The 71,277-nt window shown below is 42.4% G+C and overlaps 4 protein-coding genes across 5 annotated transcripts; 3 read left to right on the top strand and 1 right to left on the bottom strand.

Annotated features, from left to right (window-relative positions):
• The first annotated feature begins 11,280 nt into the window (after nucleotides 1-11,280).
• On the top strand, nucleotides 11,281-20,684 carry LOC115177991 (TOG array regulator of axonemal microtubules protein 1-like). The gene is made up of 7 exons (XM_029739002.1): nucleotides 11,281-11,624; nucleotides 11,980-12,241; nucleotides 12,581-12,713; nucleotides 12,912-13,017; nucleotides 13,169-13,404; nucleotides 17,407-17,565; nucleotides 19,760-20,684. Exons 1-7 carry the CDS (start codon nucleotides 11,574-11,576, stop codon nucleotides 19,908-19,910), a joined length of 1,098 nt encoding a protein of 365 aa, XP_029594862.1. The 5' UTR covers nucleotides 11,281-11,573; the 3' UTR covers nucleotides 19,911-20,684.
• Nucleotides 20,685-24,458: 3,774 nt separating this feature from the next.
• LOC115178504 (uncharacterized) lies at nucleotides 24,459-26,498 on the bottom strand. 2 transcript variants are annotated; one of them, XM_029739717.1, is made up of 2 exons: nucleotides 26,470-26,498; nucleotides 24,459-25,190 (listed from the first exon to the last, which is right to left on the bottom strand). In XM_029739717.1, exon 2 carries the CDS (start codon nucleotides 25,181-25,183, stop codon nucleotides 24,542-24,544), a length of 642 nt encoding a protein of 213 aa, XP_029595577.1. In that variant the 5' UTR covers nucleotides 25,184-25,190; nucleotides 26,470-26,498; the 3' UTR covers nucleotides 24,459-24,541. The 2 variants fall into 2 exon arrangements, with proteins under 2 accessions (XP_029595577.1, XP_029595579.1); XM_029739719.1 differs by lacking the exon at nucleotides 26,470-26,498 and adding an exon at nucleotides 26,350-26,367.
• A 9,499-nt stretch (nucleotides 26,499-35,997) lies between these two features.
• Nucleotides 35,998-37,300, top strand: LOC115177990 (uncharacterized). The gene is made up of 3 exons (XM_029739001.1): nucleotides 35,998-36,495; nucleotides 36,887-37,148; nucleotides 37,293-37,300. The coding sequence occupies exons 1-3, from the start codon at nucleotides 36,013-36,015 to the stop codon at nucleotides 37,298-37,300; spliced, it is 753 nt and encodes a 250-aa protein (XP_029594861.1). The 5' UTR covers nucleotides 35,998-36,012.
• On the top strand, nucleotides 37,223-45,278 carry LOC115177989 (TOG array regulator of axonemal microtubules protein 1-like). The gene is made up of 6 exons (XM_029739000.1): nucleotides 37,223-37,619; nucleotides 37,818-37,923; nucleotides 38,058-38,293; nucleotides 43,891-44,049; nucleotides 44,799-44,930; nucleotides 45,258-45,278. The coding sequence occupies exons 1-6, from the start codon at nucleotides 37,423-37,425 to the stop codon at nucleotides 45,265-45,267; spliced, it is 840 nt and encodes a 279-aa protein (XP_029594860.1). The 5' UTR covers nucleotides 37,223-37,422; the 3' UTR covers nucleotides 45,268-45,278.
• The last annotated feature ends 25,999 nt before the right edge of the window (nucleotides 45,279-71,277 follow it).

Below are 71,277 nucleotides of genomic sequence, written 5' to 3'. Positions count from 1 at the left end.
CTCCAAATGCATTTCTTCATGTTCCTATAACTGTCAGGAATAATGGAAATGTCTTTCCACGTTACTCATTTTTGTTATTTACAACTTCTCATTACAAAGCAAACATGCAGGCAATCCTTCTGCTTGGCAATGAAAGCAAATGATTCGGTCCAAGAACTGTGGAATCCTCTGTTCTCCTCAGCTATCTTTCTCTTTTTCCCTTTGGGAGCCATGGCCCATGACACACCCCGCCGGTTTGTTTGCAACAGCCACCTGTCTGGCACTACGCCGAGCTGAAAGAAACGTGTGTCGCAGGCTATGACGTAAATCTTCGTTGACAGAAATGTTGAATTAAATATTTATTATACACATTTTTACAGCATTGGATAATAAATTATATTAAAACAAAAAATATATTCACACCATCTTTTTCCATTTTCATATTTTTGAAAAAAGCTCCAGGGAGCCACTAGGGCGGCGCTAAAGAGCCGCATGTGGCTCTAGAGCCACGGGTTGCCGACCCCCGGCTAGCCTATCCTGATACAATATCAGAAACATATAATCATTTCATCTGAAGTTAATACCCTGTCGTCACCCTAGACAGTTTACAATAGGATTCTTATTGGAGATTGTCCTTCTCACCTAACATCCCATGCTGTGGGATAATTCTACATAAAGTTAATATGTGAGAGTCATATTCGAGCCTGTGAGAGGGTTACATACGCATAGCCCAGTGGTTCCCAACCAGGGGTACTATATTAATTCTTATTTACAATAAAATTACCACAAAATGACCCCGACAGGGTTAGATTGTGTAGAAATGGGCTTTAGATTCCCCCAAAACCGTAGGGAGGACCCCCAACCTCCCCCCTTATATAAAAAAAAAGGCCTGCCCCTGGTATCCATCTGGCCCTGCAGCCTTGTGGAGTTGTTAAGAATACACTTTGGTGCTTTTCTCAGAACTGGAAGTGCCTAATACTGGAAGCGCCTGATATCTCGTGATAGCTTCAGATGTCGGTGTTGAGCAAGAAGAGGTGGTCCAAAGAAGGGGGGTCCATAGAGTAAGGTCGGTTTAAGTAGTCAGGCAGGCAGACAGTTTGAAGACTCGATGTGTCTCTTCGGTCTAATCGTACAAAACCCTTCCCATAGAAGATAATTTCCTGATAGGTCTGTGCCTGAGAGAGAGTACGTTCCGTAAATGTAATCTGTAATGTTTTGCGTGAGACAAGCAACTTGATCACATTTGTAGAGACAAGTCAGTAGGTATCTGAATTGGAGCTTACATTTTCATGGGTTGCCACTCCATCACGTGGTCGAGTCGTTGCCATTGTTATCAACGTTCTACCCACATGATGTCCAAAGTAAATGACTTTGAATGGGAGCTATAACCGTTTCGCCTAAAATACACTATAGTGGCTTCGAAATACGATGACATTGCTAAAGTAGGCAATATTAGTAGGAAACGACTGCCATTATCATCATGTCATCGAATTTCTTTAGACAGATGGCAATGTGTCATAGCTAGCAAAGTTTGTAAGAAAAAATGTGTGGTCTCCACTCAATCTCTTAGCTAGCAAGCTAACGTTACACTGCAACTAAAGTCAATCTGGACCTCAAAATGAAGACGCAAGGTTTTGCTACTAATAAGTTGCCTTCTTTAGATATTGCATCGTGTTTTTAAGCCACAGTAATGCACTTTAGACCAAATCTTCATCAGTGCCTATTGAGGATGTATTAGAAATGTTCAGCTGGCTGTCCTGGCAGTCCTAAACGAACGTTCAAAACAATATTGTGATGAACGCGCAACACATGTATAGCCATAGTCTCGAAACCAGAACCAAATTTTGCATGCATGCTGGCAATCTACTAGATTTTGTTCTGGGGGCAGACCAACCTGGTCTCAGAGCATTTTGTATTATTATATATATATTTTTAATGAACCTTTGTTTAACTAGGCAAGTCAGTATGTGTTCTTATGTAATCCGAGACACCCCCGTTAGTATGATATGTTACCTTTCGTATAGTATGTATTCATTTCTGTTGTCCATCACCCATTTTATATGATATGCTACAATTCGTATGTCCCAAATTTGCGAAACGTACATATGTTACATATTTGGTACACATATTATTGTTAAAATTTGTGAAACGTAAAATATCTACAAATTCTACCTAGGTGGATAGCGTTAGCTACCTGGTTGGCATTAGCTAGGCTAGGGGTTTGGGTAAGGTTAGGGTTGAGAGTTAGGTTTAAAGGGGAAGGGTAGCTAAAAGGGTTAAGTTTATGTTTAGGGGAAGGATTAGCTAACGTGCTAAGTATTTGCAAAGTAGCATAAAGTAGTAAGTAGCTAAATGCTAAAGTTGTCCATGATGAGATTTGAACTCGCAACCTTGGGTTGCTAGACGTTCACATTATATGCCCACCTATCTACCCTGACCAACCACTGTACTTTCAATTTTGGCCATAAGTAACCATTTGTCTATTAACTATACGAAACATACTAAATGGAGGTTTGGATTTCCATACAGAATAATACGAAATGCTCTGAGACCAGGTTGGCAAACATATTCATACTGTGTGTGTGTTGTGTGTGTTTGCTATTACCAAATTCTTTAGACTTCACAGAGCAGCCTTGTATCAATCGGGAGTAGGCTAACTTTCTGGACTTTAGTGTTTCTTCAATATTTGCTTTTTAGAGTCACGGTTGGTCCAAGAGTACACAAATGTTGAATTAAGCATACAGACCTAACGCTAAATCACTAGCTGTTCAGGCAGGGATTCAATTTAAGCGCAGCACACTGGAAAGCTGACGATGCAGCGCAGCGTTTAAATGAATTTTCCTCGATGTACGCAGAGATCGAGTTAGCAATATTCTGCAGATGAATGCTCAATCGGAAATGACGTTTAAATCAAGCGTGTTAAGGGGATTGAATCCCAGCCTAAATCCACATTTGCCTGAAACATGAGATAAGGACTAAGTTTGCCTAACCCCTAGTCGGAACAGTCCTTCTGAGATACTGTATCTACCACTATGCTAGAGTTATCTGCAGTCGGATTCATGTGTAATACAATTCATTTAACCTGTTTAGGATAGGGGGCAGTATTTTCACGGCCGGATAAAAAAACGTACCCGATTTAATCTGGTTATTACTCCTGCCCAGAAACTAGATATGCATACAATTATTTTTTGGATTGAAAACACTAAAGTTTCTTAACCTTTTGGGGATAAGGGCAGTATTGAGAATTTTGGAAAAAATATGTTCCCATTTTTAACTGCGTCCTATACCAACTCAGAAGCTAGAATATGCATATTATGTTCAGGTTTGGATAGAAAACTCGAATTTTCTAAAACTGTTTGAATGGTGTCTGAGTATAACAGAACTCCTATGGCAGGCAAAAACCTGACAAGGTTTCAAGCAGGAAGTACCCTGTCTGACAAGGAGTCGTGCGTCTTGCATCTTTTATTGAAAAGTAGGATCTTAGCTGTACGTGACAATCCCAGGGCTCCAATAGGCCTCAGAACCCGCGAAAAACCTGAAGGTTACGAGGGAGCCTCAGGCTGAAACACATTATCACCTTTTGTAAGTGGCTGCTCAGAGACCTTTGAATGAGGCGCGTGCACTTCGCTCCTGAGGAGAAATTTTATTCGGCGTTTAGGCTCAATGCATATTCCCGGTCGGAATATTATCACTTATCTACGAGATAAATGGCATAAAAATTGGTTTTAAACAGCGGTTGACATGCTTCGAAGTACGGTAATGGAATATTTAGACATTTTTGTCACGCCAATGCGCCATGCGCGACACCGTGAATAAGCATTCTGATAGTGTCTAGAACTCACGAACAAAATGTCGCTGTTTGGATATAACGATGGATTATTTGGGACCAAACCTACATTTGTTATTGAAGTAGAAGTCCTGGCAGTGTATTCTGACGAAGAACAAGCAAGTAAGAACATTTTTCTATAGGAAATGTGATTTTGGTGGAGGCTGACCTGGGTGGGTATCTAAATAGCTAGCCCTGTGATGCCGGGCTATGTACTTAGATTATGCAAAATTTCTTCATCCGAAAAGCTATTTTAAAATCGGACATATCGAGTGCATAGAGGAGTAATGTCTATAATTCTTAAAATAATTGTTATGCTTTTTGTGAACGTTTATCGTGAGTAATTTAGCAAACTGTTAGTAAATTCCCCAAGTTTGCGTGGTTATGCTTTTTCTGAACGTCACATGCTAATGTAAAAAGCTGGTTTTTGATATATATGAAACTTGATTGAACAGACATGCATGTATTGTATAACACAATGTCCTAGGTGTGTCATCTGATGAAGATCATAAAGGTTAGTGCTGCATTTAGCTGTGGTTTGGGTTTATGTGACATGATATGCTAGCTTGAAAAATGGGTGTCTGATTTTTTTCTGGCTGGGCACTCTGCTGACATAATCTAATGTTTGCTTTCGTTGTAAAGCCTTTTTGAAATCGGACAGTGGGGTTAGATTACGAGATTCTTGTCTTTAATAGCTGTAAAATAGTCATATGTTGAGAAATTGAAGTAATAGTATTCTAACGATTCAAAATCGCGCCACTGGATTTCAGTGGCTGTACGTAGTGGGACGAGTTTCGTCCCACATGCGCCAGAGGGTTAACTGTTTGAATGGTGTCGTGAGTATAACAGAACTCATATGGCAGGCCAAAACCTGAGAAGATATCATACAGGAAGTGCCCCCTCTGACCATTTCTTGGCCTTCTATAGCCTCTTTATGAAAATAGATCTCTGCTGTAACGTGACATTTTCTAAGGCTCCCATAGGCTCTCAGAAGGCGCCAGAACGGGGAATGATACTCTGCAGTCCCTGGGCGAAAACAGTAGGGGATTTGGAAAGTGGTCGATCTGAGAACAATGACACGTGCGCGCGTGCATGTGACGACTCCATTTACTTCTTTCAGTCTTTGAACGATACAATGTCTCCCGGTCGGAATATTATCGCTATTTTTGAGAAAATCGCATAAATTGATTTTAAAAAGCGTTGACATGCTTCGAAGACGGTAATGGAATATTTTGAATTTTTTGTCACGATACCCGCCGGCGCGTCACCCTTCGGATAGTGTCTTGAACGCAAGAACAGAACGCAGCTATTTGGATAACTATGGATTATTTGGAACCAAAACAACATTGGGTTGAAGTAGAAGTCCTGGGAGTGTATTCTGACAAGAACAGCAAAGGTAATCCAATTTTTCTTATAGTAAATCTCAGTTTGGTGGTGTCAAAATAGCTAGCCATGATGGCCGTGCTATCTACTCAGATATTGCAAAATGTGCTTTCACCGAAAAGCTATTTTAAAATCGGACACCGCGATTGCGTAAAGGACTTCTGTATCTATAATACTAAAAATAATTTGTTTTTTGTGAACGTTTATCATGAGTAATTTGTAAATTCACCGGAAGTTTTCGGGGGTGGGTTTGCTAGTTCTGAACGTCACATGCTAATGAAAATCTGTTTTTGAGATAAATATGAACTGATTGAACAAAACATGCATACATGTATTGTATACATAATGTCCATAAGGTCTGATGAAGATCATCAAAGGTTAGTGCTGCATTTAGCTGTGGTTTTGGTTTTTGTGACATTATGCTAGCTTGAAAAATGGGTGTGTGATTATTTCTGGCTGGGTCCTCTCTGACATAATCTAATGTTTTGCTTTCGTTGTAAAGCCTTTTTGAAATCGGGCAATGTGGTTAGATAAAGGGAGTCTGTCTTTAAAATGGTGTAAAAAAAGTCAAATGTTTGAAAAATAAGTTTTCGAGGATGTTTGTATTTCGCGCCACGCTCTATCATTGGATATTGGCGAGGCGTTCTGCTAGCGGAACATCTAGATGTAAGTTTTAAGGTTAAATTTACGGATTAACTCCGGATTTTAAGGTTAGGTTAAGTTTAGGCATTAACTCCAAATGGTTAAGGTAAGGGGTAGGTTTGGGATAGGCTTATAACAAAACTATCAAAATGACTTTATCGCTGATTCAACCATGAAACCTTTGGAGTCAAGGCAGATGCTTATCCACATCCACAATTCCTAGAAAAACCAAACTTACTTAACCTCTCTAGGGCAGGTGGCACCAATTGTCCCACCTACGTACAGCCAGTTGAATCCTGTAGCGAGATTTTTCAAATACCTTAGAAATGCTATTACTTCAATTCTCAAACATATGACTATTTTACAGCTATTTAAAGACAAGACTCTCGTTATCTAACCACACTGTCCCGATTTCAAAAGGCTTTACAACGAAAGCAAAACATTAGATTATGTCAGCAGAGTACCCAGCCAGAAATATCAGACACCCATTTTTCAAGCTAGCATATAATGTCACAAAAACCAGAAACAGCTAAATGCAGCACTAACCTTGATGATCTTCATCGAGACACACCTAGGACATTATGTTATCAAATACATGCATGTTTTGTTCAATCAAGTTCATATTTATATCAAAAAACCATCTTTTTACATTGCATGTGACGTTCAGAACTAGCATACCCCCCGCAAACTTCCGATGAATTTACTAACATTTACTAATTACTCACGATAAACGCTCACAAAAAGCATAACAATTATTTTAAGAATTATAGATACAGAACTCCTCTATGCACTCGATATGTCCGATTTTAAAATAGCTTTCGGTGAAAGCACATTTTGCAATATTCTAAGTAGATAGCCGGCATCACAGGGCTAGCCATTTAGACACCCACCAAGTTTAGCCTTCGCCAAACTCCGGTTTACTATTAGAAATTGTTGATTCCTTTCCTGTTCTTCGTCAGACTGCACTCCCAGGACTTCTACTTCAATAACAAATGGAGGTTTGGTCCAATAATCCATAGTTATGTTTCCAACAGTGACGTTTTGTTCGTGCGTTCAAGACACTATCCCAATGGTAAATAAAAGGTCCGCGCACGGCGCATTCGTGATAAAAGATTTCTAAATATTTCATTACCGTACTTCGAAGCATGTCCCGCTGTTTAAAATCAATTTTTATGCCATTTTTCTCGTAAAAAAAGCGATAATATTCCGACCGGGAATCTGCAATTAGGTAAACAGCCGAAAAAATGCAGCACGGGGTCGAATCGGGCACGCGCCTAATTCCTTTGTCCTCTTATCGGCCACTTGGCAAAGGCGATTATGTGTTTCAGCCTGAGGCTGCCTCGTCATCGTTCAGTGTTTTCCCGGGCTCTGAGAGCCTATGGAAGCCGTAGAAGTGTCACGTTACAGCTAAGATCCCACTCTTCAATAAGCGGAGACAAGAAGAACGACTCCTTGTCAGACAGGCCACTTACTGCATGAAAACCTTCTCAGGTTTTTGCTGCCATATGAGTTTCTGTTATACTCACAGACACCATTCAAACAGTTTTATAAACTTTAGGTGTTTTTCTATCCAAAGCCAATAATTATATGCATTTCTAGTTACTGGCAGGAGTAGTAACCAGATTAAATCGGTACGTTTTTTATCCGGCCGTGTAAATACTGCCCCCTACCCCCAACAGGTTAAAGGTACAGCGCTCACTGTTGCCCCTGGTGGCCGTTCCACGTCATATCCAGACATCCTCAGCCATGGATGATGTCGAATACTGACTTGTATCACGGGTGATCTACCTGCAAACTCTGATTCCATTCCAGTCTGGCTCAGCTCAGCAAATGTAGCAATTGGACATTTGAAACGTAGAAATCCAATTCAATGATATTGTTGTTTCCTGAACTGAGTGAACTCATGAACTGCATTTGACTTCATTTTCAGAGTAATTGAGTTGAAATGGAATGAAGGCCAACTCTGCTAACCATGGTCCTTCCCTGTAAGTCTAGACCTTTCCCATCAAAACCCCAAGCCCCCATCCTTGTCTACAGTGCCTTGAGAATGATTCATACCCTTGACTTATTCCACATTTCGTTGTGTTAGTCTGAATTCAAAATTGATTAAATATATGTTTTTTCTCTCACCAGCTACACACAGTACACCATAATGAAAAAGTGAAAACATATTAAGACATGTTTGCAAATGTATTGAACATTTAATACAGAAATATCTAATTTACATAACTATTCACACCCTTGAGTCAATACTTTGTACAAACACCTTTGGCAGCGATTACAGCTGTGAGTCTTTCTGGGTAAAGTCTCTAAGAGCTTTCCACACCTGGATTGTGCAACATTTGCCCATTTTTCGTTTCAATATTCTTCCAAGCTCTATACCAGCAGTGTCAGAGGAAGGCCCTAAAAATTTGGCGAAGGCTCCAGCCACCCAAGTCATAGACTGTCTCTCTGCTACTGCACAGCAAGCGGTCCCGGAGTGCCAAAAGGCTCCTTAACAGCTTCTACCCCTAAGCCATAGCACTGCTGAACAGTTTAATCAAATGGTTAGCCGGACTATTTGCATTGACCCCCTTATTTTATTCATATTTGTTCTTATTTTCTGCACTGACTCTCTTCCTAGGCTCGATATACACTCACTGGACTCTAACCATACACTTACACATACTACACTGACACTCCAAAACACACACACAAAATGGTTTAAGGGCAACAAAGTCAAGGTGTTGGAATGGCCATCACAAAGCCCTGACCTCAATCCTATAGGGCAGAACTGAAAAGCCGTGAGCGAGCAACGAGGCCTACAAACCTGACTCAGTTACACCAGCTCTGTCAGGAGGAATGGGCCAAAATTCACCAAACTAATTGTGGGAAACTTGTGGAAGGCTACTAGAAACGTTTGACCCAAGTTAAAATTTAAAGGCAATGCTACCAAATACTATTGAGTGTATGTACACTTCTGACCCACTGGGAATGTGATGAAAGAATACAAGCTGAAATAAATCATCTCTCTACTATTATTCTGACATTTCACATTCTTAACATAAAGTGGTGATCCTAACTAACCTAAGACGGGATTTTTACTAGGATTCAATTTCAGGAATTGTGAAAAACGGAGTTTAAATGTATTTGGCTAAGGTGTATGTAAACTTCCGACTTCAACTGTATATAATATAATATATATAACTCAGCAAAAAAAGAAACGTCCTCTCATTGTCAACTGCGTTTATTTTCAGCAAACTTAACATGTGTACTATTTGTATGAACATAACAAGATTCAACACTGAGACATAACTGAACCAGTTCAACAGAAATGGAATAATGGAATGGAAAATGTGTCCGAACATAGGGGAGTTAAAATCAAAAGTAACAGTCAGTATCTGGTGTGGCCACAGCTGCATTAAGTACTGCAGTGCATCTCCTCCTCATGGACTGCACCAGATTTGCCAGTTCTTGCTGTGAGATGTTACCCCACTCTTCCACCAAGGCACCTGCAAGTTCCCGGACATTTCTGGGGAGAATGGCCCTAGCTCTCACCTCCGATCCAACAGGTCCCAGATGTCTCAACGGGATTGAGATCCGGGCTCTTTGCTAACCATGGCAGAACACTGATATTCCTGTCTTGTAGAAATAATGCACAGAACGAGCAGTATGGTGGTGGCATTGTCACGCTGGAGGGTCATGTCAGGATGAGCCTGCAGGAAGTGTACCACATGAGGGAGGAGTCTTCCCTGTAATACACAGCGTTGAGACTGCCTGCAATGACAACAAGCTCAGTCATATGATGCTGTGACACACCGCCCCAGACCACGACGGACCGTCCACCTCCAAATTGATCCCGCTCCAGAGTACAGGCCTCGGTGTAACGCTCATTCCTTCGACGATAAACGTGAATCTGACCATCACCCCTGGTGAGACAAAATCACGACTCGTCAATGAAGAGCACTTTTTGGCAGTCCTGTCTGGTCCAGCGACTGTGGGTTTGTGCCCATAGGCGACGCTGTTGCCGGTGATGTCTGGTGAGAACCTCCTTACAACAGGCCTACAAGCCCTCAGTCCAGCCTCTCACAGCCTATTGCGGACAGTCTGAGCACTGATAGAGGGATTGTGCGTTCCTGGGTAACTCGGGCAGTTGTTGTTGTTGCCATCCTGTACCTGTCCCGCAGGTGTGATGTTTGCATGTACCGATCCTGTGCAGGTGTTGTACACGTGGTCTGCCACTGCGAGTATGATCAGCTGTCCGTCCTGTCTCCCTGTTGCGCTGTCTTAGGCGTCTCACGTACGGACATTGCAATTTATTGCCATGGCCACATCTGCAGTCCTCATGCCTCCTTGCAGCATGCCTAAGGCACGTTCACGCAGATGAGCAGGGACCCTGGCATCTCTCTTTTGGTGTTTTTCAGAGTCAGTAGAAAGGCCTGTTTGGTGTCCTAAGTTTTCATAACTGACCTTAATTGCCTACCGTCTGTAAGCTGTTAGTGTCTTAATGACTGTTCCACAGGTGCATGTTCAATAATTGTTTATGGTTCATTGAACAAGCATGGGAAACAGTGTTTAAACCCTTTACAATGAAGATCTGTGAAGTTACTTGGATTTTTACGAATTATCTGTGGAAGACGGTGTCCTAAAAAAGGGACGTTTCTTTTTTTGCTGAGTTTATATATATATATATATATTTATTTACAAATTCATCACACATTTATGATTTTATATGGGAATCAAAAAGCTTTCATGGATGTTCACCATGTGCTCAGTGCTGTCAACAGACCCCATTATGACATCACAATGTAACGGAATCCTTGCCATGATATCATTGCTGGTTCCATCTGACAAGCAAAATTTCATTTCCACTCATTTCATGATAGTTCTCACAGAGATAGGTTAAGTTCTTATTTTGAGAGTGTTAATATTTATCATCAATGGCTTATCGAGGAAGAAGTCAAGTGAGTTTGACAAACTCCAGAAGGAGAACTCTCAGATGAAGAGCGTCATCGAAAACTTGAGGAAGCAAAACATGGCTTTAAACCAACAGGATGACCAGGACCAAGTTTTCAAGTTTTGTAAGGCTCATCAGTATTTCAAACGTTTTTCAAAAATATCACTGTGTTTATTTTGTGGTTTCATAGACAGACAGTAGGCCTACATCCATAACATCTTTAGCTGAAAGCTTTATATGACACACTGTAGAAACTATTTTGACTACTTCACTTCTGCTATTCATTTCATACTATACCATTGTGATCCAGGGCTATCAGGAGAGCTACCCAATCCCAGAGGGCCATCGGGGCTTCATCAGTGATGCCAGACTTCTGCAGATGCAGAGAGCTGAGAGAGAGGCCATGGAAGCAAAGCAAAGAAAGATAAGTGCTATCCATGAGAATTATGTCCGGACTGCTCTCATCGGGGTTGGCAGCACCTTCGCGCACCACTTCGTCCCCTCTATCAGTGCATTCCGCGGCCGAAAGCTCCACCGAGGCCTTTGCCACGAAGGCTTGAACACATAGCTCTGGCCCCACTGAAGAACGTGGTGGGGGTGGACGGAGCTCAAGTTCGACCCGGATCTCACTCTCTGGAGTCCATCCAGGTGAATAAGTCATTCAGCAGCAGTAGCGTGCGGCCTGTTCCCGTCCCTCCCACTGGAGCTCCCTCCAAGAGGGGCAAGAAGGAGGGCAGGCGGGGAGTCAAAGCCCTGAAAGTCCAGTTGGACCAGGGCTGTGCTGACAACAACGGACCCATTGACCTGATGGAGGAGGTGAGGGACATCGAGGCTCACCTGAAGGAGGAGGCCTGGAAGGTAGGATGGACTTTGAATTTATTGTAAATGTGAAAATTTGTGAAAACACAAGTGTAGACCTTACTGTGAAACCAACAGTGCAGTTCAAGAAGAGTTAGGAAAATATTTAACAAATAAACTAATGTAAACAATAATAATAATAAAAGTAACACAATGACATAACAATGACGAGGCTATATACAGGGGGCATCGGTACCGAGTCAGTGTGCGGGGGTACAGGTTAGAAAGGATACTCTCTTTGACGGCATGATAGAATAGATCCTAGAATACAGGATCTCTGTGTATTAGTTTATGTATATACTAGTTCTATATGCATTTCTATGATGGGAGCAATCTTTTCTGGTCTACGCCAAAGGTGGTACATGAGGTGAAGGCCATGGGCAGGAGAAGTTTGGGCTCGGCCATGTCCATGGGGGAAATAGCCACCAGCTCTCTGGGAAGCCTGAGCTCAGTGGATATGAACACCCCTGCGGAGCTCCGTGACTACTTGGATGTTGGGACCCCGGTAAAGTCGCGTGACAGCCCACCCAGGCCTGCTCCCCCTCCTACCAAGCCCAGGAGCAAACTGCCTCGGCCTACAAGGTTCCTTAGCCTTCAAAAGGCTGATACCGGCTCAGGTCAGTCCCTCTCATGTACTCACACTAATTTAAATTAGACAGCGAGATGAAGCTAGGTAGACTCATAGTAGGAAGGGAAGGGACACAAATGGATTTAGCCCAGGGCTAAGACATTTTTCCACACTTGCTTTGCCTGTTGCACAGTGAGAACCTTTGCTCAAGGCGAATTAGACCCTGCTTCTGAGCAGGTTGAGCACCAAAAATGTGTGCTAAATTTAAAATGATATCATAATGAACTAAGATGTTCTAGTGTTAAAAGCTACAAACAGATATGGAAATGAGTAAATACATACATACATACAGTTCACAGAAAGATAGATGTCTGCTGTCAACCCATAGACAAGAAGGCAGCCAGTGAGCCAAAGGGCCAAATAAAGAAAGGTCAGGACCAGGCCAGATTGCAGCCCCCGTCCAACCCAGAGCAGGCCCTGACTAAGACCTTTAAGCTGCTCCACTCTACCTCTGATGACTGGTGAGCATTCACTGTAGACAAGACCAATGGAGCTAGGCTAAAGGAAGCACAGTGTAGTGTCCTTGGAAATGTAGATTTGAGCTACAGAGCGTAGAAACTTCTGAAATTAAGAGACCAGAGTCCTAATTGATGAACATCATTATAATGTTTTTGGAAAATGTTGTGGAAATTGCTTACGTTTCTTTCACTGGCTTGCAGGGAGAAGAAGATCGAGGGCTTGACCTCTCTCCGTGTGATGGCTCAGAACCACATGGACATACTGATGCCTAAACTCCATGATATCTGCCTTGCCATTATAAATGAGGTAGCTGTATTCATTCACTGCCCTATTCATTCATCTGCAGAAATCTGCTACATTTGGAGAACAAGCCAAATTATTGTGTCATGTTTCTGATGTTCGTGGGTTGTACTGCTCAACATTAATAGTTGGTCCTGTGCGTGTTATTATGATTCAGGTGAAGAACCTGCGCTCTGCAGTGTCCTGTGCTGCCATGGCCACACTGGGTGACATGTACGTTCACCTCCAGAGGGCCATGGACAGTGAGGTGGAGGGGACGGCACGCGTGCTGCTGCACAAAGCCAGCGAGGCCAACAACTTCATCCGGCAGGCCGCCAACTTTGCCCTGGGTCACATGGTGCAGAGCTGCACCCCTACCCGTGTCATGAATGCCCTGCTGGTCGGTGGGCTGAGGTAAAGAGGGAGAGGGGTCAATTAACACTCACTAAGGGGTAGATCCGGACTTCCACAAATGTTCACTTTGTCTCACATTGAAAGTTTGACTCGAATGGAAGTTAGGATTCACTCCAAACGGACCTGATGTGACAATGCAATAGATAATTGATATGTAGTGAACTTTCTGGTGCAAAATGGTCACTGCCCGCTTAAGTATACCACACATTAGATTAGATTCAACTTTATTGTCATTGAACAAGTACAAGTACAACGAAATGCAGTTAGTATCTGACCAGAAGTGCAAATAAAAGAGTGCAAAAAATGTAGTAAAAAGTAAAATAACTAAGTACGTTATTAAGTGGGATGTATAAATGTGCAATGAAGGCAAATGGCAAGTCTAAATGTGCAATGAAGGTAAATTGAAAGTGCAAGGAGGCATGCAACTGAAATGCAGGGAGAGCAGCAATGAGGTTACCGAGGTAGACATGTACATGTACAACTGAATTATGTCCTTAATCAGATTTTGCAAAGCAATGTCAGAGTCCAGTAGTACTGTGAAATGGACAAAGAGAGTAGTGCAACAAGGTCCCTGAGAGGCAGTACCTTTTGTTTGTGGCATGGATGTGAAGGGTCCCTGATGCGCTGGAGGTCTCCGATGGCAGGGAGCTGGGCACCAGTGATGTGGTGGGTGGTTTTCACCACCTGTTGCAGGGCCTTCCGGTCAGCCACGGAGCACCTGCCAAACCACACTGTGGCGCAGTTAGTCAGATTGCTCTCGACCGTGCAGCGGTAAAAGTTCACCAGGATCTTGGGAGACAAGCAGGCCTTCTTCAGCCTCCTCAAAAAGTACAGGCGCTGCTGCGCCTTCTTGACCAGGGTTGAGGTGTTGCGGGTCCAGGAGAGGTCATCGGAGATGTAGACACCCAGGGATTTGAAGCTGGGCACACGCTCCACTTCAGTGCCATCAATGAGAATTAGGGCGTGGCTGCGGCTTTTAGACTTCCTGTTAATCCACTATGAGCTCCTTGGTTTTCTTTGCATTGAGGGCCAGGTTGTTGTCAGCGCACCATGCAGCCAGGTGCTTGACCTCCTCCCTGTAGGCTGACTCGTCACTGATCAGACCTACCACCGTGGTAGGTCTGATCAAAATGTTGTTTAAATGCTGAGCTTACACGGAACCCAAACTGGCTGCGCGCGTGCGCCATAGTGTTGACAGTACAAAATAAAACAACTAATTTACAAAAAACTTTGCAGCACAAACAAGTTACAACGTGACATCGCCTCTATCCCATTCAGACCTTAGAGGACCAAACTACATCTCCCATAATGCAACGCCCGCACCAGCTCAGCTAACCGTCTGCATCACAGAAAGGCATGCTAGCTAGCAACAGCAGCACTTTTAGCACTCTGTAAACTATATTAATAACAACAATAAAACTCTGAAAGTTACATGTTTCTATAGTCTCACATTCCCTTATAACAATATCTACAGCATTAACCTTGGGATGTTTTATTTATTTCACGATATGGACTTCTACAAAGGAGTAATCTGCAAGACACACCTTTCTCAGTGTTTTCTCGGACTGAGGAGAATGGCAACTACGGGTAGTACCAGGGTGTTAGTAGGTGATGCAAGCACCCAGATGAAATAAAATATATTTAATGAAACAAAACCCGAAGATTGTCACGTCCTGGCCAGTATAAGGGTTAATTAGTATTGTAGTTTGGTCAGGACGTGGCAGAGGGTATTTGTTTTATGTGGTTCGGGGTGGTGTGTTTTTGTTGAAGGGGCATTTGGTTTAAGTATTCCGGGGTTTTTTGGGCACTGTTTGGTTTTCTGGTATTCTATGTTTAGTCTAGTATGCATGTTTCTATGTTTGGTTAATTGGGGTTGGGACTCTCAGTTGAAGGCAGGTGTTGTCTATCTGCCTTTGATTGAGAGTCCCATATATTAGGGTGTGTTTGTGGTTGTTATTTGTGGGTGATTGTTCTGTGTTGAGCCTTATGCTTGGCCAGACTGTTTGTAGTTGTTCGTTCGTTCATTTTCGTGTTTTGTTATTTTGGTATTCATTTTTGAAAAAAAATAATCATCAAGATGAGAAAACACATACCTGCTGCGTTTTGGTCCTCCATCACCGACGACAACCGTGACAAAGATGTTAACATCATTCAGCTACTGTAACTGCCTACCTAACATCAACAGGCAGCACCAGTAGCGCAACAATTAAAAATGGACACCAAAAGTAAAGTTCCTGGCGATCAAAGCGATCTGACTCCCCCTTCTGTCTGAACTTGGAATATTCATGTTCGCGGGCTTTGGCCCTGAACCTGGTTGTTCTGTTCTGCGTTGTGTACTATTCTAATAATTTGAAGTTTGATGGAATAACCATTTTAACTCTACTACAAATACATTTCGTATTAGGCTACATGTCTGACTCCTGACCTATTTAGAGTGTTTATATGCAGTTTAATACGACATGTAGCCTATTTGAAATTATGAGTGCTTCTTACAGTCACCTTTTCCTGTTGTTTACTTAAATACTTAATTCAAATCATATGGTTTGGTTTCAATATTTCAAAACCAAATGGTAGGTTATACGCCACAGCTTTCAGCCAATCAGCATTCAGGGCTCGAACCACCCGGTTTATAATTTCAATTATCTCGCCAACCCCCTCATCACCACTCTGGGTAGCAGAGTTTCAGTTGTGTTTACATCTGTAGGTCTGATATCTGATTGGAAGTTCACTTTTATAGTAGCATATTGGTTAACAACTCACATTGTTTTATTTTAACAACTCAGAGGCTTTTAAGAGTCTTAGATTCATTGTCTCTCTCTTTTTCTTTGTTCCTGACCTGCGCTAGTGAGATACGCTCTCTCTATCTCTCCACCCCAGCGACTCTTGGGGCATGGCCTTTCAGGCTATGACTTCTCTCCCCCCCCCCCTCTGATCATGCATAAGGTATTGCATTGTAATGTTTGTTAATGCCTTGTATATGATTTCATAATGTTAAATACCTTTCCACTCTCAGTCCAATTCTTGCAAGTCAATGTCAACTCATTGCCTAATGCTTGCTTGCATATTTTAAGTATCTTTATAGCGTAAAATATAAACATTTTAATGTATAAATAGTTATATATCAAATACTACCACACTACAAAGTCAATCAATTTAATATACACCATCACAAATATTCACATGTTTCATTTCGGCAGGTCTTAAGAAACATTATGATATTAAACCTCTAAGGGATCAGTGTCCCCCCCGCGGGATGGTTTAGCTAATGTAGGAAAATGTGATTAGCATGAGGTTGTAAGTAACAAAAACATTTCCCAGGACAGATATGGGCAGAAAGCTTAAATTCTTGTTAATTTAACTGCACTGTCCAATTTACAGTAGGTATTACAGTGAAAGAATATCAATCTATTTGTTTGAGAAGAGTGCACAATGTATTGATAAACCAATTAGGCACATTTGGGCAGTCTTGATACAACATTTTGAACAGATATAAAATGGTTCATTGGATCAGTCTAAGACTTTGCACTGACACTGCTGCCATCTAGTGACCAAAATCGAAATTGCGCCTGGGCTGGAATATAAATACATTTATAAATATGTATATTTATAGGCAATGAGTTGACATTGACTAGCAAGAATTGGACTGAGAGTGGAAAGGTATTTAACAATATGAAATCATATACAAGGCACTATGATCAAATACCTTATTAATCATCTGATAAATCATGAACAAATCATTTAAAATAGCGTTTATAAATGTGTAAATAACTATTTATAGATTTCTCATTGACATTTACAAATGTAGGAATAATGATTAATAAATGGTAATTGAACTCTTCACAAACAGTTTATAAATGGTATATTAAGGGACTTTAATGTAAAGTCTTACTGAACATTTTGATCCATCGATGAGACTTCATCAATACAATCCATTATCATTCGTCTCCTAACTCATGTATCTCTATGACATGTAACTGATGTGCTCTGTTTTTCCTTCCTCAGCCACCGTAACGCTGCGGTGAGGAGCTGCACTGCTCAGCACCTGGAGAGACTGGCTGAGGTCATGGGGATGTCTCGTCTCCTGTCTGGGAAGAAAGACCTCACTGACCGTTTCTTGATTGCCGTCAGTAAACTGGCTGTGGACCCTGCACAGGAAGTCAGGTGGGATGTTCCTCCTGTAAAGTAGCTTGCTTAAACATAATGGCCGGCCTTAATTTAGGCTGTGATTCAATCCATGGCTCGCTATAGCACTAGATCGCCGACAATGCAGCTTGTAAAGGTAATTTACTCTTGAGTCGACATCTGCAGCGTTTACCACAAATACAAATTGAAATTGCCTTTAAAAGCCACATTAGCATAGATGCTGTAGACAGCTGACAAAGGGTGTCATGGATTGAATTGCGGATTTTAGGTATTCCAAAACAACCACAGGTTCTCTTGGAGGGGAATAGTAATTGAAAACAAATAGGAAAAATTATAAACACAAATAAGTGCTACATGGCATAGGAAAATCCAAGTCCAGGCACTCATGTGGGTTTGAAAGTTAAAAAGCCAAAAGCTAAGCCGAAGCCAAAGGCCGCCAGGGATGTTCTTCTCCCATCGCCAACTAGCGACCTCCTGTGGTGACCAATGCACGCTGACAAGGTCGCCAGGTGTATGGTGTTTTCTCCGACACATTGGTGCAGCTGGCTTCCAGGTTAAGTGGGCTTTGTGTCAAGAAGTAGTACGGCTTGGCTGGGTTGTGTTTCGCAGGACGCACGGCTCTCGACCCTCCTGCAAATTCTACCTAATGTATGTCTTATTTTGATGGGATATTTTTTCTCAGGTTGCCATCGTTTGAGTACTGTTTTTAATCACAGACAGGAGAAATTATTTGATATGTTGCACGTTTAAGATGATATTAACTTCTTGAGGCTACCTGGGACGTTAGCGTGCCCCCCGTGGCGCACCCTATCAACAGCAGGTGCATTTCAAGAGCGGCAAATTTGAAACCAAATAAATGTACAAATTCAAATTTCTCAAACATACAACTAACTTACAGCCTTTGAAAGATAAACATCTTCTTAATCTAACCACGTTTACCGATTTCAAAAAGGTTTTACGGGGAAAGCATAAAGTTAGGTTATGTTAGGAGAGTACATTGACAATAGCGGTGTGCAATGCATTGTCGATTCAAAGACAGGCTTCACCAAAACCATACAATCAGCTAAAATGATGCACTAACCTTTTACAATCTCCATCAGATGACACTCCTAGGACATTATGTTAGACAATGCATGCATTTTTAGTTCTATCAAGTTCATATTTATATCTAAAAACAGTGTTTTACTATGGCGTTGATGTTCAGGAAATCGTTTCCCTCCAATACCCGGCAGTCAAGTCATGACAACAAAATAATTAATTAATATTAGAAAACATTGCTAAAATATTATATTGTCATTCAAAGAATTATAGATTTACATCTCTTGAACGCAATGGACTTGCCAGATTTAAAATTAACCTTACTGGGAAATCACACTTTGCAATAATCTGAGCACTGCGCCAGAAAAATATGCATCGCGATACAGACTAACCGCCATGTTGGAGGAATCTAAAATCGAAAATACTATATAAATATCCATTACCTTTGATTCTCTTCATCAGATGTCACTTCCAAAGAGTCCCAGGTCCATAACGAATGTAGTTTTGTTCAAAAAAGCTCATCATTTATGTCGAAAAACCTCCGTGTTGTAGCGCATGATCTAAGCCAGCCGGACTTCACTTCACTTCAAGAACGGAAAAAATATATTTCCGTTCGTTCAAACATGTCAAACGTTGTATCGCATAAATCATTAGGGCCTTTTTTAACCAGAACATGAATAAATTCAAGGCGGACCATTGGGTTCTCTTTTAAAACGTTTCGGAATGAGAGTACCCACCATCAACTCGCACGCCAGGTGTCTAATGGACCATCACGTTCCATGGCTCTTATTCGGTCAGATCTCACTGTAGAACACTCAAAACACTTTGTAAAGGCTGGGGACATCTTGTGGAAGCAATAGGAAGTGCCAGAATATTCCTCACCCCCTTTGTTTTCAATGGCATAGGCTCAAAGTCAATTCAACACATCAGGTATCCACTTCCTGTCAGAATCTGTCTCAGGGTTTTGCCTGCCAAATGAGTTCTGTTATACTCACAGACACCATTCAAACAGTTTTTGAAACTTTAGGGTGTTTTCTATCCATATATAATAAGTATATGCATATTGTAGTTACTGGGTAGGTGTAGGAGGCAGTTAAAAATGGGCACATATTTTTTTCAAAAAATTCTCAATACTGCCCCCTATACCCTAACAGGTTAATATCTTTGTCCACAGGCATCATGGTCGCAATATCTTGAGAAACGTGGCCACCAATGGCGACTTTGCTAAAATGTGGGACAAATTCGCTCCGAGGAAAGAGCGAGAATCCTTGAGGGAGGTCATCTCAAAGGTTAACCTCAAAGAAAGGTACATTCTCTCTGGATGATTAGAAGAAGTATGACAAATGAGCTGATATGATTACAGAACTCCAATCCCACTGGGCACAGACATCAGTTCAATGTCTAGTTTTGATTTAAATTTGGGAAATCAACCAATGTGAAATTAACCAAAAATGTTGGGTGAAAAAAATCCAATTGTGTTTTCCACATTGATTCACCGTCATCACATAGATTATTTGGGTTGTTGAAATGAGGTGGAAACAATGTTTATTCAACCAGTTTTGGCCCAATGGGATGAATTTAATATACTGTAAGATTATATCTTTCTGTCTTTTCTCTTTTTCAACAGGAATATCTGAATAATCCCCAACTTGACTATATGTTTGTATCTAAATATTTGCACATTTCCCAACTTGACTATTATCCCCTCCAGTCCCCAAACTCCAATATTTTCGCTCATTCTAAGAAATTTGACACTATCATCCAAACCCCCATGTAAATGCATCTTTAAGCTGCATCAACTCCCTGTCCAAGTCCTGAATTCACTATAAGGCAATATGAACCACATTCAAAGCACTAAATGACCTTTCCTCGAAGCTCCTATCTGATCTACCAGCTCAATAGTGGTCTACTGAAACCATACTCACCATCTCAGGGGGTGCTCAGATCATCAACCACTGACCTCCACACCATCCTCAAAACCAGCAGTCCTCTTTTGGAGGCAGATTGGTCAGTGCTCCTGTATGGCACCAACATTGTGGATTTTCATCCAATGCTTCTGGACTATGAGAACATTCTTTGGACAATAAAATTAGGTAAAATGGAAGCTGGCTACAGTCTCAGTTTTATCCTTCAAGACAGTGTGAGGATGTGTAACAACAATACCTGTAGTTTAATTTCATGATCAGGGCCAGATTACCGAATGGGCATGCAGGGCACCTGCCCTGTGGGCCCCGACCTCCAGGGAATATCATCATAACATCCAAAACTAAAAGTAGAGCGGATGTATATTACAGTACGTGGACGTTTTACAATTCGTGAGCTCGTTTCATAATTTGTAGCCATGTTTAATATAAATTTGTGCTCATTTTGTAGAAATTCGTGAGCATTTAAAAACATTTAGTGGGGATGTTTTATATCAATTTGCTTACTGGTGCAAAAAAAAATGCATGAAATGTATGCATTCACTACTGTGAGTCGCTCTGGATAAGAGTGTCTGCTAAATGACTTAAATGTAATAGTAAATGGTGCTCTTCCATGCCGTCTCGAGGAGGGGTGCGTCACTTGAGTGGGTTGAGTCACTGACGTGATCCTCCTGTCTGGGTTGTGCCGTGGCGGAGATCTTTGTGGGCTATACTCGGCCCTGTCTCAGGATGGTAAGTTGGTGATTGAAGATATCCCTCTAGTGGTGTGGGGGCTGTGCTTTGGCAAAGTGGATAGGGTTATATCCTGCCTGTTTGGCCCTGTCCGGGGGTATCGTCGGATGGGGCCACAGTGTCTCCCGACCTCTCCTGTCTCAGCCTCCAGTATTTATGCTGCAGTAGTTTATGTGTCGGGGAGCTAGGGTCAGTCTGTTATATCTGGAGTATTTCTCCTGTCTTATCCGGTGTCCTGTGTGAATATAAGTATGCACTCTCTAATTCTCTCTTTCTCTCTCTTTCTCTCTCTCTCTCTCTCTCTCTCTCTCGGATGACCTGAGCCCTAGGACCATGCCTCAGGACTACCTGGCCTGATGACTCCTTGCTGTCCCCAGTCCACCTGGCTGTGCTGCTGCTCCAGTTTCAACTGTTCTGCCTGCGGTTATGGAACCCTGACCTGTTCACCGGACGTGCTCCTTGTCCCAGACTTGCTGTTTTCAACTCTGTAGAGACAGCTGGAGCAGTAGAGATACTCTGAATGATCGGCTATGAAAAGCCAACTGACACTTTCTCCTGAGGTGCTGACCTGTTGCACCCTCGACAACCACTGTGATTATTATTATTTGACCCTGCTGGTCATCTATGAACATTTTAACATCTTGGCCATGTTCTGTTATAAACGCATTTTATAAACTGATTTGCATTTTAATGAAGGAAATAAGTATTTGACCCCTCTGCAAAACATGACTTAGTACTTGGTGGCAAAAACCTTGTTGGCAATCACAGAGGTCAGACCTTTCTTGTAGTTGGCCACCAGGTTTGCACACATCTCAGGAGGGATTTTGTCCCAGTCCTCTTTGCAGATCTTCTCCAAGTCATTAAGGTTTCGAGGCTGACGTTTGGCAACTCGAACCTTCAGCTCCCTCCACAGATTTTCTATGGGATTAAGGTTTGGAGACTGGCTAGGCCACTCCAGGACCTTAATGTGTTTCTTCGTGAGCCACTCCTTTGTTGCCTTGGCCGTGTGTTTTGGGTCATTGTCATCCTGGAATACCCATCCACGACCCATTTTCAATGCACTGGCTGAGGGATGGAGGTTCTCACCCAAGATTTGACGGTACATGGCCCCGTCCATCGTCCCTTTGATGCGGTGAAGTTGTCCAGTCACCTTAGCTGAAAAACACCCCCAAAGCATAATGTTTCCACCTCCATGTTTGACGGTGGGGATGGTGTTCTTGGGGTCATAGGCAGCATTCCTCCTCCTCCAAACACGGCGAGTTGAGGTGATGCCAAAGAGCTCCATTTGGTCTCATCTGACCACAACACTTTCACCCAGTTGTCCTCTGAATCATTCAGATGTTCATTGGCAAACTTCAGACGGGCATGTATATGTGCTTTCTTGAACAGGGGGACCTTGCGGGCGCTGCTGGATTCAGTCCTTCACGTTTAGTGTGTTAGCAATTGTTTTCTTCGTGACTATGGTCCCAGCTGCCTTGAGATCATTGACAAGATCCTCCTGTGTAGTTCTGGGCTGATTCCTCACCGTTCTCATGATCATTGCAACTCCACGAGGTGAGATCTTGCATGGAGCCCCAGACCGAGGGAGTATGACAGTTCTTTTGTGTTTCTTCCATTTGCGAATAATCGCTCCAACCGTTGTCACCTTCTCACCAAGCTGCTTGGCGATGGTCTTGTAGCCCATTCCAGCCTTGTGTAGGGCTACAATCTTGTCCCTGACATCCTTGGAGAGCTCTTTGGTCTTGGTTATGGTGGAGAGTTTGGAATATGATTGATTGATTGCTTCTGTGGACAGGTGTCTTTTATACAGGTAACAAGCTGAGATTAGGAGCACTCCCTTTTAAGAATGTGCTCCTAATCTCAGCTCGTTACCTGTATAAAGACACCTGGGAGCCAGAAATCTTTCTGATTGAGAGGGGGTCAAATACTTATTTCCCTCATTAAAATGCAAATCGATTTATAACATTTTTGACATGCGTTTTTCTGGATTTTTTTGTTGTTATTCTGTTTCTCACTGTTCAAATAAACCTACCATTAAAATGATAGACTGATGATTTCTTTGTCAGTGGGCAAACGTACAAAATCAGCAGGGGATCAAATACTTTTTTCCCTCACTGTAGCTAGTTAGAGCACAAGTGGAAAAGCGTAGTCACTGGTGGGGACAAAAATAATGTTTGCTTCTTTCAGATGGCAATGTTGTCATTAGCTAGCAAAGTTTGTAAGAAAAAATGTATTGGTCTCCACTCAATCTCTTAGCTAGCTAGCTAATGTTTCACTGCAACTAAAGTCAATCTGGAGACCTCAAAATGAAGACACAAGGTTTTGCTACTAATAAGTTGCCTTCTTTAGAAATTGCATTGTGTTTTTAAGCCACAGTAATGCACTTTAGACCAAATCTTCAGCTGGCCGGCCTGGCAGTCCTGAAATGAACGTTCAAAACAATATTGTGACGAAACGTGCAACCCATGTATAGCTCAGTAGTCTCAGAGCCCAGAACCAAATTTTGCATGCATGCTGGCCATCTACTAGATTTTGTTCTGGGGGCAGACCAACCTGGTCTCAGAGCATTTTGTATTATTATAGTTTTTTTAATTAACCATTATTTAACTAGGCAAGTCAGTATGTATTCTGTATGTAAATCCGAGACACTCCAGTTAGTATGATATGTTACGTTTCGTATGGTATGTATTAATTTCTGGTTGTCCATCACCCATTTTGTATGATATATTACAATTCGTATTATGTTACAAATTTGCAAAACGTACAATATGTTACATATTTGGTACACGTATTATATGTCAAGAATTTGTGAAATGTATGATATGCTACAAATTCTAGCTTGGTGGGTAGCGTTACCTGGTTGGCATTAGCTAGTTAGGTTTAAAGGGGAAGGGTTAACTAAAAGGGTTAAGGTTAGGGTTAACTAAAAGGGTTAAGTTTATGTTTAGGGGAAGTGTTAGCTAACATGCTAAGTATTTGCAAAGTAGCTTAAAAGTAGCAAGTAGATGAAAAGTTGCTAATTAGCTAAAATGCTAAAGTTTTCCATGATGAGATTTGAACTCACAACCTTTTCACCCAAGTTTAGTCAAAACCGGGCCAGTGGTGTCTGAGAGATCGCGTGTGACTAACTAACGTGAGCATTGTACGTACGAACGGACGGAGACAGATCCACCCTCTGATTTCATCGTGGGTGACAATGAGTGAACCAACAAATATAAATGTATTTTCACACAAACTTTTATTGTTGAATTAACAAATAATGTCATCATCGTATAGTATCCAGTATTTTGAAGCTGTCACTTTCAACTGCTCCTTTTGCAGACGTGTTTGTCCATAAAAGGGCATACAGTGGCGCCACACCCCCAACACACCTCCAGAGAGTGGCCAATCGGTGTCTGCATCTTGCACTCCTTACACCCGCCCACAACCCTCCCACTTGATTCCACCCCATGCCTCTGCTGACTGATGAGCTTCTCGAGGGCTTGCTTCGTGGCCGGGTCGCCACAGTGCGCGATGCCGTTAACCGCCACCCGCTTTGGATCTTTAACGCAGTCCTCCTCATGCCCAATGACGGTGGAGGGCAGCCAGGCTGTATCGTATCCGCTCTGTTGCCACGAGCACCACATTGCTACATTCTGCCTATCCATCTTCTTCACGCGGCCCACCCGGACCTTCAGCTGCAATACCACATGTTCTCCAGTGGGACACCCACCGGGGTAACCCTTCGCCTTGGCTATGTCCCGACTGCAGTAGACCCCCGGGCCCAACGTGCCCCCCGCCGAGGGCCGGAACCCACCTGTGATGATGGCTCGAGCGCTGTCACGGTGGGTGCCATGGTACATGGTGTAGCCTTGTCTGCCCCGTGGTGCCTGGCCAGGTTTCAGGACAATCTGCTTCTCAACCACAGCCTCCCAACCGGTGAACTGCACCAACTTCGCTGGCATGGCTCTGCTAACGGACACACAGTTGACACCAATTTGTAAACTGATGAGATCAATCAATCAAATGTATTTATAAAGACCTTTATACATCAGTAGTTATCACAAAGTGCTTTACAGTAACCCAGCCTAGACCCCAAAGTGCAAGCAAAGCAGAAGTGAGAGCACAGTGGCTTGGAAAGATTCCCATATAGGAAACGTGGAGGAGGAACCCAGCTCAGAGAGCCTATCCTCTTCTGGCTGTACCTCATAATCATCAGTGACAAAATCTATGACTCATAGCATACGTATCGGTGAATCGTTGTGACATATGAAATATGAGTGAGAGTGTAATCAATGTGTAATAAGTACGGAAACAATTTATGAACATGTTAAATTATTATGTGACGTGGAGTCATTATTCAGGTCCTGATTGGTCAAGAAGCTTATTTGACGCGTCAAATAATGTTATTTGACGTGTATCTTTTTGACACGCCAAGACCCAAACGGCATTCCATATGTACCGGGTTAGGCTATATGTGTTGTACACTCACATCAATAATGTATTGATGAAAAAACATATTGAAGACATAGATATAGAGATGTTTTCTTTTCTAAAATCTAACCACTCAAATTATTATTTACTCAAAGTATGTTTCCATGATTTATTCCCCCCCAAAAGATTATTGACTAAATCTAAATTCAATCTGAAGCGCCGAAGATCCACTTTATAGGGCGATTGACAAAGGCAATGTTCCCGCAGTTGCGGATACTGCATTCACGGTACACGCTGCATATGTCGGCTCAATGAGAAATGTTATTTAAACGTGAACTACAACACAGATATTCTCAGCTACTGATTGAGTACAAAGTATGATGTCGTAATGTATACAGGGTGTCATTGAACAACACAAACCTCTTCCTTTTCGACTGAACTAAACTCCCATCTTCTCCCTCTATAAGAGTATTTTGTATAGTCACCACCAGGGCTGGGGTCAATTCAGTGAATAATTTAATTCAAATCTCCCATCATTTATTATGAAGACTTTTCATTTTACTGAACTAACTGAATTAAAGTCAACCCTGATCACCAATACAGCTGCACAGTGGTAATTTGACAGGACTGAGAGAGAAAGAAAAACATACATGTAAGTTAGATAGTAACAACAATAAATCCAGTACTGTATAGTTACCGCTGTAGAAAAACAAAAATCTATGCCTTATAGATCCCAATGTTGTGCAACTGACTGGCTGTGGATACGTAGCAAAAATATTTTTACATTGTTTCTACCTTTTTCAGGTAATTAACCTACCCGTTCTACCTCCAATGTTTTGACACTGTATCTCTGATAGTTTCACTTTCGATTTTTCAGCCCAACTCAGCTTCCTTGCGTGACATCCATGGACATCATACCCAATGGAATCTCTTCAAAGAATATCCCGTTTGCTTTAGAGATCACATTCACTTTCATTTTAAAGTGCTGTACACGGAATCCCTCATTATTTTATTCATGCTATTCCATATCGTAACGCTAACCCCATTCTCATTGCAAGACATGCCAGGCAATGTTGCCCTCTAGTGTTTTTTTTGGAGATACAGCATGTATTATTTTATCATTCGTCATCACGGGTTGTGGTTAATTCCATTTCAATGCCAGTCAATTCAGAAACTAAACCAGATTCAAATGACACATGTTCCTCATTGGAATTTGAATTTCAAGGTACTTCCTGAATTGACTGGAATTTAAATGGAATTGACCTCAAACCTGAGGTTCATCAACCAAAAGTATACTCAGCTGGAAAGAGAAAAACAGACAGGAAATTATTTTTGAAAAAAACACACAATGGAAGTAAATGTTATTGCCACTTTTCCTAATAAAAACATAATTGATGTGTGAGTATGTGTGTGTATATACAATATATATAATTCACTGACCAAAAATATAAACGTAACATGCAACAATCTTTTAGATTTTACTGAAATACAGTTCATATGAGCAAATCAGTCAATTGAAATAAATGTATTATGCCCTAATGTATGGATTTCCCATGACTGGGAATACAGATATGCATCTGTTGGTCACAGATACCTTAAAGGTAGGGGCATGGGTCAGAACACCAGTCAGTATCTGGTATGACCACCATTTGCCTCATGCAGTGCAACACATCTCCTTCGCATAGAGTTAATCAGGCTGTTGATTGTGGCCTGTGGAATGTTTTCCCAGCCCCTTCATTGGTTGCGTGAAGTTGCCGGGAACTGGAACGCGCTGTCGTACATGTCAATACAGAGCATCCCTAACATGCTCAATGGGTAACATGTTTGGTTAGTATGCAGGCCATGGAAGAACTGGGACATTTTCAGCTTCCAGGAATTGTGTACAGATCCGATGACATGGGGCCGTGCATTATCATGCTGAAACATAAGGTGATGGCGGTGGCTGAATGGCACAACAATGGGCCTCAGGATCTCGTCACGGTATCTCTGTGCATTCAAATTGCCAAAGATAAAATGCAATTGTGTTTGTTGTCTGTAGCTTATGCCTGCCCATACCATAACCCCACCGCCAAAATGGGGAACTCGCTGTCCACAGCAATGACATCACCAAACTGCTCGCTGTCTGCCATCTGCCCAGTACAATTGAAACTGTGATTCATCTGTGAAGAGCAAACTTCTCCAGCGTGCCAGCGGCCATCGAAGGTGAGCATTTTCCCACTGAAGTCGGTTACGACGCAAAACTGCAGTCAGGTCAAGACCATGGTGAGGACGATGAGTTTGCAGATGAGCTTCCCTGAGATGGTTTCTGACAGTTTGTGCAGAAATTCTTCAATTGTGCAAATCCACAGTTTCATCAGCTGTCTGGGTGGCTGGTCTCAGATGATCCCGCTGGTGAAGAAAATGGATGTGGAGGTCCTGGGCTGGCGTGGTTACACGTGGTCTGCGGTTGTGAGACTTATTGGACGTACTGCGGTTTATGGTAGAGAAATTAACATTCTATTCTCTGGCAACAGCTTTGGAAGACACTCCAGCAGCCGCATGGCGAATTGACCGCTCCCTCAAAATTTGAAAGATCTGTAGCATTGTGTTGTGTAACAAAACTGCACATTTTAGAGTAGCCTTTTATTGTCCCCAGCACAAGGTGCACCTGTGTAAGGATCATGGTGTTTAATCAGCTTCTTGATATGCCACAGCTGTCAGGTGGATCGATTATCTTGGTGAAGGAGAAATGCTCACTAACAAGGATGTAAACAAATGTGTGCACAAAATATGTATATACAGTTGAAGTCGGAGGTTTACATACACTAAGGTTGGAGTCATTAAAACCCATTTTTCAACCACTCCACAAATGTCTTGTTAACAAACTATAGTTTTGGCAAGTTGGTTAGGACATCTACTTTGTGCATGACACAAGTAATTTTTCCAACAATTGTTTACAGACAGATTATTTCACTTATAATTCACTGTATCACAATTCCAATGGGTCAGAAGTTTACATACCTTTAAACAGGTACGAAAATTCCAGAAAATGATGTCATGGCTTTAGAAGCTTCTGATAGGCTAATTGACAACATTTGAGTCAATTGGAGGTGGATGTATTTCAAGGCCTACCTTCAAACTCAGTGCCTCTTTGCTTGACATCATGGGAAAATCAAAAGAAATCAGCCAAGACCTCAGAAATAAAATTGTAGACCTCCACAAGCCTGGTTCATCCTTGGGAGCAAATTCCAAATGCCTGAAGGTACCACGTTCATCTGTACAAACAATAGAACGCAAGTATAAACACCATGGGACCACGCAGCCGTCATTCCGCTCAGGAAGGAGATGTGTTCTGTCTCCTAGAGATGAACGTACTTTGGTGCGAAAAGTGCAAATCAATCTCAGAACAACAGCAAAGGACCTTGTGAAGATGCTGGAGGAAACAGGTACAAAAGTATCTTTATCCACAGTAAAACGAGTCCTATATTGACATAACCTGAAAGGCCGCTCAGCAAGGAAGAAGCCACTGCTCCAAAACCGGCATAAAAAAAACAGACTCAGGTTTGCAACTGTACATGGGGACAAAGATTGTACTTTTTGGAGAAATGTCCTCTGGTATGATGAAACAAAATCAGACCTGTTTGGCCATAATGGCCATCATTATGTTTGGAGGAAAAAGGGGGAGGCTTGCAAGCCGAAGAACACCATCCCAACCGTGAATCACAGGGGTGGCAGCATCATGTTGTGGGGTGCTTTGCTACAGGAGGGACTGGTGCACTTCACAAAATAGATGGCATCATGAGGGAGGATATGTGGATATATTAAAGCAAAATCTCAAAACATCAGTCAGGAAGTTAAAGCTTGGTCGCAAATGGGTCTTCCAAATGGACAATGACCCCAAGCATACTTCCAAAGTTGTGGCAAAATGGCTTAAGGACAACAAAGGCAAGGTATTGGAGTGGCCATCACAAAGCCCTGACCTCAATCCTATAGAAAATGTGTGGGCAGGACTGAAAAAGCGTGTGTGTGCAAGAAGGCCTACAAACCTGATTCAGTTACACCAGCTCTGCCAACTTATCGTGGGAAGCTTTTGGAAGGCTACCCAAAACGTTTGACCCAAGTTAAACATTTTAAAGGCAATGCTACCAAATACTAATTGAGTGTATGTACACTTCCGACCCACTGGGAATGTGATGAAAGAAATACAAGCTGAAATAAATCAATCTCTCTACTATTATTCTGACATTTCACATTCTTAACATAAAGTGGTGATCCTAACTAACCTAAGACAGGGGATTTTTACTAGGATTCAATTTCAGGAATTGTGAAAAACTGAGTTTAAATGTATTTGGCTAAGGTGTATGTAAACTTCCGACTTCAACTGTATACGGATATGTATATAAACTCAGCAAAAAAAGAAACGTCCTCTCATTGTCAACTGCATTTATTTACACTTAACATGTGTAAATATTTGTATGAACATAACAAGATTCAACAGCTGAGACAAACTGAACCAGTTCCACAGAAATGTGACTAACAGAAAGGGAATAATGTGTCCCTGAACAAAGGGGGGTCAGAATCAAAAGTTACAGTCAGTATCTGGTGTGGCCACAAACTGCATTAAGTACTGCAGTGCATCTCCTCCTCATGGACTGCACCAGATTTGCCAGTTCTTGCTGTGAGATGTTACCCCACTCTTCCACCAAGGCACCTGCAAGTTCCTGGACATTTCTGGGGGGATTGGCCCTAGCTCTCACACTCCGATCCAACAGGTCCCAGAGGTGCTCAATGGGATTGAGATCCGGGCTCTTCGCTGACCATGGCAGAACACTGATATTCCTGTCTTGCAGGAAATCATGCACAGAACGAGCAGTATGGCTGGTGGCATTGTCATGCTGGAGGGTCATGTCAGGATGAGCCTGCAGGAAGTGTACCACATGAGGGAGGAGGATGTCTTCCCTGTAATACACAGCGTTGAGACTGCCTGCAATGACAACACCTCCAAATCGATCCCGCTTCAGAGTACAGGCCTCGGTGTAACGTTCATTCTTTCGACGATAAACGTGAATCCGACCATCACCCCTGGTGAGACAAAACCGCGACTCGTCAGTGAAGAGCACTTTTTGGCAGTCCTGTCTGGTCCAGCGACGGTGGGTTTGTGCCCATAGGCGACGCTTTTGCCAGTGATGTCTGGTGAGGACCTGCCTTACAACAGGCCTACAAGCACTCAGTCCAGCCTCTCAGCCTATTGCGGACAGTCTGAGCACTGATGGAGGGATTGTGCGTTCCTGGTGTAACTCGGGCAGTTGTTGTTGCCATCCTGTACCTGTCCCCCAGACGTGATGTTTGGATGTACCGATCCTGTGCAGGTGTTGTTACACGTGGTCTGCCACTGCGAGGATTTTTAAATGTATTTTATTTTATTTCACCTTTATTTAACCAGGTAGGCAAGTTGAGAACAAGTTCTCATTTACAATTGCGACCTGGCCAAGATAAAGCAAAGCAGTTCCACAACATACAATAACACAGAGTTACAAATGGAGTAAAACAAACATACCGTCAACAATACAGTAGAAAAATAAGTCTATCTATATACAATGTGAGCAAATGAGGTGAGATAAGGGAGGTAAAGGCAAAAAAGGCCATGGTGGCAAAGTAAATACAATATAGCAAGTAAAACACTGGAATGGTGGATTTGTAGTAGAGGAAAGTGCAAAGTAGAAATAAATAATGGGGTGCAAAGGAGCAAAATAAATCAAATAAATAAATACAGTAGGGGAAGGGGTAGTTGTTTGGGCTAAATTATAGATGGGCTATGTACAGGTGCAGTGATCTGTGAGCTTGTAACGATTGGCGTCGGGTGATGAGGAAGCGGACCAAAACGCAGCTGGGAGCGAACATATGTTTATTCTTTTACACCGAAATAAACATGTACACAAAATCAAGAAAATACCGATACGTTACTGCTCCAACAAAAAGAGACAACAACCCACAAACATCGTGGGGGGAAAGGAACTTAAATGTGATTCCCAATCAGACATAACTAGCGACAGCTGTCTGATTGGAAATCACCCCCAGCCCAACATAGAAATAAACCACAAAGAAAGGCTATAACAAAACATAGAAAATAAACCATAGAAATACCACACCCTGACCAAAATAGCAGAGTTCCCCTGGTCAGGGCGTGACAGAGCTGCTCTGACAGCTGGTGCTTAAAGCTAGTGAGGGAGATAAGTGTTTCCAGTTTCAGAGATTTTTGTAGTTCGTTCCAGTCATTGGCAACAGAGAACTGGAAGGAGAGATGGCCAAAGGAGGAATTGGCTCTGGGGGTGACCAGAGATATACCTGCTGGAGCGCGTGCTACAGGTGGGTGCTGCTATGGTGACCAGTGAGCGGAGATAAGGGGGGACTTTACCTAGCAGGGTCTTGTAGATGACCTGGATCCAGTGGGTTTGGCGACGATTATGAAGCGAAGGCCAGCCAACGAGAGCGTACAGGTCGCAGTGGTGGGTAGTATATGGGGCTGTGATAAACTGCATCCAGTTTGTTGAGTTATTAGAGGCTGTTTTGTAAATGACATCGCCGAAGTCAAGGTTTGGTAGGATGGTCAGTTTTACGAGGGTATGTTTGGCAGAATGAGTGAAGGATGCTTTGTTGCGAAATAGGAAGCCAATTCTAGATTTAACTTTGGATTGGAGATGTTTGATGTGAGTCTTGAAGGTGTCGGGTCGCGTCAATTCAAATCTGGTATTACAACAAAATAGTTAGCAAAGAGTAACTCCTGTTTTCTTTGTACTTTAATTAATGCAAACACTTGAATGGTAAATATGATGTTCGTATATACGGTCTCACTGTAACACCACGCAGGGCAAAACAGCAAAGAGAACATCACATCCTTTGTTCTCCCTTATATACTCTGACAGAGATAGTTCCTGCTCACTGCTGGCCTGTCAGAGGGAGGATGAGCATGGTTTAAACTTACTCATCCTATCGTTGGCGTGCAGGCTGGTCCCAACCTCGTGACGCACTTCCTGTTGCCGGGTGTAGTTATTGTCTTTAGCAGTGACTTATCTATAGTTTATATACTTAATATTGTATCATAGCTTCCCTGGTATATTATATAGGTTATGCAAACAAATAGCCAGTTCAATCCTAATAAAGGAGTTTACAGTCTAACCAGACACCTAGGTATTTGTAGTTGTCCACATATTCTAAGTCAGAACTGTCCAGAGTAGTGATGCTGGACAGGCGGGCAGGTGCAGGCAGCGATCGGTTGAAGAGCATGCATTTAGTTTTACTTGTATTTAGGAGCAGTTGGAGGCCACGGAAGGAGAGTTGTATGGCATTGAAGCTCGTCTGGACGGTTGTTAATACCATTTTCAACAAAAAAAATCCAGATTTTTATTACTTCATTTTTGTGACCCAAAATTGGTGACTCGGTCATGCCGAACTAGCGACATTCTGGACTGGCCTAAAAAAAAAAAAACATTTTAAAACCATTTTCACCAAAAATTGCAGATTTTTATTTTTGTCACCCAAAAACGATGACTCCGATCATGCCGAAATAGCGACATTCTGGACAGGCCTAAAAAAAGATTTTTAAACCATTTTCAAAAAATAGCGCAGATTTTTTTTTTTCATTTTCGTGACACAAAAACGGTGACTCCGGTCATGCCGAACTAGAGACATTCTGGAAAGGCCTAAAATAACATTTTAAAACCATTTTCACAAAAAATTACAGATTTTTATTTTTGTCATCCAAAAACGGTGACTCCGGTCATACCTAACTAGCGACATTCTGGACAGGCCTAAAAAAAGATTTTAATGCCATTTTCAAAAAAAGTGCTGATATTTTCCCCTTCATATTCGTGACACAAAAACGGTGACTCCGGTCATGCCGACATAGCGACATTCTGGAAAGGCCTAAAATAACATTTTAAAACCATTTTCACAAAAAAGTGAACATTTTTATTTTTGTGATCCAAAAACGGTGACTCCGGTCATGCCGAACTAGCGACATTCTGGACAGGCCTAAAAAAAGATTTTAAAACCATTTTCACAAAAAAGCGCAGATATTTTTTTTTCATTTTTGTGACACAAAAACGGTGACTCCGGTCATGCCGAATTAGCGACATTCTGGAAAGGCCTAAAATAACATTTTAAAACCATTTTCACAGGTGCGGGCAGTGATCGGTTGAAGAGCATGTATTTAGTTTTACTTGGATTTAAGAGCAGTTGGAGGCCACGGAAGGAAAGTTGTATGGCATTGAAGCTCGTCTGAAGGTTAGTTAACACAGTGTCCAAAGAAGGGCCAGAAGTATACAGAATGGTGTCGTCTGCGTAGAGGTGGATCAGAGACTCACCAGCAGCAAGAGCGACATCATTGATGTATACAGAGAAGAGAGTTTGCCCAAGAATTGAACCCTGTGGCACCCCCATAGAGACTGCCAGAGGTCCGGACAACAGACCCTCCGATTTGACACACTGAACTCTATCAGAGAAGTAGTTGGTAAACCAGGCGATGGAATCATTTGAGAAACCAAGGCTATTGAGTCTGCCGATGAGGATGTGGTGATTGACAGAGTCGAAAGCTTTGGCCAGGTCAATGAATACGGCAGCACAGTATTGTTTCTTATCGATGGCGGTTACGATATCGTTTAGGACCTTGAGCATGGCTGAGGTGCACCCATGACCAGCTCTGAAACCAGATTGCATAGCGGAGAAGGTGCGGTGGGATTCGAAATGGTCGGTAATCTGTTTGTTGACTTGGCTTTCGAAGACCTTAGAAAGGCAGGGTAGGATGGATATAGGTCTGTAGCAATTTGGGTCAAGAGTGTCCCCTCCTTTGAAGAGGGGGATGACAGCAGCAGCTTTCCAATCTATGGGAATCTCAGACGACACGAGAGGTTGAACAGGCTAGTAATAGGGGTTGCAATAATTTCGGCAGATCATTTTAGAAAGAAAGGGTCCAGATTGTCTAGCCCGGCTGATTTGTAGGGGTCCAGATTTTGCAGCTCTTTCAGAACATCAGGTGAATGGATTTGGGAGAAGGAGAAATGGGGAAGGCTTGGGCGAGTAGCTGTGGGGGGTGCAGTGCTGTTGACTGCAGTAGGGGTAGCCAGGTGGAAAGCATGGCCAGCCGTAGAAAAATGCTTCTTGAAATTCTCAATTATAGTGGGTTTATCGGTGGTGACAGAGTTTCCTATCCTCAGTACAGTGGGCAGTTGGGAGGAGGTGTTCTTATTCTCCATGGACTTTACAAAGTCCCAGAACTTTTTTGAATTTGTGTTGCAGGAAGCAAATTTCTGCTGAGGATGATCAGCTGTCCGTCCTGTCTCCCTGTTGTGCTGTCTTAGGCGTCTCACAGTACGGACATTTCAATTTATTACCCTGGCCACATCTGCAGTCCTCATGCCTCCTTGCAGCATGCCTAAGACACATTCACGCAGATGAGCAAGGACCATGAGCATCTTTCTTTTGGTGTTTTTCAGAGTCAGTAGAAAGGCCTGTTTAGTGTCCTAAGTTTTCATAACTGTGACCTTAATTGCCTACCGTCTGTAAGCTGTTAGTGTCTTAATGACTGTTCCACAGGTGCATGTTCAATAATTGTTTATGGTTCATTGAACAAGCATGGGAAACAGTGTTTAAACCCTTCACAATGAAGATCTGTGAAGTTACATGGATTTTTACAAATTATCTTTGAAAGACAGGGTCCTAAAAAATGGATGTTTCCTTTTTTGCTTAGTTTATATATATATAGTATTTACAAATTCATCACATGTTTATGATTTTATATGGGAATCAAAAAGCTTTCATGGATGTTCACCATGTGCTCAGTGCTGTCAACAGACCCCATTATGACAACACAATGTAACGGAATCCTTGCCATGATATCATTGCTGGTTCCATCTGACAAGCAAAATATCATTTCCACTCTTTTCATGATAGATCTCTCACAGAGATAGGTTAAGTTCTTATTTTGATAGTGTTAATATTTATCATCAATGGCTTATCGAGGAAGAAAGTTTGACAAACTCCAGAAGGAGAACTCTCAGATATAGAGCGTCATCAAAAACTTGAGGAAGCAAAACATGGCTTTAAACCAACAGGATGACCAGGACAAGTTTTCAAGTTTTGTAAGGCTCATCAGTTTTTCAAAAATATCACTGTGTTTATTTTGTGGTTTCATAGACATACAGTAGGCCTACATCCATAACATCTTTAGCTTAAAAGCTTTATATGACACACTGTAGAAACTATTTTGACTACTTCCCTTCTGCTATTCATTTCATACTGTACCATTGTGATCCAGGGCCATCAGGAGAGCTACCCAATCCCAGAGGGCCATCGGGGCTTCATAAGTGATGCCAGACTTCTGCAGATGCAGAGAGCTGAGAGAGAGGCCATGGAAGCAAAGCAAAGAAAGATAAGTGCTATCCATGAGAATTATGTCCGGACTGCTCTCATCGGGGTTGGCAGCACCTTCGCGCACCACTTCGTCCCCTCTATTCAGTGCATTCCGCAGCCGAAAGCTCCACCGAGGCCTTTGCCACGAAGGCTTGAACACATAGCTCTGGCCCCACTGAAGAACGTGGTGGGGGTGGACGGAGCCCAAGTTCGACCCGGATCTCACTCTCTGGAGTCCATAGAGGTAAATAAGTCATTCAGCAGCAGTAGCGTGCGGCCTGTTCCCGTCCCTCCCGCTGGAGCTCCCTCCAAGAGGGGCAAGAAGAAGAAGGGCAGGCGGGGAGTCAAAGCCCTGAAAGTCCAGTTGGACCAGGCCTGTGCTGACAACAACGGACCCATTGACCTGATGGAGGAGGTGAGGGACATCGAGGCTCACCTGAAGGAGGAGGCCTGGAAGGTAGGATGGACTTTGAATTTATTGTAAATGTGAAAATTTGTGAAAACACAAGTGTAGACCTTACTGTGAAACCAACAGTGCAGTTCAAGAAGAGTTAGGAAAATATTTAACAAATAAACTAATGTAAACAATAATAATAATAAAAGTAACACAATGACATAACAATAACGACGCTATATACAGGGGGTATCGGTACCGAGTCAGTGTGCGGGGGTACAGATTAGTTAAGGGGGTACAGTGTGCGGGGGTACAGGTTAGAAAGGATACTATCTTTGACGGCATGATAGAGTAGATCCTAGAATACAGGATCTCTCTGTGTATTAGTTTATGTATATACTAGTTCTATATGCATTTCTATGATGGGAGCAATCTTTTCTGGTCTACGCCAAAGGTGGTACATGAGGTGAAGGCCATGGGCAGGAGAAGTTTGGGCTCGGCCATGTCCATGGGGGAAATAGCCACCAGCTCTCTGGGAAGCCTGAGCTCAGTGGATATGAACACCCCTGCGGAGCTCCGTGACTACTTGGATGTTGGGACCCCGGTAAAGTCGCGTGACAGCCCACCCAGGCCTGCTCCCCCTCCTACCAAGCCCAGGAGCAAACTGCCTCGGCCTACAAGGTTCCTTAGCCTCCAAAAGGCTGACACCGGCTCAGGTCAGTCCCTCTCATGTACTCACACTAATTTAAATTAGACAGAGAGATGAAGCTAGGTAGACTGATAGTAGGAAGGGAAGGGACACAAATGGCTTTAGCCCAGGGCTAAGACATTTTTCCACACTTGCTTTGCCTGTTGCACAGTGAGATAACCTTTGCTCAAGGCGAATTAGACCCTGCTTCTGAGCAGGGTGAGCACCAAAAAATGTGTGCTAAATTTAAAATGATATCATAATGAACTAAGATGTTCTAGTGTTAAAAGCTACAAACAGATATGGAAATGAGTAAATACATAAATACAGTTCACAGAGAGATAGATGTCTGCTGTCAACCCATAGACAAGAAGGCAGCCAGTGAGCCAAAGGGCCAAATAAAGAAAAGTCAGGACCAGGCCAGATTGCAGCCCCTGTCCAACCCAGAGCAGGCCCTGACTAAGACCTTCAAGCTGCTCCACTCTGCCTCTGATGACTGGTGAGCATTCACTGTAGACAAGACCAATGGAGCTAGGCTAAAGGAAGCACAGTGTAGTGTCCTTGGAAATGTAGATTTGAGCTACAGAGCGTAGAAACTTCTGAAATTAAGAGACCAGAGTCCTAATTGATGAACATCATTATAATGTTTTTGGAAAATGTTGTGGAAATTGCTTACGTTTCTTTCACTGAATTGCAGGGAGAAGAAGATCGAGGGCTTGACCTCTGTCCGTGTGATGGCTCAGAACCACATGGACATACTGATGCCTAAACTCCATGATATCTGCCTTGCCATTATAAATGAGGTAGCTGTATTCATTCACTGCCCCAATCTGCTACATTTGGAGAACAAGTGAAATTATTGTGTCACGTTTCTGATGTTCGTGGGTTGTACTGCTCAACATTAATAGCTGGTCCTGTGCATGTTATTATGATTCAGGTGAAGAACCTGCGCTCTGCAGTGTCCTGTGCTGCCATGGCCACACTGGGTGACATGTACGTCCACCTCCAGAGGGCCATGGACAGTGAGGTGGAGGGGACGGCACGCGTGCTGCTGCACAAAGCTAGCGAGGCCAACACCTTCATCCGGCAGGGCGCCAACTGTGCCCTGGGTCACATGGTGCAGAGCTGCACCCCTACCCGTGTCATGAATGCCCTGCTGGTCGGTGGGCTGAGGTAAAGAGGGAGAGGGGTCAATTAACACTCACTAAGGGGTAGATCCGGACTTCCACAAATGTTCACTTTGTCTCACATTGAAAGTTTGACTCGAGTGGAAGTTAGGATTCACTCCAAACAGACCTGAACTTTCTGGTGCAAAATGGTCACTGCTCGCTTAGGTATACCACACATTAAATTAGATTCAACTTTACTGTCATAATACAAATACAGTACAACGAAATGCAGTTAGCATCTGACCAGAAGTGCAAATAAAAGAGTGCAAAAAATGTACAAGTAAAACAATTAAGTACAATGTATGTTATTAAGTGGGATGTATAAATGTGCAATGAAGGCAAATGGCAAGTACAAATGGCAAGTCTAAATGTGCAATGAAGGCAAGTATTAGGGCCGGGACAATGCCAGTATCGCAATATATTTTCAATGGCAAAAATGAAAACACAAAGCAGATCTCACTCTTTGGTCCTTTAAAAACCTGCTGTATAAATCCGCTTCGTGTTTTGGATACTGGTATCGTCCCGGACCTAATTAGCAGTGGATGTATGTCATCTCTACACAAGAACATTTGTTAACACTTTATATGAAAGTGATGCTCCAGAGCAGGGCCGGCTCTAGCCTCTTTAGCCTCTTGGGGAGGTTTGGTTGGGAGGCCCCCACACCAAGCGGGCCCCCAAAAATTATGGCACCCCTCTTGACGGCGGAGAGAAACATGTGCATATTAAAGTTAATTTCCTGTAATTCGACACTACAGTAAATGGTGACCCCGATGTGATATATCTTACAGATACTTTGGACTAAATTTGAGTTTATTCTATTCTATTATTCTATTGGGGCAGCAGGTAGCCTAGTGGTTAGCGCGTTGGACTTGTAACCAAAAGGTTGCAAGATTGAATCCCCGAGCTGACAAGGTAAAAATCTGTCGTTCTGCCCCTGAACAAGGCAGTTAACCCACTGTTCCTAGGCCGTCATTGAAAATAAGAGTTTGTTCTTAACTGACTTGCCACATGTTCATTATATATGATCATTTTATTTGTTTACAAATAAAATTATCATATATAATGAACACGTGGCCTACGTGAAGGCGAATATGCAAGCAATCTATATTTTTGAGTTATGGAAATCGACTCGTATTAATGATTTGATCAAAAAAGGCAAGAATGTTCTCACATTTGATTCGAATAGGGTTGAAATTCTTTAGTGCTGGCAATATGCACTGAGTATACTTAACATAGGGGGGGCGGGGGGGGTCTGGTGAACACGTCAGGGTTCTATGGCCGCAGGCAGAACAGCAGAAACAGGGTCAGCAGCACGACCAGGTGGACTAGGGACGGGGACAGCCAGGAGTCGTCAGGCCAGATAGTCCTGAGGCATGGTCCTAGGGCTCAGGTCCTCCGAGAGGGGAGAGCGAGAAAGATAGGAGAATTAGAGGGAGCATATATATGATCACACAGGACACCAGATAAGACAGGAGAATTACACCGGATATAACATAATGACCCTAGCCCCCCGTTCAAAGGCACTTAAATATTGTCTTGCCCATTCACCCTCTGAATGGCACACATACACAATCCATGTCCATATTGTCTGTCACGACTTCCGCCGAGGTCGGTCCCTCTCCTTGTTCGGGCGGCGTTCGGCGGTCTACGTCACCGACCTTCTAGCCATCGCCGATCTACTTTTCATTTTCCATTTGTTTTGTCCTTGTCTTACACACCTGATTTCATTCCCCCAATTACTTGTTCATTATTTAACCCTCTGTTCCTCCATGTTTGTTTGTGAGTGATTGTTTGTTTGTAATACGGTCCGTTATTGTGGCCTCGAATTATTGCGTTGTATTTGTGAATATTTGAGTAAATTATGTTTATTACTCATATCTGCTGTCCTGCGCCTGACTCCTCTACACCAGCTACACACAGGCAATATTACATTGTCTCAAAACTTTAAAATCCTTATTTAACCTGTCACCTCCCCTTCATTTATACTGATTGAAGTGGATTTAACAAGTGACATCAATAATTGGATTCACCTGGTCAGTCTGTCATGGAAAGAGAATACGTTCTTAATGTTTTGTATACTCAGTGTATTGACATGCATAAGAAAAAATACGAGAATGTTAATTCTAAAGCTTGCTGTGCTTTTACTCGGGAAAAACTAATAGCAACACAGCAAACTACTGATGAACTTCCCAGAGGAAATCAGAGCGCAGCATAGAGCAATTGGAAGCAGAACTTCAAGCATATGAAAAAGAGAATGATCAGACTAGGTCATTTCTACATGATGCGCAGCGAGATTTGTTAGAACAGAGCACAAATAGGCTCCAACGCGACATGTCTGACTGAGATGCAGATAGCTGCAAAGTCAGTCCCACCTAGGGTGTGGCCATGCCAGAGTATGTGAGCGGAGTGAGGAGTGGAGCTTGCCCTATTTGACTGGATCGTGGAGCAAGTTTCCCAGAGGCTGGAGCTTCGACTTTCTCGCCCCCTTCAATTTCGCTCCAGTAGTGCTCCAGTAGCACTCATTTTACAAGCTCAGGGCATGCCCGGCCCAACATGCATTTGTAGTCTACTTGTGTGCTGCTATAGCACCTTGCTTTAGCTACTGTCATCTAATATTCTAAATATCTTCATAAAGAAGCTGATAAAACACACAGGTGAAAAATCAAGGAGACTTACAAAGATGAGGAGGACCAAGAGGAAGAGAGGGAGTGCGGTTATGTAGTGTCCACAACTAAAGAATGAAAAGACAGGTATCCCGAAAGCATGTACTTACTACGTGTACATGCTAACAGAAAGGAACGAGGTGGGTAGCTAGCTAAGTGTGTCATTTTAGCGCATTATTTATAAACAAAAAATAATCTCTAAAAAGTTCCGTTAATTTTCCTTCTATTATCTACACAATAGGCCATCATTGATGGCATGTTAACTAACTCTATTACCTCTTTCAAGGAGCGTTCTGTTTTGATAGGGATATTTGACCTAAAATCCTTTAGGCCTACCTACAGAACAAAATAAAAATAACTACGCATCCCTGCCCAGCCTGGCATTAGTGGCCCAAACGGTGTTTAGCATCCCAAGTGGCTCTGCAAGAGCTGAGAGCGTATTCTCTGCGGCTGGCCTGCTCTCCAGGCACAATCACATGAGCCTGAAGCTACAGACTCTGGCCGAACTCATGTTTCTAAAAATGAATTCAAAGGCACTGTAGACTGAGCATAATGAGGCATTTTTATTTTATTTATATTTCATTCTAAGTAAGTCAATCAGCATGTATGTGCAATTTATAGACTATAACGATTTAATACAACAAAATGTTGTTTAAATGCTGAGCTTACACTGAACCCAAACTGGCTGCGCGCGTGCGCCATAGTGTTGACAGTACCAAAATACAACAACTCATTTACAAAAAACACTGCAGCACAAACAAGTTACAACGTGAAATCGCCTCTATCCCATTCATACCTTAGAGGACCAAACTACATCTCCCATAATGCAACGCCCGTACTGTTAGCTTCACAGAAAGGCATGATAGCTAGCAACAGCAGCACTTTTAGCACTCTGTAAACTATATTAATAACAACAATAAAACTCTGAAAGTTACATGTTTCTATAGTCTCACATTCCCTTATAACAACAATATCTACAGCATTAACCTTGGGATGTTTTATTTATTTCACGATATGGACTTCTACAAAGGAGTCATATCAAGACACACCTTTCTCTCTGTGTTTTCTCGGACTGAAGAGAACGGCAGCTACGGGTAGCACCAGGGTGTTAGTAGGTGACGCATGCACCCAGATGAAATAAAATACATTTAATGAAACAAAACCCGAAGATGTTAACATCATTCAGCTACTGTAACTGCCTACCTAACATCAACAGGCAGCACCAGTAGCGCAACAATTAAAAATAGACACCAAAAGTAAAGTTCCTGGCGATCAAAGCGATCTGACTCCCCCCTTCTGTCTGAACTTGGAATATTCCTGTTCGCGGGCTTTGGCCCTCAACCTGGTTGTTCTGTTCTGCGTTGTGTACTATTCTAATAATTTGAAGTTTGATGGAATAACCATTTTAACTCTACTACAAATACATTTCGTATTAGGCTACACGTCTGACTCCTGACCTATTTAGAGTGTTTATATGCAGTTTAATACGACATGTAGCCTACTTGAAATTATGAGTGCTTCTTACAGTCACCTTTTCCTGTTGTTTACTTAAATACTTCATTCAAATCATATGGTTTGGTTTCAATATTTCGAAACCAAATGGTAGGTTATACACCACGGCTTTCAGCCAATCAGCATTCAGGGCTCGAACCACCCGGTTTATAATTACAATTATCTCACCAACCCCCTCATCACCACTCTGGGTAGCAGAGTTTCATTTGTGTTTACATCTGTAGGTCTGATATCTGATTGGAAGTTCACTTTTATAGTAGCATATTGGTTAACAACTCACATTGTTTTATTTTAACAACTCAGAGGCTTTTAAGAGTCTTAGATTCATTGTCTCTCTCTTTTTCTTTGTTCCTGACCTTCTCTCTCTTTTTCTTTGTTCCTGACCTGCGCTAGTGAGATACACTCTCTCTCTCTCCACCCCAGCGACTCTTGGGGCATGGCCTTTCAGGCTATGACTTCTCTCTCTCTCTCCCTCTCTGATCATGCATAAGGTATTGCATTGTAAGGTTTGTTAATGCCTTGTATATGATTTCATAATGTTAAATACCTTTCCACTCTCAGTCCAATTCTTGCTAGTCAATGTCAACTCATTGCCTAATGCTTGCTTGCATATTTTAAGTATCTTTATAGCGTAAAAGATAAACATTTTAATGTATAAATAGTTATATTTCAAATACTACCACACTACAAAGTCAATAAATTTAATATACACCATCAGAAATATTCACATGTTTTCATTTAGGCAGGTCTTAAGAAACATTATGATATTAAACCTCTACGGGATCAGTGTCCCCCCCGCGGGACAGTTGAGCTAATGTAGGCAAATGTGATTAGCATGAGGTTGTAAGTAACAAAAACATTTCCCAGGACAGATATGGGCAGAAAGCTTAAATTCTTGTTAATTTAACTGCACTGTCCAATTTACAGTAGGTATTACAGTGAAAGAATATCAATCTATTTGTTTGAGAAGAGTGCACAATGTATTGATAAACCAATTAGGCACATTTGGGCAGTCTTGATACAACATTTTGAACAGATATACAATGGTTCATTGGATCAGTCTAAGACTTTGCACTGACACTGCTGCCTATTAGTGACCGAAACCGAAATTGCGCCTGGGCTGGAATATAAATACATTTATAAATATGTATATAAATGGTGAGTCAAACCATTAATCAACCATTAACAAATGCCTTGACAATAACTCCTTTATAACTGGTTTATAGTACATTAGTAGTACATTATTAATAATTTACAAATTGTGAACATACTATGATCAAATACCTTATTAATTATCTGATAAATCACTAACAAATCATTTAAAATAGCGTTTATAAATGTGTAAATGACTATTTATAGATTTCTTATTGACATTTACAAATGTAGGAATAACGATTAATCAATGGTAATTAAACTTTTTCCTCAGCCACCGTAACGCTGCGGTGAGGAGCTGCACTGCTCAGCACCTGGAGAGACTGGCTGAGGTCATGGGGATGTCTCGTCTCCTGTCGGGGAAGAAAGACCTCACTGACCGTTTCTTGATTGCCGTCAGTAAACTGGCTGTGGACCCTGCACAGGAAGTCAGGTGGGAAGTTCCTCCTGTAAAGTAGCTTGCTTAAACATATTGGCCGGCCTTAACTTAGGCCGAGATTCAATCCATGACTCGCTATAGCACTAGATTGCCGACAATGCAGCTTGTAAAGGTAATTTACTCTTGAGTTGACATCTGCAGTATTTACCACGAATACAAATTGAAATTGCCTTTAAAAGCCACATTGTCAGCTGTCTACAGCATCTATGCTAAAGGGTGTCATGGATTGAATTGTGGATTTTAGGTATTCCAAAACAACCACAGGTTCTCTTGGAGGGGAATAGTAATTGAAAACAAATAGGAAAAATTATAAACACAAATAAATGCTACGTGGCATAGGAAAATCCAAGTCCAGGCACTCATGTGGGTTTGAAAGTTAAAAAGCCAAAAGCTTAGCCGAAGCCAAAGGATGTTCTTCTCCCATCGCCAACTAGCGACCTCCTGTTGTGACCAATGCACTCTGACACGGTCGCCAGGTGTATGGTGTTTTCTCCGACACATTGGTGCAGCTGGCTTCCAGGTTAAGCGGGCTTTGTGTCAAGAAGTAGTACGGCTTGGCTGGGTTGTGTTTCGCAGGACGCATGGCTCTCGACCCTCTTGCAAATTCTACCTAATGTATGTCTTATTTTGATGGGATATTTTTTCTCAGGTTGCCATCAATTGAGTACTGTTTTTAATCACAGACAGGAGAAATTATTTGATATGTTGCACGTTTAAGATGATATGAATATCTTTGTCCACAGGCATCATGGTCGCAATATCTTGAGAAACGTGGCCACCAATGGCGACTTTGCTAAAATGTGGGACAAATTCGCTCCGAGGAAAGAGCGAGAATCCTTGAGGGAGGTCATCTCAAAGGTTAACCTCAAAGAAAGGTACATTCTCTCTGGTTGATTAGAAGAAGTATGACAAATGAGCTGATATGATTACAGAAATCCAGTCCCACTGGGCACAGACATCAGTTCAATGTCTAGTTTTGATTTAAATTTGGGAAATCAACCAAAATGTGAAATCAACCAAAAATGTTGGTTAAAAGTTGGGTGAGAAATATGTGTTTTCCACGTTGATTCACCGTCATCACATAGATTTTTTTGTTGTTGAAATGAGGTGGAAACAATGTTTATTCAACCAGTTTTGGCCCAATGGGATGAATTTAATATACTGTAAGATTATATCTTTCTGGCTTTTCTCTTTTTCAACAGGAATATCTGAATAATCCCCAACTTTCTCTTATGTTTGTATCTAAATATTTGCACATTTCCCAACTTGACTATTATCCCCTCCCCAATATTTTCGCTCATTCTAAGAAATTTGACACTATCATCCAAACCCCCATGTATATGCATCTTTAAGCTGCATCGACTCCCTGTCCAAGTCCTGAATTCACTATAAGGCAATATGAACCACATTCAAAGCACTAAATGACCTTTCCTCGAAGCTCCTATCTGATCTACCAGCTCAATAGTGGTCTACTGAAACCATACTCACCATCTCAGGGGGTGCTCAGATCATCAACCACTGACCTCCACACCATCCTCAAAACCAGCAGTCCTCTTTTGGAGGCAGATTGGTCAGTGCTCCTGTATGGCACCAACATTGTGGATTTTCATCCAATGCTTCTGGACTATGAGAACATTCTTTGGACAATAAAATTAGGTAAAATGGAAGCTGGCTACAGTCTCAGTTTTATCCTCCAAAACAGTGTGAGGATGTGTAACAACAATACCTGTAGTTTAATTTCATGATCAGGGCCAGATTACCGAATGGGCACGCAGGGCACCTGCCCTGTGGGCCCCGACCTCCAGGGAATATCATCATAACATCCAAAACTAAAAGTATAGTGGATGTATATTACAGTACGTGGACGTTTTACAATTCGTGAGCTCGTTTCATAATTTGTAGCCATGTTTAATATAAATTTGTGCTCATTTTGTAGAAATTCGTGAGCATTTAAAAACATTTAGTGGGGATGTTTTATATCAATTTGATTACTGGTGTTCTTCCATGCCGTCGCGAGGAGGGGTGCGTCACTTGAGTGGGTTGAGTCACTGACGTGATCCTCCTGTCTGGGTTGGTGCCCCCCCTTGGGTTGTGCCGTGGCGGAGATCTTTGTGGGCTATACTCGGCCCTGTCTCAGGATGGTAAGTTGGTGGTTGAAGCTATCCCTCTAGTGGTGTGGGGGCTGTGCTTTGGCTAAGTGGGTAGGGTTATATCCTGCCTGTTTGGCCCTGTCCGGGGGTATCGTCGGATGGAGCCACAGTGTCTCCCGACCTCTCCTGTCTCAGCCTCCAGAATTTATGCTGCAGTAGTTTATGTGTTGGGGAGCTAGGGTCAATCTGTTATATCTGGAGTATTTCTCCTGTGTTATCCGGTGTCCTGTGTGAATTTAAGTATGCTCTCTCTAATTCTCCTCTCTGTCTCTCTCTCTCTCTTCTCCTCTCTTCTCTCTTCTCTCTCTCTCTTTCTTTTTCTCTCTCTCTCTCTCGGAGGACCTGAGCCCTAGGACCATGCCTCAGGACTACCTGGCCTGATGACTCCCTGCTGTCCCCAGTCCACCTGGCTGTGCTGCTGCTCCAGTTTCAACTGTTCTGCCTGCGGCTATGGAACCCTGACCTATTCACCGGACGTGCTACCTGTCCCAGACCTGCTGTTTTCAACTCTCCAGAGACATAAGGAGCGGTAGAGATACTCTGAATGATCGGCTATGAAAAGCCAACTGACATTTCCTCCTGAGGTTCTGACCTGTTGCACCCTCGACAACCACTGTGATTATTATTATTTGACCCTGCTGGTCATCTATGAACATTTGAACATCTTGGCCATGTTCTGTTATAATCTCCACCCGGCACAGCCAGAAGAGGACTGGCCACCCTTCATAGCCTGGTTCCTCTCTAGGTTTCTTCCTAGGTTCTGGCCTTTCCAGGGAGTTGTTCCTAGCCATCGTGCTTCTACACCTGCATTGCTTGCTGTTTGGGGTTTTAGGCTGGGTTTCTGTACAGCACTTTGAGATATCAGCTGATGTAAGAAGGGCTTTATAAATAAATTTGATTTGAAATTTGATTTGATATATGCCCTTAAAACCAATGAGGAGATGGCACGTGGGAATATGCTCCACAAAACAAATGAGGAGATGGAAGATGCAGGACTTGCAGCACGTCCAGTGTCACAAATAGAACCAAGTACTATTTTAGCACCTGGCTAAGCAGATGCTTGCGCGCGTGCAATGATTGAATAACATGTATGTGTTCATTTATTTTGCAACTGGTCTGGTCAGCATGTTAGAGACAGACAGGACTCCAGTCATGTCATACTGCAAAACACCACTAGATGCCGGACATACCATTTGCATAGATGGGAATAACCAAGAATTCATGTGAAATCCATTCATGCGGGGCCAAGGCAATGCTCTGTGTTCTTTTCAGCTGTCTTTTACATAACAATGGCTAACTGTGAACTTTAACACCTTCTCACAAAGCAACAGACTTGAATGATGCAGAGATTTTTGATGCCCTCGCCGTAAGTCTTTAGAGCTGACATTAACATAAAACCCTGGTCGAAACCCTGGAGTGTGGGTAAGTCTATATGGAAAAGTACCACTAGAGGGAGCCACATCCCAACATGTGATCCTGGATCCACAAATCTATCAGCAAGTGTCAAAATTTCTGCAGGGTCTCACAGTCTCACATCAGAATTAGACGTTCATCCATGTTTCTCAAACTTCAAATTTCAAAGTTGTTCCAAACGTTAAATCTCAAAGTGTTTAAGGTTAAATTTACGGATTAACTCCGGATTTTAAGGTTAAGGTTAAGTTTAGGCATTAACTCCGAAATCTTAAGGTTAGGCATTAACTCCAAATGGTTAAGGTAAGGGGTAAGGTTTGGGATAGGCTTATAACAAAACTATCAAAAATGACACTCTATCGCTGGATTCAACCATGAAACCTTTGGAGTCAGAGGCAGATGCTTATCCACATCCACAATGTCCTAGAAAAACCAAAACTTACTTAAAGGTAACAGCGCTCACTGTTGCCCCTAGTGGCCGGTTTCCACGTCATATCCTGACATCCTCAGCCATGGATGGATGTCGAATACTGACTTATATCCATTGGCGAAAATCTGATATCAACTTTGGAGGGGACAATTACATGACATTTTCTCAAGAGCAATTCCTGAAGGGGACACCAAAAGTAGTGCTGTAACACATAGCCTACATTATAATATGGTAAATGTATATTGAGGAACCAAAGAAATAAGGTGTTTGCCGTACTCCTAACTACCGGTACCCAAAACTACACAACTAATCACAACAGCAATACCATTGCCTTTAACAAATCTTAGTTCAGTCACCAGTTTAAGTTGAGAGAGGGGGTATCCATGGCATTTTCCAATTATGTTCCTATTTTACAAGTTAAAAAAATTGAGAACCTTTCATAATGTTGCCAAACAAAGACTCAACAAACTTACCTGAGACTCCCTGTCTCTGCCAGTATGTCCCTGCATATCTGTCCCCAACTCTGCTGTCTGTGTGCCATCTGTTGCCTGCTCTGCCTAATGACATCATTGTGAAACATTTCCATTAGAATGTCATTTCTTTCTTATGAACATTTTATCAACTAGTCTTTGAGATATTAGGCTACTAGGGTTCTTACTATGCGTTTTGGTGTATTGAAAAATACTCTGATGTCCGTCTTTTATTTTTCTGCCATTTTTCTCCCTGGCTGGCTGGCTGGCTACACACACAGTGTGTAGGTTATTTACAGTAGGAGATGGGCTTCTATCATCTTCAATCATTCTATTTGGGCTTCGATCTAAAAGGTAGCTAGCGAATGTGAAACGGATTAAAATGACAAGAGTTGACAGCTGTATGAGTTCACCATTTACACAACATATGCTGCAACCTTTTGTAATTTTAATAGTTTGTTTCATACTGGCTGGCTTCCAACAATAGCTGAATTTGCAAAGCTAGCGAGCACCAATTCAGTTTCAGTGGTGTTTGCTATAATCTTTGCTACCCGGGTTAAATAAAGGTGAAATTTAATAAATAAATAAAAGTTCACTTGCGACAATTTAGCTTTTGCAACGAGACCATTAAATATATTTAAGACAATGGTAGAAGAGAGTGTAGTTCTGTTCAGTTTTGATTTCAGTTTATCGCTAACCTTATCACAGGGACTTTGAAGCACTAACTTACATCATCTGCATGCTGATTCCATCTTTGACGACGCCACATAAATGGAATAGGTACTAGCTAGCTTAATATTTGCGCACTAGCTCTGCATATTCAGCTAGTGTGTGTGCGCGATTGACTGGATTAACCTCACGTCAGTTACGTGCATTGAGTGCCTTTCAGACAGTAGACACGACCCCTCTGTTACCTAGCAAGCTAAGGAACTGGCAGTGGATCAAACCATTGTGAGGCAAAGGGTGGGGGGGTTGCAATCTTTTGAAACTTAAAAACGCGCTATTAAGTGTCTATAATCAGCACAATTGCTTTCATTGCGTATTATTAATATTATTTAAATTACATAGTTATGTTTCAGTGATATATTGGGGGGGACAAATCATATTTTTCCCAGGATGGGGGGGTCGTGTCCCCCCCGGGATTTCCGCCCCTGCTTGAGTCAATACTTTGTACAAACACCTTTGGCAGCGATTACAGCTGTGAGTCTTTCTGGGTAAAGTCTCTAAGAGCTTTCCACACCTGGATTGTGCAACATTTGCCCATTATTCGTTTCAATATTCTTCAAGCTCTATACCAGGCAGTGTCAGAGGAAGGCCCTAAAAATTGTCGAAGGCTCCAGCCACCCAAGTCATAGACTGTTCTCTCTGCTACTGCACAGCAAGCGGTCCCGGAGTGCCAAAAGGCTCCTTAACAGCTTCTACCCCTAAGCCATAGCACTGCTGAACAGTTAATCAAATGGTTACCCGGACTATTTGCATTGACCCCCTTATTTTATTCATATTTGGTATTATTTTCTGCACTGACTCTCTTCCATAGGCTCGATATACACTCACTGGACTCTAACCATACACTTACACATGCTACACTGACACTCCAAAACACACACACACACACACACACACATGCATATTGTCCCCCCCCCCCCACAGACACACACATATTCACATTCCTTCACACATGCTGCTGTTACTCTCTGTTTGTTATCTATGAATAGTCACTTTACCCTCTGTTATGCTCTGTGATTTCTTTATAATTTTTCCCGTATTGCTTACACCGATCCTGTCTGTTCAGGACTGAGTGAACATTAAGATCATAATCCAGTATGGGAGAGACATGGGAACTGAAAGATGAAAATATCCACATAATGCGTGGAATATGCAATTTCTTTGTTAGCTTTTCTGTAGAGAAAACATCCTAAGGGTATTTTTTGGTGAATGGAAAACAACGTATTTTTCGTCCTCTAAATTGTTGCCAAGAGACCAAGAGTATTTCAGTCAATGTCTCTTTGAAAAGAGAGGGAATGTTTGTTATAGTACACAAGACAAAAGTGTATTATGATAAGATATTGTTGTGTGTAGACCACATGAACTTTGCCCATTTTTTTAACACACATTTCCAAAAAAATGAACAGTAAAAGTAAAGAAGTCATCGACGCATTCCCACAAGCTTACCTGGATAGCGTGACTGCAGTGCAACGGCATTGCCGCAAGCTTACGAAAATGACCACAAGAATGTACTAGTCTCAACCCCTTAGCCTCCTAATGCAATGAATAGCATTACATACGCTTTCCCTGATTGCCCCATAGTACAGACCTGGGATGTTTTGTTTTTGATTAGGGGCAGAAAGAAAGAAAGAAAGACAGAAAGAAAGAAAGAGTGGATACTGGATACAATGAAAGAAAGGAACCCCATTTCCCTGACAATGAACCGCCAAAAATAGCCAATGGCACTTTGTATTGTCTGGGACCCCGACCTGATTCCAATCTTTAGCCGAAATAGCACTTCTCTCACAGCCGCCATTGCTATAGCCCTTTGAAAGCCTATTCATGATTTATTTAAACCCAGGAAATGACCATTATAGTATGGGTTTTCCAGTTCAACACTCTAATTTAAAAAAAAGTTGTTTGTGTGCCGTTTGACGTTCATTTTGCTTATTGAGTTTGAATCAAATTTCTCCGTGGAAAATATACATGAATGAATAGGTTTTTGTACTGTATTTACGGGGCGATAAGAGGTTATAGTCTGGGTTCTTTTGTTTCAATCACTGTGATTTATTGTTTGGCGTATTGTGAGGCATCCGTCGGTCGGGTGGGTCTTTGCAGCTTGTGTTAGCAGGGCAGGTCCTTCTCCTTCATTGTGATTCAAGTGCTCAGCTTTTGTCCATTGTTCCTTCCTGGCTGATATTAGCTGCTTTTCAACCACTGGGTCGGGGGCAAGGTCATATATGGATGTGGGACCTTGAACGGTGATTAGGCCCAATATTAATGTCCTCTTCTATTCACACCCAAACATGCCAGGAAGGACATTTTGCGAATGTTTGAGATAGCTAGGATGGAGATTGAGAAATATCCCAGGCGATTCGTCTTGAGTGTATGTATGTGAGCCTCTCACATTTGACAGTACTTGAGGAATTTAAGTCGAGGAGTTACAGGCTAGTTGTTGGAATGCAAACTTTGAAACATGCTGTTGAGTGTCAAACAATGTGGAGTTCACAAGCAAAGGTCCCCGAGGTGATAGATTGCAAAGTTAAAACTTACTTAATGAGATTGCAGACTGAGGTAAACAATATCATTCGGTTGCACTTGGATAGAAGGTATGGTTGAAATGGAACAACAGCTCATACGCTATTATCTAACACTTCTATATAGGGATCACGTCATAGACTCTCATTAGCAATATAAGTAGCAAATTGGCCTTTTTTGGGGTATTGTTAGACATTTATTAGGTATTTATTCAGTGTTTTCTTATTTTAACATTAGTAGTCACGGCAAATTATACCTAATACGGGCCTAATTAGATATCAATTCACACTTATAAATAAAAGGAGTGCATAGTATGTGATCCCTATACTAAAGTGTCACCTATAGTTCAACCCTGTTCCGTGCCACTGTTTTGAAAGTCAATTAGAAGTATATTGTAAATGAAGCATTGTTCATATACATTAAAATGATAAATTAGCCACATGACTCTTTGGATGTTTTTATTTTCCTTTCTCCCTGACAAGTGGCATTCATTTGGTTTGACTAAATAAAGACAGGGGCGATCGCCGGAGAATCGTGTGCCTCCACAACAACAACAGCCAAGGTTGACGTGAACACATGGCAGCCCTAATACAGGCCCCTATATTCATGACCTGACTGAGCTCCCCTTTGCCTTTGTCTCCGCTGTTCTCCAGGGTTCTCAGGCCTTTTCAAGCCTGTTGAGCTGTGTTGTTTTGAGGGGCTAAGGAGAGGTCTGGAGTTTTTTGAAGGAGAATGAATTAGATTACTGTTCCATTGGCTTGAGATGGCGAGCAACAGACGGCGTGCCAGGCAGGCGGCCCCCCGGTGGACACGCCCTTCTACATATTTTTCCCCATTTATCAGAGGTTCCCCTTTTTCGGTGTAGCAGTCTCAATTCGGAAAACAGCCAGAGCTAAGCCGCATCCTCACCCTCTCATTCCGATTCATGGCCTTCCATTCTTCCATTGTCCCTTTCAGAATCCTTCAATCTTAAAAACCTGTTCACAAGGCCCAGCACATCATGAATACCCAATAAACCCCCATTGCTCCATTGTTAATTGAACCTGAAGAAAAGGTGCCCAGAAAATAATTCTGCTTTCCCCAGAGTTCTTTAGCATGGAAACCATCTGTGCACTCCAGCAACTCTTTTGCTCCCAGCGTGAATGGGATAATTGAGTCTTAGATAGAGTCCGGAATAGAGCATGGGCCCTGATTTGTATTCTTTAGAAGCCGAGTGGCTCTTCGTCTCACACCACATCTGCCACCTCCACCACCTCCTACTACTAATCCCTATTCAGCACCCAATCATTTACCACACTCAATTAACCCTTAATAATCCCCACATAGAAAGCACTGCGGCTCCATCACGCACACTCACAACCCCACCCACCATGGAAAAGTGGCGACAAATGAGTCTTTAGTGACTGTTTTCTTTAGAAAGGGGAGGGGACACAATAGAGATTGATGGCACTCTCATGCCACCGGGTCTTCCTGTCAACCCCACCCCAGCTCCTCATGAGAAGGGATTGGGCATTGAAAGGAACGACCGTGCCACGGCAGCAGCAGCTGTTGATAATCTGGCGAGAGGCTGCTGGCAGCCTGGCGTGCTTCTTGCTCTATTTGTCGGCCATTGTTCCACCAATGAGCACAGGCTATTCAGTCCAGCGTTACAATTAATTGGCTGCAATTACAAAGGCCCAAACGGCATTAAAGGGGACCATAAGAAACTTTCAGAATGGGCTAAATGCCAATGGTGTGGCATTGTTGTCGACTGATGTCAGGGCTCTCTTTTAATCCCCATTATGATTGCATGGCCATTATCATTGCCTGAGTGAAATTGAATTGAAATCTCTTTTGAATAAGGCACGTTGCGGATGCTAATATGCTACTAATATCCCTGCAGTCAGAAGCTATGGGCACCGCGAACCACAACACCAAGTATTCATTCAACCCATGTGTTTCAACTTTGCTGTATCAAGGAGGGATTTCTTATATCAGTGGTTGTTTGGCCAGCTGTTGTACTTGGATCCTTGAAACCTGTGTCCTTGGAAATGTAGATCTCAGTGGTTTGAAAATAATAGTTGAATATACTTTGGCTCCTGGTTACGCACATCATTTTTAGAATAAATGCCACATTTATATTATGTACATACATTGTAGTCATTTTGCATCTTGTTTATTTACTTTGATGGAACATTAAAAGAAAACGTTCCTTAGCGTTACACCTGCTGAGATAGTGGAATCGAAACTGGTGAAACTACAATATGAATCAGTTTCAATGAATGTATTTCACACAAAAAATGTATATTGCCATTGCTTAAGTATTTCCTCATCATATAGAACACGCAGTGCTGGGCCTCCAGAGTGGTGCAGTGTTCTAAGGCACTACATCGCAGTGCTAGAGGCGTCACTACAGACCCGGGTTTGATCCTGGGCTGTATCAAATCAAATTCAAATCAAATCAAATTTATTTATATAGCTCTTCTTACTTAAGCTGATATCTCAAAGTGCTGTACAGAAACCCAGCCTAAAACCCCAAACAGCAAGCAATGCAGGTGTAGAAGCATGGTGGCTAGGAAAAACTCCCTAGAAAGGCCAAAACCTAGGAAGAAACCTAGAGAGGAACCAGGCTATGAGGGGTGGCCAGTCCTCTTCTGGCTGTGCCGGGTGGAGATTATAACAGTACATGGCCTAGATGTTCAAATGTTCATAGATGACCAGCATTGTCAAATAATAATAATCATAGTAGTTGTCGAGGGTGCAACAAGTCAGTAACACAAGAGTAAGTGTCAGTTGGCTTTTTCATAGCCGATCTTTGAGAGTATCTCTACCGCTCCTGCTGTCTCTAGAGAGTTGAAAACAGCAGGTCCTGGACAGGTAGCACATCCGGTGAATAGGTCAGGGTTCCAGCAGGTCTGGGATAACAGGTCTGGGACAGGTAGCACGTCCGGTGAACAGGTCAGGGTTCCATAGCTGCAGGCAGAACAGTTGGAACTGGAGCAGCAGCACGGCCAGGTGAACTGGGGACAGCAAGGAGTCATCAAGCCAGGTAGTCCTGAGGCATGGTCCTAGGGCTCAGGTCCTCCGAGAGAGAGAAAGAAAGAAAGAAAGAGAGAGAATTAGAGAGAACATATTTAAATTCACACAGGACACCGGAAAAGACAAGAAAATACTCCAGATATGACAGACTGACCCTAGCCCCCCGACACATAAACTACTGCAGCATAAATACTGGAGGCTGAGACGGGAGGGGTCAGGAGACACTGCGGCCCCATCGGATGAAACCCCCAGACAGGGCCAAACAGGTAGGATATAACCCCACCCACTTTGCCAAAGCACAGCCTCCACACCACTGGAGGGATATCTCCAACAACCAACATACCATCCCGGGACAAGGCCGAGTATAGCCCACAAAGATCTCCGCCACAGCACAGCCCAAGGGGGGGCGCCAACCCAGACAGGAAGACCACGTCAGTGACTCAACCCACTCAAGTGACGCACCCCTCCCAGGGACGGCATGGAAGAACACCAGTAAGCCAGTGACTCAGCCCCCGTAATAGGGGTAGAGGCAGAGAATCCCAGTGGAAAGAGGGGAAACCGGCCAGGCAGAGACAGCAAGGGCGGTTCGTTTCTCCAGCCTTTCCGTTCACCTTCACACCCCTGGGCCAGACTACACTTAATCATAGGACCTACTGAAGAGATGTGTCTTCATTGGTGCGGCTAATCCTGCCATATCACAACTGGCCGTGATCGGGAGTCCCATAGGGTGGGGGCGCCATTGGCCCAGTGTCATCCGGGTTAGGGGAGGGTTTGGCCGGGGGGGATTTAGTTGGCTCATCGCGCTCTAGCAACTCTTTATGGCGGGCCTCGTGCCTGCAGGCTGACCTCAGTCGTCAGTTGAACGGTGTTTCCTCCGACACATTGGTGCGGCTGGCTTCCGGGTTAAGCGGGCTGGTGTTAAGGGCGGTTTGGCGGGTCATGTTTTGGAGGATGCATGACTCGACCTTCGCCTCCTGAGCCCATTGGGGAGTTGCAGCGATGAGACAAGATCAAAATTGGGGAGAAAAAGACAACACAGTACTGTTCATTTAAATTCCACTTCACTCACTAACATAGGAATTGTTAGTGTTGCCTATCATGATCCAACCACTTGAAGATCCACTTGTTAGGGACTAATCCTGCCATGTTTTGACTAGAGATCTGTGATGCCTTGGTATCTTTGCCTATTACGCACTACCCCTTTGACCAGAGTATTCTAATAGTGGGGGAATACATGGGGGGAATACATGTCATCTGAAATGAAATAGACAGGTGCTATGAATAACAGAATGCTTTTTGGAAGCCCACCCCTAATTCACTCATCTGTCACTTCTCTCTGTTTCTGTCCCCCTTTTTCCCCTCACCCTTTCCATTCCATAGTGATATCCAATAAAATGATAACAGAAACTAGGCAAACAGAAAGAAATGGAGGACTGCTTCAGACCTGGGTCCAAATAGTATTTGTTATATTTCAAATGCTTTAGCTGTGCCTGATTGAGCTTGCCAAAATGGAACCAATGGAATAAGTCCCAACATTGTATACCCCTCCCATTTCTTCACTCACACAATATGTAAGATATTGAATACTATTTGAACCCAGGTATCGGCTTCTTTGTTATGCGCTATGTCGTTTATTTCACATACACATCCAAATATCTCTGTCCCACAACCCCTTAGCAGGTGTATAGCCTTCTTTTAACAGCGTGTGATGGCCTCCAAAATGGTTTCATTCGTGTTTTCATTGTCTCCAGAATACTTTGTTGTTTAGCCGCAACATCAAACGGACAATTCCTTTGCAATGTCTCAGTCTAAAGTCATCATCTTTTAACCGTTTCATCTGCATTCCAGACAAAACAATCAGGGGAGTTTATTCAAAACACAGTTGTCACCAGGAAGTGAGTAACTCAGTAAATGGCGCTGCTGTCATCGCTAGGGGTCCTTATTTAGGGTTGGTGGCCGAGAGAGTGCCCGTGGGGAAATCCCAGCCTTGAACCTCTCCCACTTTAAATAGTGCCATGACAACCGTCATTTAATATGGGTTCCGCAGCTCAGTTTGTCAGCTCAGTGCCCTCATATGCCCAGCGATGTTTTGACATTAAAGGGTGACATAGTTTTCCTCTCGCTTAATGAGCTGCCTCATTCTTATTTTAAGATGCTGAGCTAACGGCTTGTTCCCCATACAAAGTGGGCTTTCTCCCACTTGGACAGAGCCATTTGTGGTTTCAACGCTTTTTCTTGTGTGTACCCTTCAACAAATTCTCCCTCTGTTTTTTACACGCCCCGTGTTATGGGAGCACAAACAAGGCAGCTCAAATCTTTTAATTACAGTTTTGATTGTCTCGTGTCTTTATGGTCGTTGTGAACAATTATGGCTACAAGACGCATTCTATAAAAATACTTATAGACCTTTAATGCACTGTGTTAAATGCTTTTCCCAGGGAAGCTGACAGGAATCATTACAAGCCCGGGGTGACATCGTCCTCCATTTTGAGATGACATATCCCTCAGGCAAATGTTGTATGGATCGTGAAAAGCCTGGATGGGTGTCGACAAGGAGGAGGATTCAACTTTCCTTTGAGGCAGATTTAGTTGGTAGCGGCATGTAAGCCTGGGATTTAAACATAACTACGAGTTTGTTTGACAGCATAATGGGTGCCATTTTAATGAGCCTCCATCGTCTGTCATGCCAGGTGATTACACAGCATAAATGCACTCCGATAAAAACCTATGTTGATATACGTACATATGACATACAAATATGTATGTTGATAAGAGACAGCTGACTCTATAACCAGCCATGTGCTTTGTGTGCAAGGCGTGATGTGAATGTACTTATAAAGGGTTCTTTGGTTAGCAGGCCTGATTACACATTGGGCTTGATGTAGACAAGTTGAGAGGTTGCTCGAGACACAACACTGACTATAATTCATATCTATTCTAAAGGCTTCGGCGTCATCTGCTTTGCATTACTGTATGTTCTGTATCTCCTGTACACTCAAGCTCACTTGGATGGTTGGCCGCGATATTCCCACGTTGCACGCACACAAGTTTACGAGGTTGGCCTCGAAAAGTACAGGAGCAGGAGGAAAAGAAGAAGGGAAATGAGGGAGCGAGAAAGGAAGACAGGAGACTCCCCAGTCCCTGCGGTCTTTTGTTCATAAAACCAAACAGTAAACATGATGGTGCCCTTCCCCCACCCCAACAAGTTCATAAAGGCGATAGATAGAAATGTCATGAATAGAGCTGACGTAGACAAGCATGTCTGTTCACACAGACATAGAAATATATGATTTTTATCTGAACGTTCCACAACATTTTGTTCTGCCGAACGTGGCCCGGATAGTTTGGGTTATGTGTTGTGAACAGAGGCAAGTTTTGATGGTGATGAAAGGAGAGTCCAGGAGACGTACATTACTGTACAGTCCGGGTCGGGGTCACGTTGAAATATGTGTATTGTGAGGTCACATTCTTTCTTTGGGTTCGGGAGTGCTGGCCAAGTCAGTAGCTACACGGCAGAATTACCCCGATGAATCCCGCCCATTGTGACTGGCTGCCAGCGATGAGGACACGGGAAGGGAATGGTCCCCTCGTCCCTTATCTGTAAAGGACCAATAGGACTGGAGTAGCCCAGACATGGGCTGTCTTAAACTTAGACTAACTTTATTTTCCCACAGGAACCTCATTTGTGGTATAAGGTACATACAACCACATTAAAATCATATAACAGCACATTACCTTCACTTTAGGTTACATTAGGTTTACATTATGTTTATTTGACATGGACAATGCACATTGATCAACATTTTTGTAAATGTGACAGATTAGCCAGCCAGTGAATTTCCATCTGTATTCATATACATAGTCATATACACTATATGGACAAAAGTATATGGACACCTCTTCGTCAAACATTCCAAAATCATGAGCATTAATATGGAGTTGGTCGCCCCTTTGCTGCCATAACAGCCTCCACTATTCTGGGAAGTCTTTCAACTAGATGTTGGAACATTGCTTCCATTCAGCCACAAAAGCATTAGTGAGGTCGGGCACTGATGTTGGGGGATTAGGCCTGGCTCACAGTCAGTGTTCCAGTTCATCCCAAAGGTGTTCGATGGGGTTGTGGTCAGGGCTCTGTGCAGGCCAGTCAATTTCTTCCACACCGATCTCGACAAACCATTTCTGTATGGACCTCGCTTTGTGCTGAAACAGGAAAGGGCCTTACCCAAACTGCCACAAAGTTGGAAGCACAAAATCATCTAGAATGTCATTGTATGCTGTAGCGTTAAGATTTCCCTTCACTGGAACTAAAGAGTCTAGCTCGAACCATGAAAAACAGCCCCAGACCATTATTCCTCCTCCACCAAACTTTACAGTTGGCAGAATGCATTGGGGTAGGTAGCGTTCTCCTGGCATCGGGCAAACCCAGATTTGTCCATCGGACTGCCAGATGGTGAAGCGTGATTCATCACACCAGAGAATGCGTTTCCACTGCTTCAGAGTCCAATGGCGGCAAGCTTTATAACACTCCAGCCGACGCTTACATGGTGATCTAAGGCTTTTTTGCGGCTGCTCAGCCATGGAAACCCATTTCATGAAGCTCACAATGAACAGTTCTTATGCTGACGTTGCTCCCAGAGGCAGTTTGGAACTTGGTAGTGAGTGTTGCAACCAAGGACAGACGATTTTTAAATGCTACTCTCTTCAGCTCTCGGCAGTCCCCTCCTGTGTGCTTGTGTGGCCTAACACTTTGCGCCTGAGGCGTTGTTGCTCCTAGACGTTTCCACTTCACAATAACAGCACTTACAGTTGACCGGGGCAGCTCTAGCAGCGCAGAAATTTAACTGACTTGTTGGACGGTGCCACATTGAAAGTCACTGAGCTCTTCAGTAAGGCCATTCTACTGCCAATGTTTGTCTATGGAGATTGCATGGCGGTGTGCTTGATTTTATACAGCTGTCAGCAACGGGTTTGGCTGAAATAGACAAATCTTCTAATTTGAAGGGGTGTCCATATACTTTTGTATATGTAGTGTACATTGTATAGGTATATTCAAACATATTAAAATCACACATCAAGGTATTACATTCAAACACAGGCTAAAAATAGGGCCTCTTTACTGTGCACAGCAGGCCAATACAGTAGAGCTCATAACAGTGCATTCATAAATGGGGAGTGGGGTTGGGAGGGGGCTACAGTAGTGCCTTAGACATCCCTGAGGCACCATGTTAACACAAACTGGGACTGGGAGAGACCCTCTCGTTATGTTGTCACTAAAGGGGACAAGTTGAATCTTTCATTCCCACATTCACTTATTTGTCCATATTTTCTCTGTGAGACTCTACACAGAAATCTTCTGACTTGGAGCATTATCAAGAACTGGGTGGCGGCTCTCGAAATGCGGCGAGCTTTGTGGAGAAAATTAAGAAATGGAAATATGCTGAAATTTGACATTTGACAGATCTTTTTTTCCCCCCTTTCGTGTCTGAAATACTTAGAAAAAAGAGAAAATAAGTATGTGGACCCATCCATCAACAAGGGGCAGTAAATGTTTTGCTCTGTGAGGATATGGACCATGGCACATTGGTTGGAAACTGTGCATGGTGGTAATACAAGAGTAAATGTTCTGCATGGGAGAATTCAATGTAAAATACATTACATTGCCAGGTCATGGGAAAAAAAGTTATTCCCCCATAAATGTATAATTTCAGATGGAGGACCCGCAAGGGAATTTTATTATACCCCATATCAAGTAATTTGATAACATATGCAACCCAATGTTTATGTGCTATGCAGGAATGCCTGTCAGTAGCCTTTTTGCGGGCGGCTATTAAGAAGGCTACGTATGTCATAAAACGATGTAAGAATATTCACAGGCATGTTATATCTCATTCAGTGTCTGTTTTCTATATTTGCAGAAACTCCACTCAATGAGGTACAGTTGAAGTCAGACGTTTACATACACCTTAGCTAAATACATTAAAACTCAGATTTTCACAATTCCTGACATTTAATCCTTGTAAAAATCCCCTGTCTTAGGTCAGTTAGGATCACCACTTTATTTTAAGAATGTGAAATGTCAGAATAATAGTAGAGAGAATGATTTATTTCAGCTTTTATTTCTTTCATCACATTCCCAGTGGGTCAGAAGTTTACATACACTCAATTAGTATTTGGTAGCATTGCCTTAAATTGTTTAACTTGGGTCAAACATTTCGAGTAGCCTTCCACAAGCTTCCCACAATAAGTTGGGTGAATTTTGGCCCATTCCTCCTGACAGAGCTGGCGTAACTGAGTCAGGTTTGTAGGCCTCCTTGCTCGCACAAACTTTTTCAGTTCCGCCCACACATTTTCTATAGGATTGAGGTCAGGACTTTGTGATGGCCACTCCAATACCTTGCCTTTGTTGTCCTTAAGCCATTTTGCCACAACTTTGGAAGTATGCTTGGGGTCATTGTCCATTTGAAAGACCCATTTACAACCAAGCTTTAACTTGACTGATGTGTTGAGATGTTGCTTCAATATATCCACATAATATTCCTCCCTCATGATGCCATCTATTTTGTGAAGTGCACCAGTCCCTCCTGCAGCAAAGCACCCCCACAGCATGATGTTGCCACCCCTGTGCTTCACGGTTGGGATGGTGTTCTTCGGCTTGGAAGCCTCCCCCTTTTTTCCTCCAAACATAATGATGGTAATTATGGCCAAACAGTTATATTTTTGTTTCATCAGACCAGAGGACATTTCTCCAAAAAGTACGATCTTTGTCCTCATGTGCAGCTGCAAACCGTAGTCTGGCTTTTTTATGGCGGTTTTGGAGCAGTGGCTTCTTCCTTGCTGAGTAGCCTTTCAGGTTAGGTCGATATAGGACTCGTTTAACTGTGGATAAAGATACTTTTGTACCTGTTTCCTCCAGCGTCTTCACGAGGACCTTTGCTGTTGTTCTGGGATTGATTTGCACGTTTTGCACCAAAGTACGTTCCTCTCTAGGAGACAGAACGCGTCTCCTTCCTGAGTGGTATGACGGCTGCGTGGTCCCATGGTGTTTATACTTGCATACTATTGTTTGTACAGATGAACATGGTACCTTCAGGCGTTTGGAAATTGCTCCCAAGGATGAACCAGGCTTGTGGCGGTCTACAATTTTCTTTCTGAGGTCTTGGCTGATTTCTTTTGATTTTCCCATGATGTCAAGCAAAGAGGCACTGAGTCTGAAGGTAGGCGATGAAATACATCCACAGGTACACCTCTAATTGACTTAAATGTTGTCAATTAGCCTATCAGAAGCTTCTAAAGCATGACAACATTTTCTGGAATTTTCCAAGCTGTTTAAAGGCACAGTCAACTTAGTGTATGTAAACTTCTGACCCACTGGAATTGTGATACAGTGAATTATAAGTGAAATAATCTGTCTGTAAACAATTGTTAGAAAAATTACTTGTGTCATGCACAAAGTAAATGTCCTAACCGACTTGCTAAAACTATAGTTTGTTAACAATACATTTGTGGAGTGTTTGAAAAACGAGTTTTAATGACTCCAACCTAAGTGTGTGTAAACTTCCGACTTCAACTGTATATCTAGCAGAATAATGCTGTCATGTCAATGAATGTCATTGGCTTCTGAACCCTACTGGTTCTCTCTTACTTTCAACAATGTTAGGAACGCAACCACGCTCTGAGTTACTCAAACAAAGATGAGGAAGAGGCCCATGACTTGTTCACTCAACATTAACTGGTATAAAAATACAAGGGTCTTTCTGGTCAAGCCAACCAGAAAATCAGCCCATTTTCGTTTCTCTTCCCCTCTGCTCAAAACACGAGACGTGAGGTTTCTTGACAGGCAAAGTCATCTGCTCATATGGAAACTTCTGTGCTCTGATGAATTTGACTATTTGAATACCGTGACAGCTGCAGGAAGGAGGCGCAACAACGAAGAGAAACGCCTTAAGCTTAAATCATAATTGTAAATGTACACACGCTTTATTAGCTGCAAATTGGCATGAAAATATTTCACCCACCACCAGCATTTTTACATTTTTCCTTCATGTATTTTTACCAACTGGAAACTCGATTATTTTGTGTCTTTGTCTAAAAGTATTTTATGTTTATGTGGCTTGTTTCCAGCGTTGTGGACTATTCAGCAAAAATCCCTTCTTTTAAAAACACAGCTAGAGTTTAGACATACTGGGCGGCAGGTAGCCTAGTGGTTAGAGCATTGGGCTTCTAACCGGAAGGTTGCTGGATTAAATCCCTGAGCCGACAAGGTAAAAATCTGTTCTTCTGAAAAAGGCAGTCAACCCACTGTTCCCTGGTAGGCTGACATTGTGAATAAGAGTTTGTTCTTAACTGACTTGAAATAAAAAATTGACAGTATTTAGCATAGTGTGCAAGAATGCATGCTGCTTAGACGAGTGACCTCATCATGCCCAAATTGTGTGTGTGTGATCCCCGCTAATGTCAAAGAAGAGGATTCCCTGTAAACCTACTTATCTTTCTTTTGGAAACTAAAGAAAACATTGACTTCCATCAGAGATTTGCGTTTTCATGTATTCGTCGGGGTTCTGATATGCTCAAATACTATTACAACGTAAATAGGGAAGCGGCCCATTTACTGTCTATGTAGTGGGTTGCAGGCACATGTTGCCTATCAATGTTCCTGCAAATGTCAGAATTCCAACAAACCTTATCGTTCTGATCTCTGATAGAATTACCAAAATGTGTTTTCTTTCTCTGATGTGTAACGTGCGTTGTTTGTGAGCACAGTGCATACTGTATGCTCGGTAAAGTGAGTTAGTGTGAGATGAAGGGCACAGAGAGTTCGGAAGGGGTGTGGTGACTGTGAGTGGCATCATACACTTAGGAGACATGCCAGGGGGAAAATGAGGGTTGGAGGTGAGAAACTTCCGATGGCTACAATGAAATGATTTCTAATCTACTGTAGATCACACTATTTACCTGGCATTGAGATGATCAGATTTAAAGTGTGGGTCTGAACTTGTGTATCTGTGTGGTGTGCTCAGTGTGTGTGTGGTGTATGCTTAGTGTGTGTGCTCAGTGTGTGTGTGTTCAATGTGTATATTTATTCTCAGTGTGTGTGTGTGTGTCTGCGCATCAAATTCTCCAGTGTTAAATCAACACTAACTGTGAAATGTAACACTGTTCCAGTGTCTATACGGGTCCACACATTTCATTGTTAAATTAACCCACTGCTTAGTGTAAAGCCGTATTTGCATATTTCCCAGGTTGCCTTGGTGAATTGTAGGGTTACCACCCATGACTGTAATTGTTACTGACAGAGGCATGGTTGTTGCATTCATTCATTTTCAGTCTTGTGGCCTTCACTAAGTGAGATCTTAAGCAAATAATGACTGAAGACAGCTTTTTTTTTTAACAAAGTGACTATTTAACATGTTTTCATGTCTTAAAAGTGTTTTTACCTTTGTTAAATCATTTGTACACATTTTAAATGGCCTTTACAGATTTTGATGTTTTACAAGAAAAAGTACTTTTATTCATGGTTGTTTCTATTTCTTTTTAACAACATGTACTTTTTAACAAATTTAAATGTAATATTCAAATGTTGTTTTTTATGCTGTTTTTATGTGTATAAAATTATGTGCAAAAATGTATAAGCTGTTTTTAAAGGAAATGCAACAATAAAACTTTTCCAAAAGAAAATCAGTACAATTTAACAGAATGATCTCGCCCACGAGATCCTCCCGGTCAGGGCCGTTATGCACTCCCAGGGTATGGCGAGGACACCCGTGTGCCCCCGACCAGGCTGCGGCCAAGATGAGTCGGTGATGCAGTTGCTCTGGGAGTGCAGAGCCGCCAGGGACCTGTGGAAGAAAGCAGGCCCCCTGATCTCCCTGTGTCTGCCAGCAGGGGAGGACCTAACGCCCCAGGTCGTGCTGTATGGGGTGGGCCAAAGGCCTATTCCACCGAAGGCCTTCACCAAGCTCTGGCCCACCCTCACGTGTCTGAAGGATGCACTGTGGTCCTCCTGCAAACTGCTGGTAGCGAAACGAGTAGAGACCACCCCCCAGGCAGTAGCCATGGAAGCCCTGGGGTGGTAGGGAAAAAAGGGGGCTTCGACTTCAGGCGAAGGGTCCCCCACAACACCCAAGGTCCCGGCGGCCACGGCCTGACAGCGCTTTGGCGCCTAGGGCGATGCGCCTAGGGGAGGGATCTCCTCTGGGCCCCGAAAGACAGGAAGGTAATTGATTCGGAAGAGCAGGAGGAGGCGAGTTTGATAAGGACCCACCCCGTTCCTGTACAAAGGACCGAAGACAGCTTTTTAACAAAGTGACTTTTCAACATATTTTCATGTCTTAGAAATGTTTTACCTTTGTTAAATCATGTGTACACATTTTAAATGGCTTTTACAGATTGGATGTTTTACAAGAAAAAGTACTTTTACTCATGGTTGTTACTATTGTACAAAAGTATATATGAGCTGTTTTTAAAGGAAATGCAGGAAGTACTACAATGTAGGAAGTACTACAACAAAACTTTTCCAAAATAAAAAAAATCTGTACAATTTAATTATTTAAGACAATACAATATATATATATATATATATAAGGCCTTATTTTCAGGGCTTAGTTTTACCCTAGTACAGTGGCCTTATTTTATTTAACAAGTAATACAAAGGGTCAAAATTATTGAATCCCCTGCTCTCATGACTCCAGTACACTCCTCTTGCGAGAATAACGACACGGTATTTTTCTCAAATGTTTTATGATATTGGAGAACACATTAGGAAGGAGCGGACCAAAGTGCAGCATGATTATCATTCCCCATTTTATTTGAACTGTGAAACTATGCAATACATGCACATAAACTAAAGACCGAAAACAACAAACCGTGACGCAGAGTTGAAACATACACAAACTCAAAAACAATCTCCCACAAACCCAGGTGGAAAAAAACCCTACTTAGCCTCTATGGGACCGGCGGGACGAATTCGTCCCACCTACGTAACAGCCAGTTGAATCCAGTGGCGCGATATTTGAAACGTTTGAAATACTATTACTTCAATTTCTCAAACATATGACTATTTTACAGCTATTTAAAGACAAGACTCTCGTTAATCTAACCACACTGTCCGATTTTAAAAAGGCTTTACAACGAAAGCAAAACATTAGATTATGTCAGGAGAGTACCCAGCCAGAAATAATCAGACACCCATTTTTCAAGCTAGCATATAATGTCACAAAAACCCAGAAGACAGCTAAATGCAGCACTAACCTTTGATGATCTTCATCAGATGACACACCTAGGACATTATGTTATACAATACATGCATGTCTGTTCAATCAAGTTCATATTTATATCAAAAACCAGCTTTTTACATTAGCATGTGACGTTCAGAAAAAGCATACCCCGCAAACTTCCGGGGAATTTACTAACAGTTTGCTAAATTACTCACGATAAACGTTCACAAAAAGCATAACAATTATTTTAAGAATTATAGATACATTACTCCTCTATGCACTCGATATGTCCGATTTTAAAATAGCTTTTCGGATGAAGCACATTTTGCAATATTCTAAGTACATAGCCCAGCCATCACGGGCTAGCTATTTAGACACCCAACCAGTTTAGCCTTCACCAAAATCATATTTCCTATAAGAAAAATGGTCTTACCTTTCCTGTTCTTCGTCAGAATGCACTCCCAGGTCTTCTACTTCAATAACAAATGTAGGTTTGGTCCCAAATAATCCATCGTTATATCCAAACAGCGGCGTTTTGTTTGTGCGTTCTAGACACTATCAGAATGCTAAATCACGGTCGTGCGCATGGCACAGAACGTGACAAAAAAATTCTAAATATTCCATTAACGTACTTCGAAGCATGTCAACCGCTGTTTAAAATAAATTTTTATGCCATTTATCTCGTAGAAAAGCGATAATATTCCGACCGGGAATCTGCAATTAGCTAAACAGCCGAATGAAAATACTCCACGGGGGCTAATCGCGCACGCGCCTAATTCTATTGTCACCTAATGGGACACTTGGAAAAGGCGATAATGTGTTTCAGCCTGAGGCTGCCTCATCATCGTTCAGGTTTTTCCCGGGTTCTGAGAGCCTATTGGAGCCCTAGGAATTGTCACGTTACAGCTAAGATCCTGACTCTTCAATAAACAGAAGCAAGAACAACAACACCTTGTCAGACAGGGTACTTCCTGCATGAAACCTTCTCAGGTTTTTGCCTGCCATAGGAGTTCTGTTATACTCACAGACACCATTCAAACAGTTTTAGAAACTTTAGGGTGTTTTCTATCCAAACCTGAACAATAATATGCATATTCTAGCTTCTGAGTTGGTGTAGGAGGAAGTTAAAAATGGGCACATATATTTTCCAAAATTCTCAATGCTGCCCCCTAGCCCGTAGAGGTGTTAAGTATGAACTCCAATTAGAGACAACGAGGACCAGCTGCCTCTAATTGGAGATCATCCCAAACAAAACCCCAACATAGAAATACAAAACTAGAACCTGACAACATAGAAATAGAAAACATCGAAGAAAAAAACTGTCACACCCTGACCTACTCCCTCTATGGTCAGGACGTGACAGAGGGATCTTAGACCATTCCTTTCAAGTTCATGATGCCATTGACCTTAACATGGGCCCCAGGACTAGTGGAAGCAAAATATCCTCATAACATCAAAGATCCACCGCCATATTTTACAGTAGTGATGAGGTATTTTCTGCATATGCATTGTTCTTTCAAAGGCCAAACCCACTGCTGGTGTGCATGGCCAAATACCTCTATTTTTATTCCATGACGATACCACCGGTTCCAATCCTAGTCACAATGCCGTTTAGCAAACTCCAGGCCCGTGCTATGGTCAGATGACATGAAAATAGAGCTCTTTGTCCATGCACAGCAACGATGAGTTTGGCCTTCGAAAGAACAATGCATATGCAGAAAATACTTCATCCCTTCTGTAAAATATGCTGGTTTATCGTTGATGTTATGGGACTATTTTGCTTGAGCACACCACTGAGCACACCACTGAGCACACCACACAGATACAAGTTCAGACCCACACTCTAAATCGTATCATCTCAATGCCAGGTAAATAGTGTGATCTAGATTAGAAATCATGTTAATGCATTGAAACTAAAAGGTAGCTGTCGGTAATTTTCAGAACTCCAGCCCTCCTTTTTCTCCTGGCATGTCTCCTAAGTGTTCAATAATTCCGAACCCCACTGTACATGCAAAAACATACATTCAAAAAATCAACCTGCAACAGAGCAAGCTGGGAACATGATAAAGATGGGCATGGTTTTCGTTCAACAGTGGTTATTAACACCAACACTGGCGTTCTTTTACACCACTGAGTGTTAATTTAACACTAGCAGAGTTAATTTAACTGAATCAGTACTAGAGATGTTACACTGAAAAATCAACACCAGGTGACACTGGCCAATTGGCTGTGTATGCATGCGCAGTGTGTATGTGTGTGTGTGTGTCTCTGTGTGTGTGTGCTCAGTGTGTGTGTATGTATATTTGTGTTCTGTGTGTGTTACTTTGTATATTGTAGTGTGTGTGTGCGTATGAATATTTGTGTTCAGTGTGTGTGACTTTGTATACTGTAGTACAGTATGTTATACTTTTACTTACATATGCTATGTGCATCTGTGTGTGTATGTCTTCCTACTGTATGTTTTGTTGTTTGTTTTTAGGAAAAGAAGCTCCAACCACTGACGCAGGATCTGGATTCCCACCATGCATTTGCTAATGGTCCTTTTTAGCTGCAGCGGTTCACTGCACCGTCCCCCAGGCACCCACTATCACCCACCGGCTCTCTACCAGCCAACAGGAAAGACCCCTACATCTGCTGTTCCACTCAATCTGACGCACACACAAGGACGCATACACATACACACAGACACAGGCGCAGGGATGTGTAAATACACACACACACACACACACACACACACACACACACACACACACACACACACACACACACACACACACACACACACACACACACACTGACGCAAAGACAGACAGACACACACAAGCCCCGAATCGAACCTTCATCCGCACAAGATAAATAACCAAGCAGGCCCGGATCAGCGCATAGGGACACTATCTATCCTCACTTGGACGCACACTGTACACCAAAATTACAACAAAAATAGACTGCCTGTTTGCAGAGTCAATATGCAGAGAAAAATACTCAATCTAGGATCTATTGAATATCTGACATTTACATCAGGATGTTAATACGACATTTGTCAATGGCTAGGTCAAGTATGTGAGGAAAGAAGGAAGGATAGAAGGAAGGAAATAAATAAATATCTAATAAAAATGACAACCAAACCTCAAAGAACTCATTATCAACCTTTGTAGTTAGAATGTATATCCCCACTACAGTATACAACTGTCTACATTTTGCATGTAGGTCGATACATTATTCTCCCAGTAACATATCGCCCTAATGAGAAACAAGCTTCCTTCCTGCCTGTATAATGACTAGGCTTAGAACCCCTGACTACAGTATATAAAATACACTGGAGGTCTATGCAGGCTAACTAGCCTGCCGTACCTGTGGGGCATGGGATCAAGAGCCATGTGCGTGTGCTCTGTCCCTTTTTTACGATGTCCCAGGAATCCCATTGAACCCACAGGTGCAGCAGCATGGCTGGGAACGCCAGAGAGTGTGAGGGGCTGCACTGACCTTCGGTTAACCCTTTAGACAGACAAAACAACCTTTTTTGTTTTGTTGCTTTTTATTCTCGTCTAGGTGGCATCATTCATGTCATCATTTGTATGATTTGAATTAGTGTTTGATTGCTGCCTTCTTGTTATTAAAGATATACTTTCTTTATATCAACAAGATCTCCTGAGTGAAATAACATTTTTGAATTATTGAAGGCACAGTCCCAGAGGCTTTTCTAGGATTTGCACACGTTCACCCCACTCAACCCCAGGGGATAAGAAGACTACAAAGTATTTTCACAGTATTCATTTCACAGTGAGATCTCTCTCTTGGCAAAATGTGGCATTTTATAAATGCATTTCATGCCATTCAGTCCACAACGTTGATTCCTGATAACTGCACATTGAATAAGCACCAACTCTGTTTCTGTGTAATAGAGTAATTAACCAGTCCCAATTAAAACACACAACCTATCCATTAACTCTCTATATATGCATGCCCTAAATCTGATACACACATTCGTGCCAGTCCCAAGGCGTTGGCACTATTGCATATTCAGTGCCAGGTGAACCGCTTGTTGAAACCAAACATTCCCTTTCGCTACATACATTCACATTTGTGGTGTGGAATCAAGTCCATGCAGTTCATTAATGTGCTATTAATGTGTTAATAATTACCACGCTTCACACACAGGTCCCGCAAGTCTCCCACATTGTTGTGCCGATGTTGAGAGCCGAGACAGTATTCATTTTCACAGTATTCATTTATGTACCACGACATTTTTTTTTCTTTTTTCGTGGCATACCAAACCGCATGTATAAATATATGCCTGTGGTTCGGTCACACTGCCACAAATTGCTCTCATGTGGACAGACTGCTGAAACCACCATTGAGAAGTGGCTAGGCCATTCAAATATGTGTTAGGCTACAGAGAGCAACATATAAGGTCACATGGCTGGGAATCTGGCATGGGAGTAGAAGTGAGAACCGCTTGCCCCGTGTCTTGCCATATATTTTCAACAAATAGCTAACTAGAAATACAGGAGAGTGAGCTACAACAATCACGCCAATTCAGTCAGCTGCTATTAGAACCAAGTGTGTATAATTTGGGTATTATATGTGTTTTTGAGTGAGGGTCAACATGTGTATTATGTTGGGTGTATGAGTTTGTTTGAGTTAGTTGGTTAAAATCTATATCTGTTCTACATCTATACCTTTATTGTTTACTCAATGGAATACATGTAAAAATACATCTCGCACTAGGCTGCTTTTACCTTACACCAGTGGGCGCAATGTACTTACTGTAAATGTATGCAAGCTACAAGTACATATGCTAACCTTGTATATGGCAAGCTTTGATAATGGTTATCAACCAAAACATTGGCTTTTCGATAACAAAAGTTCAACTACCAAATATGCCGTGTGGTGGAGTCTGCAGTTTGTATACGGTCAGTTAAAATGACCATTAAATGTTCTGGACCTCGGTCCCCGGTAAGCCAAACAATACGATAAGGTATGCCAGCGAGAGGCCACAACATGCTCAGCTCATTCATCAAATGCTTTTATGGCTTCAGGATTCGTCCCAAACGGCACCCTATTCACTATATAGTGCACTACTTTTGAACAGGGCCTGGTCAAAAGTAATACACTTTATGGGGAATAAGGTGCCATTTGGGATGCACATAAGTCTTATTCTCTGGTCTATGAGACAGTTTCCAGCTCCATCCCATTTGAGGAAGAAAAAAGAACCGTGCTTATCTCGAGGAGACCCTTGGCATGCATTTCAGCTGAGGTGAGAGTGAGTCTGTCCAGCCACAAGCTCC

The sequence above is a fragment of the Salmo trutta genome, chromosome 38 (genome assembly GCF_901001165.1).
Source record: "Salmo trutta chromosome 38, fSalTru1.1, whole genome shotgun sequence".
Classification (NCBI taxonomy): Eukaryota; Metazoa; Chordata; class Actinopteri; order Salmoniformes; family Salmonidae; genus Salmo; species Salmo trutta.
The sequence above is the reverse complement of the archived record's forward strand: the minus strand, read 5'-3'. Positions and strand labels throughout refer to the sequence as shown.

Excerpts from the sequence above, each read along its gene's own strand:
- LOC115177991 (XM_029739002.1), top strand. The coding sequence starts at position 11,574 with ATGGAGGAGGTGAGGGACATCGAGGCTCACCTGAAGGAGGAGGCCTGG. Across the intron at positions 13,018-13,168 it reads GCCTTGCCATTATAAATGAG|GTGAAGAACCTGCGCTCTGC; the intron begins GTAGCTGTATTC and ends ATTATGATTCAG. Across the intron at positions 17,566-19,759 it reads GACCCTGCACAGGAAGTCAG|GCATCATGGTCGCAATATCT; the intron begins GTGGGATGTTCC and ends CTTTGTCCACAG.
- LOC115178504 (XM_029739717.1), bottom strand. The coding sequence starts at position 25,183 with ATGCCAGCGAAGTTGGTGCAGTTCACCGGTTGGGAGGCTGTGGTTGAG.
- LOC115177990 (XM_029739001.1), top strand. The coding sequence starts at position 36,013 with ATGCAGAGAGCTGAGAGAGAGGCCATGGAAGCAAAGCAAAGAAAGATA. Across the intron at positions 36,496-36,886 it reads TGAAGGAGGAGGCCTGGAAG|GTGGTACATGAGGTGAAGGC; the intron begins GTAGGATGGACT and ends TCTACGCCAAAG.
- LOC115177989 (XM_029739000.1), top strand. The coding sequence starts at position 37,423 with ATGGAAATGAGTAAATACATAAATACAGTTCACAGAGAGATAGATGTC. Across the intron at positions 37,620-37,817 it reads CACTCTGCCTCTGATGACTG|GGAGAAGAAGATCGAGGGCT; the intron begins GTGAGCATTCAC and ends ACTGAATTGCAG. Across the intron at positions 44,050-44,798 it reads GACCCTGCACAGGAAGTCAG|GCATCATGGTCGCAATATCT; the intron begins GTGGGAAGTTCC and ends CTTTGTCCACAG.